The 71,818-nt window shown below is 40.5% G+C and overlaps 2 protein-coding genes, 1 long non-coding RNA gene and 3 other non-coding genes across 6 annotated transcripts; 4 read left to right on the top strand and 2 right to left on the bottom strand.

Annotated features, from left to right (window-relative positions):
* Positions 1-8,986: 8,986 nt before the first annotated feature.
* On the top strand, positions 8,987-9,092 carry LOC112085772. The gene has a single exon (XR_002899070.1). It is a non-coding gene; the product is annotated as a small nucleolar RNA R71 (small nucleolar RNA).
* Positions 9,093-14,367: 5,275 nt separating this feature from the next.
* On the bottom strand, positions 14,368-17,535 carry LOC112085201. Its single transcript, XR_002898762.1, has 3 exons — positions 17,370-17,535; positions 15,015-16,915; positions 14,368-14,957 (listed from the first exon to the last, which is right to left on the bottom strand). It is a non-coding gene; the product is annotated as an uncharacterized LOC112085201 (long non-coding RNA).
* A 13,273-nt stretch (positions 17,536-30,808) lies between these two features.
* LOC112085800 lies at positions 30,809-30,913 on the top strand. The gene has a single exon (XR_002899094.1). It is a non-coding gene; the product is annotated as a small nucleolar RNA R71 (small nucleolar RNA).
* A 10,093-nt stretch (positions 30,914-41,006) lies between these two features.
* LOC112085477 (uncharacterized protein At3g60930, chloroplastic-like) lies at positions 41,007-43,106 on the top strand. The gene is made up of 4 exons (XM_024154693.1): positions 41,007-41,761; positions 41,811-41,946; positions 42,012-42,533; positions 42,639-43,106. Exons 1-4 carry the CDS (start codon positions 41,007-41,009, stop codon positions 43,104-43,106), a joined length of 1,881 nt encoding a protein of 626 aa, XP_024010461.1.
* Positions 43,107-47,282: 4,176 nt separating this feature from the next.
* LOC112085476 lies at positions 47,283-49,085 on the bottom strand. The gene is made up of 3 exons (XM_024154692.1): positions 48,609-49,085; positions 47,956-48,515; positions 47,283-47,748 (listed from the first exon to the last, which is right to left on the bottom strand). The coding sequence occupies exons 1-3, from the start codon at positions 49,083-49,085 to the stop codon at positions 47,283-47,285; spliced, it is 1,503 nt and encodes a 500-aa protein (XP_024010460.1).
* A 19,067-nt stretch (positions 49,086-68,152) lies between these two features.
* On the top strand, positions 68,153-68,259 carry LOC112085923. The gene has a single exon (XR_002899201.1). It is a non-coding gene; the product is annotated as a small nucleolar RNA R71 (small nucleolar RNA).
* The last annotated feature ends 3,559 nt before the right edge of the window (positions 68,260-71,818 follow it).

Genomic DNA, 71,818 nt, shown 5'->3' with positions numbered 1-71,818 from the left:
CATTTTCTGGGTTTTTCTCGAACTTTCACTCTTAGATTTAGTAAAAGAAGTGTTTGACGGGTCACTCACAGTGCTTTTACCTTTGCTGTTTTGCTCAAGCTTAAGCTGATATAGGTAAAATTCATGCGGTTACAATGGTGCAAGGGTGATCTTCCGGCCATTGTGTTCGAACGAATGATTGTTGGCAAAGCCGTTATGGATGGCTCATCGGTCATACTTCCATGGCCTCCCGAGTAATATATGGCCGGCCTCCATGGATAAGACATCACACACCACCTCGTCCTCATATTGGCCAATGGCTGAAGGCACCGATACCTGCTTACTAACCTTCAGCTACCTCTGATTATTCTGCCACCTAAGGCTGTATGGCTGCGGATGCTTTCGAGTCTCCAGTCCCAAGTTTTCCACCATGGTAGTGCTAGCCACGTTCGTACAACTCCCACTATTGATAATTAGGCTGCACACTTTTCCCATTACCATGCATTGGGTGTGAAACAAGTTGTCTCCTTGTTCCTCCTCTTTAACTGGTTCTTGAGATAATAGAACATGTCTGGCCACCAGTAGTTCACCCTCGGCGGTCATCATCATCATCATAGATAAGACGTATCTTCTTCATCATTGGTTACAATCTTGCTGTTTTCTAAAAGCATCATGACCCTCTGGTTTAGACATTTGTTGGCGTAATGGCCCTTGCCTCTGCACTGAAAACACTCAATGTCGCTGTTCTGAACTGGTGCGGCATCGGATTTTCCCTTGTAGTCTCAAACGGACGAACTTGGCTTGAGATCCGGCTTGGGTTTGAAATCAGATCTGGACTGATAGCTTGGCTTCTTGTCTTGATAGTTGGGTCACGAGCTGGATCCATAGTCGGTCGAGATGTGCCCTTCGTCTTAAATTGTTGTTTAATCAGCACAGCCTTTTGCAACATCTCAGACATAATTTTATAGTCCTGCATCTCCAAGCGATCCTGCACATCTCGGTTCAAACCGCTCAAGTATCAAGCCATAGTGGCTTCCTCCAGCTCATCCACATAGGCCTTCAGCATTAGGCGTTCCATCTCCTGGTAATAATCCTCCACACTTTTAGTACCCTGGGTCAACCGTCTGAGCTTAGTGTGAAGCTCAAGGTGGTACTGAGCAGGCACAAACCGATGCCTCATCAAGGCGGCCATCTTGTCCCATGTCTCGATTGGTCGGTCTCTATTTCGTCTTTGGTTGGTCACAACCTGGTCCCACCAGTCGACCACTGAAACACCCCGTCTCGGCCGTTCTAAGGCCGCAGACGACACGTTCCATGTTCACGCTACCTCCTGGCTGAACCTCAACATTTTCTACCCCTTTCTTAGATAATCACTTCTTACAAGTGATTTCCTTCAGCTATTCCCTATGACTTCACTTAGCCATTTAACGTTTCTAATATTGCACAGCGGAATTTCCTTGTTACTTAATCTTTTCTCTTCCCCTTATCTAATTCTAATCTATCACTTGCCGGTCAGATTATCTTTTACCTTCAGACAGCCCTCTTTGACTTCTGCTCGGTTTATAGAATAATCTTAGACTCGGTTCAAGTCATACATCCTATTCATTCCATTCCGCAGACCTAGCCGTCTAGTACCATGTAAGTCTCTAACTATTTGTTCCCAATGAGTGTACTTACCATAGCCACGTTCTTGATTCGGCGCCCCTTTGATTCGTTTCCGTAGATATAAACAATTCCCTTCGGTACTCAGTCATTCAACCAACCATCCCCACATGACTAAGTAACCGATAGAGAATCTTCTACTCCGGCCGTCAATGCGTGCAGATCCAGTTCCAGCTTATGCACCATTTTCATGACCGTTTTCTCGGGTATATCTTGATCCGATGAATCTTCTCCCAGACCGCAATCCCTTCCCTTGATCTATAAATATTTCCGATCCGGATCATGGGTCGGCCTTGGGCTGGCCGAGTCTTGGAGAGATCTGTTCCGTCTCCCAAGTTGCTCGGCCGCCGCGCCAACCGGATCCAGTCAATAATCAATACGATTCTACACACCATCGCCGGCCAATCTCCATTCCAAAGCCGGCGACCCAAGGATGATTTCAACTGAGTCATATAGATGGTTCGGCCTAGCCCATACTTTGGCCGAACGTCAAGTACGCCCGGTGAAACTCTTTATCGCTCCGGTCACAACTCACCGTCTGATCGGCCTAGCCCATACTTGGGCTGATCATCGGATTCGTCCAACCGAACCAATAATTTATCCGTACGCTTCCTACCATAAAACGTACCTTAGAGACTTGCGGTCGTTTGCTTTTGCCGCACCGTGCTCTCTCTTCTTTCCTTCCTGTCACGACCCGCACCAGTTGCTCCGCACGGATTCTTTTCCGCACGGTCATTCCCTTTAGTTTCTCGGTTCTGTCTTAATTTGGGCAGAGTTTCTTTCCTCTTTTTCTGTGTGTCCAAAAATGTGGAGAAAGGGATCTATTTATAGGTTTTCCCTGTTGTAACCGCCTTGGGCGAACTAGTGCATGTTGTTGGCCGAACGGGTGCGTTGATTGGGTGCATAGGCTTTGCAACCCTTCGGCCATAACCGCCCATAACTGCCAATAACCGCCCCGCTCAGATAACCCAACTCCCACTCAACTGAACCCAGCTACCGATTACTTAGTCTAGCTGAACTGAGCTTCCCGGCAGCTGATCCAGCTAGCTTAGCTCAGCCGACCAGCTCGTTTTAGCTTCACACAGCTTATTCAGCTTCTTCCGTCTATCTTTATTCTGTTCGAAGTCGCTTCTTTCCCGTAAAACTAATCGGCCCATTGTAAGTTCGCGGGACGCGGACGTTACAACCACATAACCATAGAACTCTATAGCTGTTAGATTCATCTTCTTCCTCTCCGAGATGTTTTAGCACCCAAAGCTTAAGACCTGTAAGATCGCTGTCGGGTTGACCTCTCGCCTGATTTGGGTTTTCTCGCTCATGACTGATGTGAGTGAAGTGGGCAACACAAGTTTTACCCTAGACAAGCTGCAAGTGCACAGAAAACGCAGTAGTACTTAGTGATCGAATCCACAGAGATTTATTTGTTGAGGACTTCTAACTGATGCTAACAAAAATCGTAGACCATAAAAGTGCACTTCAAAGCTCCAACTTTCCTGAAAAGCCTTTTAAAACTCCAAAACATGGAAAATACTTATAAAACTTTTAAAACTGAGTAAAAACACCTGCATATGAAAGTGATCCATAGAAGTTGTCAAAATCAAGTGTTGTTAACTCCCCCAGACTTAAACCTTTGTTTGTCCTCAAACAAAACCAAAGATCTGAACCTGGAAAAGAGGTTTGAAAATCGCAGGAACTAACAAAATCTCAGAGACCATGCTTCTAAACCACAGTTAGTCATTATGCTAAAATCAGGGATAGTCTAGAAAATTCTCACAAAAGTGCAAGCATAACTAGTCCATTGATCCGTCATGCGAAAATCTAGTCAACCTATCTCCCAGTCAACTAGCTCTTAAAATTCATTCAGAGTTCAAGTGATTCTCGTCAAACGGAGTTTAGCAAGGCAATAAAGGCTAGGTATTCAAAAAAGTTGTTTAGAAGGTGAGGTTTTTAGTGTTTAGGGTTACCTTTCTGGAGAGACAAGACAAAATGCAAAACAGCAAGAGAGCGTGGAGCTGTTGAAATTCATAGTTTCCAGTCACATTCTTCTTGCTTTAAGATTCTTGATCTCCTTTCTTCAGGTTCTCCACATGACTCCCCCAAACTTAGATTTTTGTCCAGGTTTTAAAACCAATGCTCACAAATGAATACTTGTAGTCCTTGCTTCAGATAATTTCGGCCAACCTTGACTCTTTTAGGCTTTTTGTTTTTCCTTTACTTTCATTTTTTTGATATTTTTTCTTTTTTTTTTTGAAAGGGGAAAATGCCTTTTGATGTAGAGTTTTAGGAAGCACGAAATTTACTTTTAAATTCAAGCTTTCTGAGGCACCATCAAGCTTTGATAGATTCTTGGTGTTCCACTTTCCCAGATTTCTTTAGTCTTCTTCTTGAGTGACTGAAAACCATGTTGCTCCTCTCTCTCCGGCGTTTTTGCACATATTTGTCGATATAAACTAAAGAGAAATGGATGAGGTTTGAACATAAAGGTTTGGGTAAAGGGTGTAGTACCAGCTAAAGATGAATTGGCCATCTAGGACACCAAAGAATCGTAACAATAAGGTGAAGATGTTCTAGATGTATATCATGATGCCTGCTAAAACCAATGATGAGAAAATTAGATGTCAAGATTATGTTCAAGTAAAATGAGCTAGTCTATCCTGGCAGAAAAAGTCTCCATGAGTAGAAATCCTCTGGTGGGAGTTCGTAGTGCAAGTACTCTAGCTACCGCCTAGTCTAGTATTAACCATAAAAAGAACTAGCATGAAAATTCTAGAAGCACATGGGTCTTACTCGTCATAGTTTTGTGTCAAACATTCCTGAAAAATACTCAAGGTCTTTTAATAAGCATAGAAAATTTTAAAAATTGCAGAAAAAGATAAAAAAACAAAGAAAAATATATTAGTACGGATAAACATCCTCTCCCATACTTAAATCACACTGTCCCTAGTGTGAGAAAGTTGGTGAGAAGTTGGTGAAATAAAAGCAAAAGAGTCTAAAATAAAAGAAAAGAAAAATGGTGATAGAACTGTGGGTATGATGAGGTGATGGATAGGCGCCTACATGGCTGTCATCTGTCTATGTGGCAGAGGAGTCATCATCAAACCTTTGGTTCTTCTTCAGTAGCCTCTTCATACGCCTGTTGATCTTCTCTTGCTGGTCAAGCATCTTCTTCAAAGCTGCAAAGTTTGCATCACTCCTAGTGGATGCTCTAATCTGGCTCTAGATGAAGATTGTGCAGGCTGAAGTCTCTTGCTGTTTGCAGCTACCTTTCTCTTGGCTTTTGCAGCCAGAAATTGCTTCATGGTCAGAGGTAAGAGTGGCAGAGATGGTAGGAAGTCGCTAATCTCTGGTTTCCATACTTTGTCTGCTCCATCTTGGAGACAGGGCATTGAATCCGAAGGTAGAAGGACCCTGTACTCGGTGGTGTTGGTGCAGAACTTGTAAGCGAATCCAATTGGGTCCATCTTGGCCCTGGTGATAGTCCTGTCTCTAGAGAACTGAGAAAGATCAAACCAATCCTCTCTAAGAGGTGTCTCAGCTGAAAAATCAACTCATGCTGCTGCCATTAGCGAAGTAATGATGCTCCCAAAAGCTGGTGAGTAGTCCTGACACTCCGATGTAAGCATCTCATGCTTAACCTTCACTAGGGTTCCTTGCAATGATGCAAGCAAAGCAAGGAAACCTTGGGTTATCTTTGAAAGGTAACTGAAGCGTAACTAACTCTGGCTTGAGTACATTTGCCTGGTTGACTCGAGAAAACACAGTGTGTGCTAGAAGCTTATGCACATATCGAACAGCAGAGTGAGAAAGTAGTGATGCCTTGGATCTTCCTTTGTCATAAACTCCTTGACCCATCAATTCCCAAAGATCTTCATCAGGATCTTTCTCCAATGAAATCTCATCACAATAAGGCAATTCAAAGCACCACACATCTCTAGAATGGTAAGAAAATAGAGATGACCTCCAATAGAGAAGGAGAGTGTGCCATCTAGAGCTGTAGGAGTAGCTCTCTTCTTGTTGCACAGAGTTGCTGATGCAAAGGACTCCTTAGTGAGGCTCTCATAGGTTGGAAACTCTGCTCTATGAATGATCTCATTCCAAGCCTATCAAGATACCATATTACATCTTCTCCGATTCCAAGCATCTCAAGAGTTGAGTAGTCATTTGCTGGAGTTGGCTTTATCTTCAGCTTCTCAAGCTGCACCAAGTAGTTGATATCTGGGTCAATGGTTTTACCAACAAACTTCACTCTTGGTCTAGAAGAAGACTTAGCTTTCTGAGGTACATATATCTGAGTAGAGGCTCTCTCAATCTCTCCTGAAAAGATTCTTCTTTTCTCGGTAATGAAGGTGGATAGAGGTTCATCATCACTCAGCTCTGTCTCGTTCAATGCATCATATGTCTCCTGCATATGGGGCTTTTTCGCATGAGCACTTGTCTTGGTTCGAATCAGTCGAACTTGAGAGAGATTGATGACCTGCAAAACGAGATTCTCGAGACAAAGAGTCACTAAAGCTGCTTATGAATCGATTTTTTTTTTTTATGAGCAGGGTGTTCATACAGTTGCTACAAACACATTCACATGACAAACAAGCTGTTAATTTATCACACTTTGCAAAATCTGGAAATATCTGGTCAAGTTTGATATATATTGATGTCCAACCTATGAGATTTCTAAATCAAGATGATGTTTATGCTCACTCATATGTAATATAATCTGATTTTCTATCAACAAGCACCAAACAAAATGGATTTGCTAAGTTGAATCAAACAGATCTCCAAATTTAGATTTGTTCAAGTTCTAGATCTCAAAATTTTCAAAAATTTCAGATCTCTATGGTCTAGGCGTTTAAACATGCAATTAAACTACCCAGAAGTCTAGTCTTAATTTCAAAGACAATCTCCAATCATCCTAAGGTGAATTTCTACTCATTTAAGAAAACCCTAAATCTGAGTTCTTAAGAAAAAATGAGAAATTTGAGCTCATACCTTGATGAAAGTGTTATGTGATGACAGATTTGTAATCTCCTTGGAAAAAGAGTGAGATAGGTTCAAAAATTTGAAAGAGATTTGTCAAGTTTGAAATCTGTCTTTTTCTCAAGATCTTCAAGCTTGTTGGAGAAAATGAAGAGAAAGACCTTTTTGATCCTTTAAATCCTCTTTTTCTTTTAAAAAGGTGTTTTTCCTAAGAAAAATTTATTTTTAAAAATTTAGAAGACTTACCTGGCGTGTTTAAGACGAAAATTATGCTTCGGGAACTTCCTGGTTAAGTCCCGAATAGAACGGGGAATTGAAGTTCCGGTTTACGGGAAACAGGGAAAACTCGCCTGGGAGCCAAACAAGGGCCGGCCGCGGGCCAGCCATGCGCGGCCGCGGTAGATGTGCATTCGGCCGCGGGCGAAGGACATGAGCCGCGGTAAATGATGGGCCGGCCGCGGCAAATGCATCCGGAAACTCCCAGTTTCTCCCGTTTTCCTGTTTTCTCATCCTATCGTTTTTTGTGTTTTCTGATTTTTTTAATGTTTTTCATTTTTCTGGGTTTTATGAAGCCTGAAATACATAATAAGAAAAGAAAATCAAATAGAAAAGAAATACAAAGAAAAAAAAATCATACCAAATGGGGTACCTCCCATTAAGCGCTTTTGTTTAAAGTCTTTTAGCTAGACTCTTGGCAGGATTAGGATTGAGAAGAAAAGACAGGATCCCTTGAATTAAGAGTCTTTGGGATCCTTCTTAGCCTGAACTTTGGATTTCCTTATCTTGAATCACAATCTCCTTTCCTTTCTTAAAGACTTTTGCATCCTTGAAGACATGTTTTGTCTTCTCAACAAATCCTTCAAGATTTTTCTCTTTCTCTTTACTGATATCTGGTGGCACCACTATCTTGATCTTCTCAAATTGCCTGGATGCAAGTGCTTTTAGTTCCTTTTTGTCATCCAAGACCTTCTCCTTGTTCTTGTGTTTTCGATTTGGAGTTGGGTCTGGTGTGGTCTTATAGAACTTTTTCCTGTCCACATTTAAGAAAACAAAACAGCGATTTGCATGGTCAATAATAGCACCTACAGTGGCCAAGAATGGACGACCAAATATCAAAGGTCTATCTCTGTCTTTGTCCATCTCTAAAACTTGAAAATCGGCTGGGATTATTTTGTTTCCAATAATCAGTGGCAAGTCCTGGATCATTCCTTCTGTTCTCTGTTGAGATGAATCACCAAAGATTATCTTTACTGTAGATGGGACAAATGTACCTATACCAAGTTTCTCAGCAACAGATTTTGACATGACATTCACATTACCACCAGAATCATATAAACAATCTGAAAATTCAATTCCAGAAATCGAACAAGTGAAAAAGAAACGCCCTCGATCCATAAACTTTTTCAGTCTTTGGTCAGGTAAACGTTTGGGTACCTTAACTGGAGTGACTTGGCTTCTCTCATGGCCGGTTTTAAGGTCCTCCATGAGAGGTTCATGTGTCGATTTTTTCTTGAAGTCTGCGACAGGTTCTTCTTCCAAAACTGCTGTCATAGCATTGCAGAACTTCTTTGGATTATCTTCCACTCTTCCTGGTAAGACTCCTGGTTGTCTCTTCATTGAATCTGCAGTTTGACCTATCTGATGTTCCAACTTTTTGACATGGATTGCAAGAGATTCAAACTTCCCATTCAAGTCATTGTACATACAATCGATCCTCACTCCCATTTCTCTCATCGACTTTTCATTGCCTTGAGTTCCCTGCATCACTGTTTGTTCAAGCAATTTTACCTAGTCACTTAGCCGGGAAATGGTTGCTTCTGATGAGCTGGTCTGTGCTTGTTGAGGATTTAAAGGTGGTCTTTGCTGGAAGTTTCCTCCTCCAAAGTTCCCATTTTAAAACTTGTTTTTAAAACTTCTTTGCTGCTGTGGATAAGGTTGGTTCTGAGAGTTCTCAGCTCCTTAATTCCTGAAGTTTTTCTTGAAGGCTGGGCTGAATCAGTTATGGTATGCCTGGGCTCCCATGAAACTGATTTCCTCTTCTTGGTACATGCCATCATCTTCATATCTTCCATCTTCTTCATTTCCTGCAGCAGTATCACAAGCATGTATATTTTTGTTTTGAGATTTAAGAAGTTGACTTACCATGCTTTTTAGCCCAGCAATCTCCTTTGATTCATGACTAATGAATGTCTTCTTTGATCTGTCATAATCAGGGTTGTTGTTGCTGTTAGCTACAGCCAAGTTTTCGATGAGTGCTCTTCCTTGTGGTATGGTTTTCGAACTGAAATCTCCATTGCTGGCAGTGTCAAGAGAAAGTTGATACTTCTGCTGAAATCCTCTGTAGAAAGTGTTTAACAGGTTTGCTCCAGAGAATCCATGATGAGGGCAGTCTCTCTCATACTCTTTAAATCGCTCCAAGGCTTCATAGAATGATTCTATTTGGCCTTGTTGGAAACTTTGTATCTTGTTTCTCAGCTGGTTCGATCTTGGCTTGGTGTAGAAGTGGTTCAGGAAAGCTGACTTGCATTCTTCCCATGAAGTAATAGAACCAGATGGCATAGATTTAACCATCTAAAAGCTTTATCACTTAGAGAGAAAGGAAAGAGCTTACACTTCACATAATTCACAGTTTCTGGAGTTGTTCTCACCATTCCACAGATTTCTTCAAAGAGATCAGTGTGGTCCATTGGATGCTCAGTAGAGATTCCATGGAATTGATTTTGCTTCACCGAAGACACAATCTGTGGCTTTATCTCGTGGTCTCCTCTTTCTGGAACAGAGACTTGAATAGCTGATCTGTTCTGAAAGTGTTAGTGAGGTGCATCAAAATTGGCAATGAGCCTATTTTGTGGCTGTCTTCTCGCAGGATTGGCAAGTTGTATTGGTCGATTGGCTTCTCTAACAACTGGTGGAACAATGTTTTCATAATTCCTCCTTCCTTCAGCATCAGCCTGGTCTTGTCTCCTTTGATTATTAGCGGCTTGAGCAGCATTCCTAGGGATTTGATTTCCCTCTGCATCGAGTTGTTGCTGACCATCTCCTTCATGAGCAGCATCTCGGTCATCACCATGAACAGAATCATGGTCATCGTCTCCAATGTGATCCTCCTGATCACGATTTAAAAGATCTTCCCGATGGGCACCCAAATTGGCCATCTTGAGCGTTCTTCGTCTGAGTCTTCGAAGTTCTCTTTCGTGTTTGTCAATCTCGTCTAAGGGCTGTACGATATTAGCAGGATTTCTCCTAGTATTCATGCACCTGTGAGCAAAGAAAGCAAAGATAAAAAGAAAAGTTACAAAATCTCCAGCAGAACTCGAAAATCTTATGGTCTAAGATTGAAATTAGATTAAGTAATCAGGTCAACAGCGACAGATCCCCGGCAACGGCGCAAAAAACTTGATGTGAGTGCAGTAGGCAACACAAGTTTTACCCTAGACAAGCTGCAAGTGCACAGCAAACGCAGTAGTACTTAGGGACCGAATCCACAGAGATCTATGTGTTGAGCACTTCTAACTGATGCTAAAAACAATCGTAGGCCTAATTTAAATAAAAGGGGTTTGTCACTAAATCTAATTTTGCAAAGAATTAAACAGGCTTGAAGTAAAAATCAGTTGAAAACTTATATGAAAAACGGCGCTGGGTTCAAGGTTCATCTTTAGGATTCATGTTCTAAAACACAAGGAATTTAGGCAAGGATTTTCTATGACTCTGAAACTAGGATACACACATGTAAGGTTAGCCAACTCTCGTCACCTTAATTATCTAATCACTTGTTCATGGCAATTAACTCTCGCTCTCATGCCAGAACAAGATCATGCTTTGTAGATCGGAATCCATCTCTGCTTACGTTTCCTCCATAGGTAGCTTTCGTCTCCTACAATGGTGACGTCCATAAGATCCAGTTCAGGCAACCCAGATACAACACTCTCGTGGCTCGGATTAAACCTAGGATCGGATTCTAGGTGATCAATCCAGAATTACTGCTTTGAGATTTGGATGAATGGGAGAATCATGTTAAAAATCGTAATCCTTTTTCCTATAAACCTAGATGTCATTCGAACATGGGGTCCTTTTTGGATTACTCTTTCACCCAACTAGGTGACTACTCAGACATGGCTGAGATAGACATCATCATCGGTTTAGAACTAAGAAGAAGAAAAGTAAAAGAAACAAAGTTGTAGAAAAACTACGTTCAGCTGCTTTGGTCCTCCTGGCTGATCTACTTCCAACTGCTCCATTGTTTGGTTCATTTGTTCCAGCACCTCCGTAAGCCTATTTAGTCTGGTATTCATGGCTTTCCTGCCTGGCTGCCACTTGGTATAATTTCCTTGGTGGTATTCATGGCTGCCACTTGTTATAATTTCCTTGTCTGACTTCCTCGGTTCGCAAGTCGCTGCTGTGAGTTGTTGAACCGTTCGATGATATAAAAATACCTCGCAAAAAAAGAACAAACACGTTAGTAAAAGCTCCTCACAAGTGTTTTCACTCAGTGTTTTCACTCAGTTTTTCACTCAACCACTCTTAATATCCTCATAACACTAGAAACTCTCCTCGGTTCTTGTAGAAATAGATTGAAAAACCTTATTTAAGCCCCAAACCAAAACAAAATATCAAACGTTTTACAATAACAAAAAGTGTAGATAGAAAGAAAAGACTTTGATTCAACGAGATCTCTTTTTTTATTTTTTTTTTCTATGCTTTCTTTTTTTTTCTATAGATCTGGATTTTATTTTTTTGAATATTACAAAAGAAAGAAATGAAAAGGCAGAATTTTAAAAGACAAAGAAAGGAAAGATAATAACGATTTCAAGGGTGTGGCTCTGATACCACTTGATACGATTTTCCTAGGATTATCACACTCTTGATCGGATTGTGGTTGATAGATCCTTGCCTCCAATGGATCCACGGAGAGAGAGGCTAAGGGGTGAGTGAATACTTGAAGATCCTTAGGCCCAATCTCACGTGAATAGCTTGAAACAAGGGGGTGACTAAACTGCCTGATTGGATCTGCGGAAAAAGGATGTTAAGGCTTGAGAACTGAGTTCTCAAAAATCCCTTAAGCCCCTTTAACTACTTGAACATCCCAACGAAACAACCGGGTGAAGGCTGCATCAAGTTTTATGAGCGACACTTGATACACTGAACTGATAAAATTGCTAACCACCAAAAAATCAAAGAAGTTCACGAAGAACAAAAGAGAGAATCTCTAAAATTTTATTAAGAAAGTGAATGAATGAGATCTGAGATCTCTACATTGTTTATATAGGGGAAGGAGTAGGCAAAAAATCATACTCTGTAATGCAAAAGTTCATTAAATAAAGCTAAGACCGAGATAAATAGAGCTCTGACTGACTCCTCGGCTGCCTTGACTGCTTTGATGGACTTTTAGCCGAGTTTTTCTCTTGGAATTCTTTCTGAACTTGGGCCGAGAGTGGGATATAAGCCACAGCCTCGTTAAAACCTCAATCCGGAAAACCCATTGGGACAAAACCGACAGTAGGAAAAAGAGTACCATGACTTACACCGCGGCCTACCTCAACAAGAATCCTGGTACAATATTGAAGTTAAAGGTGTAAGCTCATCTTCACTGAGAAACCATATTCTGGATTCCTTCTAGCATTGTCTGGACAGCTCCTGCCAACTTTCAAGACTTAGACCGCGTCACTGGACCCTCTGGAACGATCAAGGCTGCTTCTGGAACCTCATCTTGTGCCTCCGGTTCCATGATTGCATCATAACTTGAGAAAACTATGAAAATAGTATTATGTGATAAATGGAGGCGAGTTTTATATTAAATGTGTTCTTTAGTGAACATGATATTTTGTCAAAAACTGCTCTTTAATCACTCTAATCTAGTGGAGTTATACAATTTAAAAAAGAATTATGAACTCTCAAAAACATGATGTATGCAAAGTTGCATAATTCTGAGTTGTTTCATAAAATGTTGGGGAGATGTTGCTTACCACATAAATTTATGAGCAAGATGTCATATAAAATTTTAGAGAGGGAAAGTATATTCGTACAAATACCCAAAAGTGTAGGGATGCCTGGCAAAATTTGCAGTACCACCTCTTCAAAATGGTCAAAATTAGATATAACATGGTAATGGTAAATCTCATTATATAAGAATATGACATAAAACCATTAGACACTTGATCTCAGCTGGTGTAATCACATTAAATTACATCAAATCAAATTACAATTTACATAAAACCATTAGACACTTGATCCATTAAGGTTTGTCTCGAGATCAAGTAGTCAAATCATCAAAGGGAATGGGTTTAAAGTCTATGACTTAAGAGGGTGTTTGATGGAAACCTCACCCATGTGATTGGTTATCCCAAGATGTAAGGTTCAAAAGGGAAAGCTATAAAAACTCTAATAAACACACTGAAAGATTTATTGTCTTTACCTAGTTCCCAAGATGATAAACAGTGTTTATATACAATACCCATTCTATATCTAAAAGGTTAAGCATAGCTTTTAATGATAAATCAATAGCTTTGAGATATCAGTGGAGTATTAAACACACTTCTTAAAACAACGATTATTCGCAAATCACCTAGTAAGTGTGAAATAAGGCAGTTTCTAGGAGAATGAAAGATAAGCTATGTTCTCGAAATTCACTCATGATTACCCAGGCAAGTCCAAGGCCACAATGAACACAATAGAGAAATTAGTTCTATGAGAAAATAAAAATGGGTTGTACCTGTTGTCTCAGTTTACAAAAAAATCTGGGTGGTTCAGGACATCATGTTCACCTCCTGGCCAAATGAACCCGACAAATATTAGCATTGAGTGGCTCAAGGGTGAAACACACTACCATCTCAAACACAGTAATTTTTCGTTTATATTGTCGAATGTCTGTCTAGCTTAGTCAAATCGCGTCTAGTCTAGTCAAGTTTAGTTTATCGAGTCAATCCAGTCTTCGTCTGTCTAGAGTCATTTCTATAAAGGTGAGGATTGTCGAACCAAATTTAATCAAAGTCTTATGGCTTATTAATTTTAATAAAGTGTAAATGAAATAAGTGATTATACACTTACTTTAATAGAGGAGAGCAGATATTTTTGGCTCAAGATTGTTTTAAATTCCTGGTCAATTAATCATTTTAATTCAATACTGATTGTCCCTTTTTATTCACAATTGACTCACCATCAATTTGAATTTGTTACCTCCACATCTCTCCATTATTACCTAGATTTATTGGGAAAATCTATGAGACTAAATAAAAGGCTCTTGTTTTCCTTATTTGGTCTCTGACTCTCTCTCTCTCTTTTTACACAGAGAAAAAACACTCTTTTTTAAACCAAGAAAAACTCACACAAAACATAGCAATCTCTTTAATTTTCTTCTAAAAGTATGTCTGAAAATATTCGTAGAATATAAGTTCGTCGATTCTATAATCAAGTGCTGTGATTATAGTTTCAAGCGGTTGTATACTGGGATTCATTATCTCAAAACCCGTCACACTGCAAGAGATATTTTGAATTAAGAAAAGAGATCATCTCGCCTCCACTTTGCTGTCTTTCCTGAATCTGCTTCTTCTACAAACATTTTTTCTGAAAATCTTTCATATTTTATGTTGCAGTATTTGTCTCTGCGTTTTTACTTCCTACACTAATATGTTTGATGCCTCATAAACCTGTAAGGTTCCAAAGAAGACAAATGTAGGATCCATCAGTTTAGAAAATGAATATCTCCTAAACCAAAATTGACCTTGGTCTAAGTCCAACTCTCTGTGGTTCTGTAATTGATCAAGTTTCCAGAAAAAGTCGTTTCATAGATTGTTTCGTTCTAGTTTCGTCGGAATCCTCCAATAGGCTCGCGTATGTCCGAATCGAGTAAACTCGGGTTTGCCTGATGATTTGAAAACTGGATAACTCCTTCGTCTGAACTCTGATCGGACTGTTTCCACTTCGAGGCGTGATCTAGATGAGGTAGGAATGTATTAGAAGTGGTCTTTGGGTGGAATAGGTTATCATGTACTTTGTTTGTGCTGAACAATGCTCATATGTCTTCTCGGGTACTTTGAAAAGCATGCTTTGGGTAACTCTTGTTCCGGATCGAATAAGAGTTGAATTAACTGAACCAAAACATTCTAATGGCTTCTTGTTGATGGGATAGGAGACTAGAGAGAATAAATTAATGACAGTCCTCTCCCCTTTGCCATTAAATTGTTCAACAAGGGAGATCATCTCTCATTTACCCTTGGTTAGACGACCCTGATATCCGTTGCACCTAGTTCTTCCAAGTGTTGAGATCACCATGAGACGTTTTTATGGGTTGATGTCCGTATCATACCTTCTATCTTCAAGAATTGTTTTCCTCAAAACTTGTTTACCTGCACCTAGATAAGTCAAGTTAGTACCTTAAATTGTTTGAGGGTTTAGAAGTTTACCTCAGCTTGTGGCTTGTATGTGGCTCCCATATGATTTATGCTGGGCATCTGGTGGTTCTTATTTGATCTAAAAGGAAGCAATGACGCCTCTCCAAGGTTTGTGGCAGACTCCCTTGGGCCGAAATTCATTCGTCTTTGTGAAATGTCCTCTTTCACACTTTGTTTCTCCATTGTTCAGTTGGGGTTCTTGTTGCCTCTCATTCGTTCCTGCTTTTTTCTCTTCACTCTCGACAAGATACAAGTGGATTATAACAGTCACGGAATTATTTTGAAACAGAGGAACTTGATTCACTTAGGTAAGGCAATAACTTGGTCACAGTTTTGTTGTTCAAGACAAGCAACAGATTCAGTAATTTTCTCACACATTTCTGGAAGTAACAAGATTCAGAGTGTTAGAATCTTCAGAAATTGGAGAAACAGACTTACCTGATGCCATGGCATTTGGATATAATGTGTGATCTGGTGGCTCTTCTTGGATTGGATCGAAGTGAAGCTGGTGACGACTGGATCTTCCTCAGGGGTAGGCTGATAGATTTTGACCTCGTGATGCTCCTCTCCATGATCTTAACCTGTATTATTATACTTCGGGAAAGACAAGTGCATCAATCTTGAATTGGAAATTTCAAAATTCAACTTATCTACTTCTATAGTTTCTTCTATATCCAATTTAGTTGATGAAGTTGTTTCTGATTTTCTAGCTGGACAAGTCTTAGCAAAATGTCCTCTCTGATGGCACCTATAACAGATGGTGTCGTTCACCTTTAAAGTTTTAGAAGACATACATAGCCTTACTTTTCAGTTTGGCTCAAGTGTTTGCTTTGTCCTCCCCATGTGAGCTACTACTGATTGATTTTGCTCTTGTGTAACTTCTGTTGGCTGCAACTGGTTTCTTAGCCTTGATCTTCCTCTCCAAATTGTTCTGGAACACTTTCTTTAGCTTGGTTCTGTGAGCTTTCTTTGTCTTAACGGTTGGGATCAGCCTTGTTGCTATAATCCATCTTCTTGGCTTAGGATTGTTGTAGAACTTCAAGTTCCTTTGTCGGTTGCCTGAAATGTCTTCTTCAAACTCGTCATGTAAGAGCTGCTTCATCTCTTCCCAAGAGGATTCTGGTGCTTCACATTCAAGCCGAAGGTATGCATCTTGATCATAATGTCTAAATGCCTCCTCGGTTAGAGTATCTTCTGCATAAGATGTTTTCTCTTTCTCAAGAATGTTTTTGGCTTGAAACCAATTCACATGTCTCTCTCCCGTATTAGATAAGCTTTTGAACCTTGGTTATGAACTGAAAAACAAATGTGATGTGGTTCAAGGTCTTCTTCATCTACAACTGATGCATCACATGGTTCTCTAGTGGTTGATGTGCTCTCTGCCTGGTTCTATAGCCTCCTCTTTAAACTCTTACTCATCAACATAACCATCTTCCGGCTCAGACTCATAGTTCCAAGGCTCTTCATCAAACTGCTCGCCATCTTCTTATCTGATTTGAGAATCTGTTTCTTCACACCAAGGCTTTTGGTATGGCCCCACGAACTGATCTTTTTCTCTCCATGATCTTGTTCACTTTCGTAGTCTTCTCCTTCTAGATTGATATGAGATTCAGTCTCTCCACACCAAGCATCTTTTCATGGTTTTCTTTATATTGTATTCTTGGTCGGTTTCCTCTTCTCTGGACCATATCGATTGGTCAGTGTCGTCTTGACTACAATCTTGTGGCTCTGGTTTAAACTCTTCTCCATACTCAGAGCTTAGTAGTCATCTCCTACCCATGTTGGTGCCTCATCCTCTTCAATGAAGATTTGCTCTTCTTCTCCTCCACTCCAAGTGTCTTCATAGGCTTGGTAAGGATCTTCTTCCTCTGAATCTCCCATGGAGGCTTCTCCTTAATGTTTACCTCGCAGAGCTAAGAGACAAAGACGATTCAGAACCAAATTTTGCAAGAAAATGAAAGAAAATTAAAAGGAAAAAATAGAAAAATGATTTCCTTTTTCTTTACTACAACAAATTAAAAAAGTTCAAATTTTGTTTTTTTTTAAAAAGAAACTATTCTTTATTTTTACTGAAAAAAAATCAGAAACTAATAAGATTTATTTATGTTATCGAATTTAGAAAAACAAAAAAATCGAGAAAAAAAATTCTGTGGATCTTTTTGAAATAAAATAGAAATAAATTGCTGTTATTTTATTTAAACGAATGAAAAATATAAAAGAATTTTTTATATATTTAAGAGAAACAGAAATAAGAACAAACGATGAACATAATTATAATTATTTTATTCTTTTTTTGAGTTTTTCAATTTATAATGAAACAAGAACAGAATTGAAATAACAAGAACAAAAGTTAAAGAACAAAAATACCTTTGATAAAAACCTGTGCTCTGATACCAAATGATAAGATTGGAATCCACCAAATCTTATTGTTAAAAAGGTTGTCAAAGACAACAAGTTTTGTTTCGTAAGTGAGCGAGAATAGAGGTGAAGGATGGTGGTTTTGATTGACTCTCTCAATCGATGGTGATTTACTCTCTCAATCATTGAACAAATAAGGTTGCTTGAATCTTGCAAACAAACTTAATCCGCAGATCAATAGATAAGAAGTGCCTCACACACTTAGAATCTAAGATAAGAACAATTCTCCAAAGACTTGACTTTAAAAGAAAACAAAATACTCTGTATTAGTTTGATTGAAATGTGAATTTACAATGAAGACAAAAGTCTTATATACTGCTCTGTACAAGACTATTCTAGAAATCAAAAGACAAGGAATAAAAATCAAAAACTAGCCGTTAGACTCATACTGAGTGAATCTCGGCAAGACATGGAAATTGGAGCTATGCTTGAGTCTTGACAGCTTGGGCGAGAAGTTGTGGTGTTTGTGGACGTCCAGGTTTAATGAATAAGTCTCCAAAACGCGGAAGCATAGAGGATTTAGTCGTTGGTCGTTTATTGCACCAAGTGTGAACACGTCTATAGATGATAAGTTGAAGGATCCACCTGATCCAGTGGATGATGGTGCATGGTAAGATGATCCTTGAAGTTTCTGGTTGGTGAATAAGTTCTCCTTGGTCGCCACATTCGGTTTTGAGATGGATTAAAGTTGTTGGCCTTCATGTTTACCATAAACAGACAATTGGATCTGCCTGATCCAATACATTTTGGTGTAGCATGGAGTGTTGTAGAAAGCTTCTAGAAGTATCTTTGAGTCTCTTGGGTGCCACTGATATGTTTGAACTCTCATAAACCTGTAATGTTCCAAATAAGGAAAATGTAGGATCAATCGATTTAGAAATTGAATATCTCCTAAACCAAAATCGATCTTGGTCTAATTTCAAATCTTTTTTGTTTTGTGATGGATGAAGTTTCCAGAACAAGTCTTTTTATGGTTTGATTCGTTCCACTCCAATAAGCCTACGTATGTCCGAACCAAGTAAACTCGGGTTTGCCTCATTTGGAAACCAGATAACTCCTTCCTCTGAACTCTGATCGGACTGATTCCACTTTGAGCCGTGATTTAGATGAGGTATGAATGTATTATAAGTGGTCTTTGGGCTGAACTGGTTGATCATGTACTTCGTTTGTGCTGAACAATGCTCATATGTCTTCTTAGTTGCTTTGAAGCATGTTTTAGATCGAATAAGAGTTGAATTAACTGGACCAAAAAATTTTGATGGCTTCTTGGTGATAGGATATGATTCTAGAGAGAATAAATTAATGACAGTCGTCTCCCCTTTGCTATTAAATTGGTCAATAAGGGAGATAGTCTCTCATTTACCCTTGGCTAGACTCTCATGTCTGTTGCACCTATTTTTTCCAAGTGTTGAGATCACCATGAATCGTCTTGATGGATTGATGTTCGCATCAGCTGGGCATGGAGTAGATATCTTTCGAATTTGTGGATGTCCGTTACTCCAACAATTGTGGGTATAAACGAGTACCGTTAAAAAGCTGAATATTCTTATTTTTACTCCACTTGTTCTCAAAATCTGAATTCAAATATTTACTCTTTTGTCCATATCAGAACTTCTAAACAACATGAATTTCTTTTTTCAGGATATGTAACCATAGATTTAAAGATAATTGTTATAGCTAGAAATAGAACAATCACAATTTATAAATAATAAAAATAAAGGCCTTAAGTTGGGCTAATCTTTACGAAAAGAAGAACCTTAAGTTTGTTGCTCGATTTGAACAAACAAGATTCCAGAACGTTTGGACAAGGTCTTAGCAAAGTAAATTGGATTAATGTGTCGATTTTCAAGAGAGTTTACAAAAACAAAAATAAGAAAAAGAACAAAGAAAATAAAATTGTTTGAGTCTATAGCTAGTTATAGTAGAAAATAGTGTTACAACTGGGATTTCGGATGGAAAAAGTTTTATCTTGCTCCTTGTCCTTGTTATATACTCTAAGATTGTGTTTAATGTCTCTGATTACTCCGCCTAATTTGCCATGATTAATTTTTAAGTCTGTAGATCCAACTGTTATGTCTAGGCGCCTTAGTTCACTGGTTTGAATGAGTCTTTGGTCAAGGGAGATTGATTAACGGTTCGGCATTTATTACTATCTGACCGTAGACTTTCACCTACCTATTAGATTTCAATCTGATATTTTCTGGGCTTCTTTATTCTGCTGGACTTTTTCTGCAAATTAATTAGGCCTGATTTTATCCATGTTTTTATCTCCGCAATAAAATTATATTTTTGATTTGGTAAATATCAAAGTTATCTGTTTTAGTCGAAAATTTTAAAAAAATTTCATTAGGTAAATACATAAAGCCCTAATCGGAATTGTTCCACTGTTAGTCTAACTTATAACTTTGTTACAAATGGTCAGTATGACCTTTTTCCAATCTTCTAAACAAAACATGTTATGAGGTTAGGGAGATAAGTTCTGTTCTGGTGTATACTTATTCTACAATTGTTAAAGACTAATCAGAGTGTTTGTTACAACAAAAAAAGAAAAGAAAGACTAATCAGAGTGTTTGTTACAAAAAAAAAAAGACCAAACAGAGTGGTCTGGAAATTGTAATGGACGTTCGGAGTTAGTCTAAATTATTTTTTGATGTCGGTGTCTCTTGAATGATTTAATTTAATTAGATGTAGAACCTAACCAAAATCTCAACAATATCTTGTTTTTTCTCTTTGGTTCATCAGATTCTCTCCTCAGCAATTGTTGTCGCGATATGCATTTTAATTATATATAATATAGTCCGTGAACTTTATTTTATTTTAACTTGTCACTTATTATTAGCTTTGATTGGAGGTTGTTTATTTAATTTAGAACTAGATTCTAACCCGTAATGGTGGGTGGGCATAATTTTTTGTCTTAATTACAATTATACTAACCTTTATAATTATCGATTCTCCATTCACTAAGAAGACAAAATACCAAATCGATTGTTCTAGCATTTTATTTGTTCACAAAGTTAGTTGTTATGCCATTAAATGCAACACACTTAATGACAATATTCTGCATAAAATTGTAAATATATAACATATCAATATCGTCTTCCAAAATAAGTAATGCCTATGCCAAATGTACTAAACTTGTGTTTCGGAGATGGAATTCAATAGATAATCGTCTCCTATTTGTAGAAATCAATTGAACATTCAGAACAAGTTCAACTTTACCGACATAGTCTAAAACCCCAACCAAATCTGTTAAATAAATGAAAGTTAACAACTGAGAATCAAACTATTATGAAAAATGATAATCAATTAAATCATATTGATATATAACTGGTAATATGGTAAATAACAAAAAAAAACAGAAAATAAATTACCAATCGGAACAGATTTTTCAAGTTTGCCTTCTAATATTTGTTCAAATTCCTTCACATCCAGAAAAAGTGAATTGGAGAGAGGTCGATGTCGATCAACCTTGGTATGTCTAGTCAGGACGAGATTGTACTGATGATTTGTAAGTCTCTCAATCCAGTTGTTCCAGTCGGTGTTTCTCACCAGAAATCCGCTAAATTCGAACCAGTCACCTTCGTGACATGTACGAAGGTAGTAATCATGCACCAAATTGTAAGCGGTTGCATGATTTTGTTGCTCTATACAAACCAAACATTAAAACACGTAAATCAAAATTATGTTATTAACAACAAAAAAGTTTGAAAATGAATAATAGGTATAAAATCTAATTGTTCCTTTTAACACAAACCTCTTCGTCGACTAATATGAATTCAAGTTGATCTTGTCCATACAAATCCTTGACGATCCATCGCTTGTATATCATCACACGAATAACGTAGTTATCTTTAAACGGGTATACCAAATTGTAATAAGACATTATCTCAGAACAAAAAAATCGACTAAGTGATTTTTGTTTGTTTGAAATTTTGTTAGCGATTTTTGAGGAAAAAAGAGAGAAGATCTTTAATGATATGATATATAAAAGACGTTAGTAGTTATTTCTATATAATGCAGTTGAGAGAAACAATAAATGGTGACGATTCATTAAAGATAATTGAATATAAAATGCATTAATCTTTAGTGTAATGATTACCATGGAGAAAAACAAAATGTCTAGTATCTCACATATCTATATAGCATCAGTTATAGAATATGCCTATAAATTTGTTTATTATATCTTCCTAAATCGTAAGTACGCACAGATTTGTTATAGTTTAATACTTAAGAAATTTTATACATATAAATCTAACATATCTTATAAAATTATCAAAGAATATCCAATATGTAAATTAATTCATTATATATCTATATAAATGTTTTGATTATATGGTTTCATTTCCCTAATGACTGGTTAGTATCATTCAATTATACATCATTTTATTTGATTTATTACATGGTTTCATTGCATGCAACTTCAGTCGATTACCGAAACGATAATCATTAGTATTGAGAAGTAAAAAAAGCTGACATTATGACTGTTTATTCCGTAGCATGCATACGCTTTGTAGTGTAGTTATCAACACTTGTTCTATATATTTATGTGATTATATGTATAAAAAAATTGTATGTGATTATCTAGATTTTAAAATAAACGAATAACACAACAGGAAATCACTTAGACATCATTATATCGAGGAATTATAGCATCATAAATTACCATAAAACAGAAAAAATACAGAATCTAAATATTAAAATTAAAAATTTAGCAGAAAAAAAAAACACATCGTCTTCCCATCACGTTTTTTTTGTAAGTTGCAAATATAATAAAAAAATCTTATACATAAGTATATTGAGTTAAATGGATTCAAAAGTAGACAGATGTTAACTAACTTGCAAATTTCTCAATCTTTGTGACGACTATAGACACAATAAACAACATTATATGAATACTCGTTGTTGCTGAATTGTCTTCACGGCTGAGAATTACTCCAAAATCTTCAATATCATACCATTGATTTTCAACCAACAAACAATCATAATGATCAATGAATTTTTTGTTCACTCTTGCTTCTATAGTATGTCCCTAACACAATACAAATAATAAGTTTTATGAGCAATATAATATTAGTTCAGTCGTATAAGCTACAAAACAATAAATTCATATAGTAAGATATTATATTGAAGTAACCTTTGGGTCAGATAAAATAAGCATTAGAGTGACACTGTCATGTTGAATCCTTTCCTTCCACTTACAAACAATCTTAACTCGAATCTTCCAGTCTGAGGTATGAGTGTTCAAATCTGAAATGTAGTCGTAGCCAAACATAATATCAAAAAATAATAGTTAACAACTTTACTGTATGCCTTCTGAAATATTACTTAAATTGTGGTGAACAAATTTTTTTCTCTGATGATGTAGGATTTAGCGAATATAGGTAAGATACTCAAGATAGTAAAGTGAATATTATTATAACAACGCTTCGAACATTTAAGGAAATTAAAAAATCAAAGAAAAATAGTATAACATAATTTGAAATTCATATGGTATTGTTAAATATCGTACGAATAAATACTTAGATATATGTTCTTTAAACACTTATTACATTTAATGCTATAAATATAAAAAAATATTCCATTATAGTTGTACACGTACCTTAATTGTATTGATGAAAACATTCTATGTTTAAATTAAGTATCGATGAGTTATTGCATAAAGCAAATATCCGAAATAAATATAGAATGACAGTTTATCATAAATGTTACAACAATATAATGAATTTGTTAAATAACTACCTAAAGCTTTATGGGTTTATCAACTATATATTCGTACAATAGTGTATGGGCCAAAATATATAATTTGTGTTTACTACCAAACGATCGGCCCAGGGTTTATACTATATAAACAGACACAGATGATACTTAGACGACTAATGGATAGGATTTGCTAATATAAACCCTACATACTATATTACTTTCATGATTAGATGAGCAGCCGAATATATATGTGACGGTCCATTAAAGCTATAAGGGTTGTTGTTATCTGTATACAATTACAACGAGGTTATTCGTATGTTATAATTTGAAGGTGTGTCATATAGTTATAACTTTTGTACCAAGTAATTCCCTAATATTTAGTTAATAATTCGAAAATTAAGGCAAAGAATATGAAATATTAAAAGCTTTATTCCATTTCACTTTTCGTAAGAAGTATATCGTTATTGATTATTTTGGCTACACATAAAAGCCAAAATGTTATAAAAAAATCAAAATAATTATAAATAATCTTAATACTGAATACTTAAAAAGATAAAGAAATCATTGATCTTCAAATAGGACAAATACTCTAGCAAGACAAGCTTCTCTGAATATGGGATGAGTAACACCATCAACAGTCTTAAGATAATCATAAGATGTAGGACCTCTTATGATGTGCAACAATAACCACAAGTAAAAAAGCTTGAAATCTTCAATGTGATATTTTTTAAGTACCCCGGATTTATGATGCGTGTCAACTGCGTGAGGGAACAAGTTTTACCCTTAAGAAAAACAAATGAAAGCCGCAAGTGCACAGCTAATCAGTTGTAGTATTTAGGGATCGAATCCACCGAGATTTGTGTGCCTGGTATTCTTCTATGGTTTCTAACTTTATGTCTAGACTAGATTGGTTTTGAAGGTTGGTTGTTTTTCACGGATTAAACTAAAACAAAAGAAAGCAAATAAATCTATCCTAGAAAACAAGTAGAAAAATCGAATAGAAAGCAAGTAGAGCAAGCAAAATATCGAACTAAAACAATTGAAATGCAGATCTAAATAAGCAAGTAAAAATCGATTGGTTTGTAAACTATGGCTAAAAACGCTGAGCTTTTGGGAAGTCTACAGGGATCATAAACGGTTTTAACACTAGGGTAGATAGATTGGGATTGACGGATATCGATATATAGGATTCTAGAGCTAGAGTACGGCGGTATGACTACGTCACTGTCGTGATCATAACCAACTGTTTCTCGCAACCCTGACCAGTAGGTTTCCACTCTGGCCCTGGAAGGGAGAGAACGCAAGAGCTGCACAAGACTCGTCAATACCCACGATCTCGCCGCAGGTAGGTTTCCACTCCTAAGGAAAAATCGCTTGTTTCATTCTAGGGCTGATACTTAATGAAGAATTTCGCAACATTAACTATCTAGATCAGATACTAGGTGATCAATCAAGCATACATGCAATAAGAACAAGAATACACAGAGAACAAAGTTGAAATCCCTGATCTATAAACCTAGATGTCTTAATCGATTATGAGAGCCCCTTTCGGGAACCCTAAGCCCAACTCGGGATCTACTCAGACATGGCTGAGGTCGACATCATCATTTGTTTTAATAAAAGTAATCAAAAACAGTAAAGAAAAGAGATGAAGAAAGCTTCTCTATTGAAGAACTCGGACTTGAACAATGTTCTACAAAAATTGCATAAAAACGGCTAAAGGAAAAAGGGTTTCTGTAAAGTATGAAGGGGTGGTGTCTAAAAATGACATAAATGACAAGTATTTATAATCTTCAATACTCCATGGTCTCTAGGGTTCCAGAATTGAGGCTGAGAATGACTTTGGGCTTCAGAAATATGGGTTTTAGTTCGGAGTTTGCCGGCCGCGGTCGGGAGTGACGTGACCGCGGGACACAGGTGGCTGGCCGCGGTCGGGAGGCTTGTGACTGCAGGGAATGGGCTGTTGGCCGCGGTCGCGTGACTTGCTGGCCGTCTTTGAGTGGCTCCGGGGCTAATGGAATATCTTGAGATCCAACCGTTGGAATGTCTCCAAACCAAGTGCATTTGAAAGCTGGTTGATTCTTCGATAAGTTGTCCAATTTTGAGGGTGATCAGACGGTGAGAAGGTCTTCGTCTCTCCATGAGAGTTCTGACGGTCTGCATTTACCCAAATAGAGTCTTTTTTTTTCCAGTTTGTGCATCTTTATCCCAATTTACCTGAAAAGCCTTTTAAAATCCGAAAACATAGAAATCCTTTGAAAACCTTTGAAAATGGAGTAAAAACACCTGTAAAAGACATTAAAGTGATCTTTAAAAATTGTCAAAATCCGGTGTTATCAACTCCCCTAGACTTAGTCTTTTGTTTGTCCTCAAACAAAACAACGGCTAAATCTCGGCGAGAGGTTTGAAAACGCAGGAACTAAACAAAATCTCAGAGACCAAACTTCTAGACCAATATCAATCAGTATGCATCAATCGGGAATAACCTAGAAAATTCTCACTAGCAATACAGGCATAACTAGTCCGTTAATCTGTCATGCGGAAATCTATGCACTAAGATCTAACTTCCAGTCAACTAACTCTTAACATTCATTAAAAATCTCGGTGGTTCTCATCAAAGAAAGTCTAGGCAAGGCAATCTAGGCTAGGTGTCAAAATAATTATTCTAGGGGTAAGGCTTAAAGTGTTTACGGGTTACCTGAAGATCTAGAGAATGCAAGATATTATGCTAAACCGCAAGAGAGAGTGAAGCTGTTGGTATCCACAGTTTTCAGTCAGTTTCTTCTTGCAATAGATTCCTGGTCTTATTCCTCAGGTTCTCTCCTAACTCCCCCAGACTTAGATTTTTGTAAATCTTTCAAAAACATAGCTCTATAAACGCTTAGTACTTGCTTCTTGCTCCCCAAATTTCGACAATCTAGGACTCATTAGACTTTTGTTTCCCTCTCTCTTTTCATTCGTTTTTTTTTTAAAGAGAGGGAACACCTTTTGATAAAGAGTCATAGAGAGCACGAAATTACCAGTTAAGATCTGTCTTGTAAAGCTTCATGAGGTTTCTGATACTCTTTCTTCCCAATTCCATTCAGTCTCCTTTGTGAGTGACTGAAAACTGTGTCGCTCCTCTTCTCTCCGACGTTTTTGCACATATCTGCTGATATAAACTAAAGAGAGAATGCATGAGGATTGAAAACAAGGGTTTTGGGTTTAGGGTATGGTACTAGATAAAGATAAACTGGTCATCTAGGACGACAAAGAGTGGTAAAAGTGAGGGTAAAAGACGTCCTAGATGTGTATGTCGATGCCTGCCTAAAATCAATGATGAGAAAATTAGATGTCAATATTAAGGTCAAATAAAATAAGCTAGTATACCCTGTCAGAAAGAATCTCCATGAATAGAAGTCCTCTGGTGGGAGTTCGTAGTGCAAGTACTCTAGCTACCGCCTAGTCTAGTGCTAACCACAAATGAGCTATCATGCATAGTGTAGAAGCGTGCAGGTCTAAATCATCATAGTTTTGTGTCAAACATTCCTGAAAAATACTTAATGTCGAATAGGTTACATATTAAAATTTAAAAAGTGCTTGAAATTTGAAAGCAAAAGCAAGAAAATGATTAGTACGGATAGACATCCTCCCCCAGACTTAAATCACACTGTCCCCAGTGTGAAAAAGTTTGTGAGAAAATGGTGAATAAAAGCGAAATAAAATAAGATAAAAGAAAAGAAAATGATGATAGAACCGTGATGGCAGTGCAATACTTGTAACCAAACCTGTCTGGATCGAAAGCGGCACGAGAGATAGTGTGATCGCGAGAGAGATAAAGTAGGTCATACCAGACATCGGGAAGTGGATCATCAGATGAGAAATCGAATTCTACAGCTTGTAGTATCGCTGTAATAGCGCTCCCGTAAGCTGGAGTAGCGTCCTCGCAACCATGTAAATCATGCTTCACCTTTACCATGTTCTGTGCTATGATCCATGCAAAGCAGGCAAGTCGTGGGTCGTCCTTAAATGGCATCTGAAGCGTAATGAACTCGGTCTTCAAAACACATCCCATGTTGGCTCTAGAGAAAATCGTGTGTGCTAAGAGTTTGTGCACAACTCTCACTGCAGGATGAGTAAAAAGGGCTGACTTTGATCTCCTGCTATCATAGACTCCATGACCCATCTCTCTCCACAAGTTAAAATCGGGTTCATCTTCAAGGTGAAAGCCATCGGTGTATGGAAGTTTAAGAGCCTCACAAAGTGCAGAAATGGTGAGTGAGTAAGGCTGTCTGCGGATAGAGAATGACAAGATGCCATCTGATGCTTTGGGGTTCCTCCTCTTCGTGTGGTGGATTGTAATAGTTGTTAAGAACTCGCGGACTAGCTCAGGATAAGTTGGAAGGTTCAGCTCCATGTAGGGTCTTAGCTTAAGTGCATCAATGTACCAGATTACATCCTCTCTGATTCCAAGCATCTCAAGTGTATGATAATCAATGCAAGGCGTGGGTTTGATGTTCAGCTTCTTGAAACGTCTTGCGTAGTCCACTCTCGGGTTTATCTCCTTGCCAATGTATCGGATCTGTGGTGGCTCAGGAGTTGCTCGTGTTTCTCTTGAGTGCTGGAGCAATCTCATCACATAGTTTCTTCTTCTCGGTCTGGCTTGGTATAGCATGTACTCTCCTAGAGTAGCATCATCGGGAATGTCCTCAGAGCTGTCACCAGTGCGACGGTTTCTTCGAGATCTAGTTTGTTCCATTTTTCTGCAAGACGAGATGATTCTTGGAAAAAGAGTGAATATGGATGCTGATTTTAACACATTAACGATCAGTTATACTAATACTAGTATAAAGAGATTAATTAAAACCATGAGCAAGCAGAATTGACATTGAATCAAAGAAATCGAGTAGTTCATGACTAGATTCGGATTTTTGATGTTCTCAACATAGAAATCTTCTAAAAATCGGTTTTAATGAGCAATTTCCATGTCAAATCTATAGGTTACCTAATACTAATCACTAATCACACAAGACTTAATCAGATTCATCAATTTTACTGTTCCAAATTCGATTTTTATAAAGCATGTAGAATCCAAATTTCAAAAATCTCAATTCCTCTTAAGCTATGTGTTAAAATCGATTTTTAGATAACCTAGAAGGATAATCTATTGTTCTTAAGCTATTTCCACCATCAATAAACTGAGATTTAGGCCTTTTAAGAAAACCCAAAGTTCTAAAATCAATTAAAAATGGCGAGTTTGAGCTTCATACCTTGCTGGAAAGAGAGATTTGATGGCAGAATCGAAATCAGCTTTGAAAAAGAGTGAGGTTTGGGCCAAGAATCTCTTAAAAAGCTTAAGAATTGAAAAAGGTGTTCTATCTCCTAATCTCCAAGTCTTTTGGAAGAGAAGAGAAAAAGGAGTTTTGATCCAAAAAGTGCATTCCCTTTCTTTAAAAAGCGTTTTTGTAGCAAAAACGGAAAATTTCCGGGAATTCATAAGTTTACGGGAACTTACCTTTCTTGTCTTGCACGCAACGGAGGTTTAAAACTTACAGAAAATCTTAACGGGCTTTACCGGGAATACTCCAGAAATCACCGCGAAACTCCGGGAACTTTTGAAAAGCGGTGGAAATCCGCATTCCCATTTCAACGACCAACGTCTGCGGTCAGGAGACGCACGACCGTGGCGATCATGGGTTCGGCCGCGGTCATATTCACGGTGCCGCAGTCGATGCTCCCTTGGCCGCGGGTCGGTTGGTCGCGACCACAGCCCTTTCTCCTGCGGCCTTCGTCCAACTTTCTGGTCTTTGTCGGGCTGAGCAGCTAAAAACCTATCCTTTTCTTCTTGGTTTTTCTAATTTTCTGATTTTTTGTGTTTTTGTTTTATAAAATATCTGAAACTTTAAAAGAAAAAGAAAGCATAAATTGTAAAAATGAAAAGAAAACTAAAAGAAAGAGTACCTAAATGGGTTGCCTCCCATTAAGCGCTTTTGTTTCAAGTCGTTTAGCTCGACGTAGGCATGAAGAATCAGGCTGATTTGAATGGCACTATACTTGATGTGCCCTTATCACTTCCGGTCGCTGGGAGTTTTACTTCTTCTCCTTGAGGAGCCGTCTTCTTTCCTTTACTCTTCTTTCGGACTTTAACATTGTTTAAAACCCTTTTTGTGTTTTCGATCAGCTCCTGGATTTCGTCCTCACTAGTTTATGTTGCATCCGGTGGAATGATGATCTTGATCTTTTCAAAAGCTTTCGGCTTCTCCTTTTCTTTCTCTTTTGGCCGGTTTCCTTTGCTTGGAAAATCGTATAAGATAGTCGGGTAAAACCTTCTGCGATCCACATTGAGGAAAATAGCATGCCGGTTTGCGTGATCGATTACTGCTCCTACGGTAGCTAGGAATGGTCTCCCGAAAATGAGTGGCCTCTCCTTGTCTTTATCCATTACCAGGACTTGGAAATCTACTGGAACAATCTTGTCTCCCATTAGAACTTGTAGATCATGAATCGCCCCTTCAGTATCTTTTTGAGATGAATCTCCAAAGATAACCTTAACCGTCGATGTCCTTAAGGTTTTTATGCCCAATTTTTCGGCAAATGTCTTTGACATGATGTTGACATTGGCTCCAGAATCGCACAGGCAGTCTGTGAAACTGATTCCTGAAATGAAACATTGGAAAGCAAAATGTCCCGGATCGTCGGCTTTTGTAAGCCTATGAAACAGTTATCGTTGGGGTACCTTAAATGGCGGCTGCTTGGCATCGGCATCCTTGTAAAGTGGTACAAAGATTGGGGTTTCTTCTTTATTTCCATCGGTTCTGGCCTCTTCTTCGGGCAATGTGGTTATGGCCTTGCAAAACCTCTTAGGATTATCTTCAACTCTTCCTGGAAGAACTCCACTTTGCCTCTTCATAGAGTCGGCTGTTTGGGCAACTTGTACGTCTAGCTTTTTGACGTGCGAAGATAAAGCTTCAAACTTCCCGTTCAGGTCATTGTACATGCAATCAACCTTCACGTTCATGTCTTTAGATGCTTTTTCGTTTGTCATAACGAGCTGTTGGATAGACTGTTCAAGTCTACCGATTTGTGAAGCTAGCTGGTTCGTCGTGACTCCTTGCTGTTGTACAAATTGATTGTTAAAACCCGTACTTTGGTAGTTATACGGCTGTCGCGGTTGATAAGCTCCTGTCCCTCCGAAGTTTCCACCTTGGAACTTGTTTTGGAAGGATTTTTTCTGAGGTGGGTAGTACTGATCTTGAGGATTCTCCACATTTGGGTTGCGGTAAGAGAGATTGTTGTAATTTGCATTCTGGAAGTTGTTGTTGAAGCGATTTTGATATGGTACTAGTGCTCCTACATAGTTCACCTCTTCTTCTTGAAAGGCTTGATTAATGTGATCGATATCACTAGGTCCTTCATCTTCTGCGCCATTGTTAGTCTCACAAGCATGGATTGGGCGATTGTTGCTCTTCAGAAGCTTGTTCATCATGTTCTTCAACTCGGTTATCTCCTTGTTGTCTGTTCCGGTTTGCTTCGTCGAGCGATCGTATTCAGGACAATCATTGCTATTGGCTTGAGCCAAATTTTCGATGAGGGCTCTTCCTTGGGCTATCGTCTTTTGTCCAAAATCTCCATTGCTAGCTGTATCAAGCGAAAGTTTGTATTTTGGTTGCAAACCTCGGTAAAATGTGCTCAGCAGGCTTGATCCAGGAAATCCATGGTGAGGGCAATAACGTTCATACTCCTTAAAATGTTCCCAGGCTTCATAGAAAGATTCAGTCGGTCCTTGTTGAAAGCTTGAGATCTTTGTTCTCAACAAGTTCGACCTTGACTTAGTATAGAAGTGATTTAGGAAAGCAGTTTTACACTCTTCCCAATTAGTAATCGATCCTGCAGGCAAAGATTTCAACCAACGGGTGAGCTTTGTCTGCTAATGAAAAAGGGAACAACTTACACTTTAAATAGTCTGCTGGAACTTGGTTTGTTCTCATCATGCTGCAGATCTCTTCAAAGAGCTCGATATGGTCCATTGGGTGTTCAGAAGGAACTCCATGGAATTGGTTTTGCTTCACCAATGAGATGATTTAAGGCTTGACTCAAACTCATTCCGGTTCGGAAATGGAACTTGGATTGCAGATCGGTTCTGAAAATCAAAATCAGCTATGCGATGGTTCCTGGCTTGTCTTCGGTGTTGATTTGCTGGCTGCACAGGGCGGTTAGCGCGCCCATTCGGCTGCATTCCTTGGTGGTTACCATCGGCTGCATTGATGGGTGCATCAAGGTCTTCACGTTCTTCTCTCTCGCGATTCTGGTGGTTTCTTGGAGGAACCTCATCCTCCTCTCCATCTTGTCGAGCATGATCACCTCCTCCATGATCATTCTCTTCATTTTCTCCATGTTCGGACCCGTCTTGGTCCATATTTAAAGCTCGGTTAATAGGATCTCCAGGCTGGTCGTCGTTGGCCATTCCTTGCGTTCGGCTAAGTCTTCGAAGTTCTCTTTCGTGTCTGTCTATCTCGTCTAGAATTGGAATGTTTTCTACAGGTCTGCGCCTGGTATTCATGCAATTCAGAGAAAAACAAAAGAAGGGAAAGATAATTCAGCAAAACTTTAAGAAAGAACTAGAGATCAGGTGTCTAGAACAGAAGTTAATACAAGAAAAATAGCAAAAGGCAGCGAAACAAATCCCCGGCAACGGCGCCAAAAACTTGATGTGTGTCAACTGCGTGAGGGAACAAGTTTTACCCTTAACAAAAACAAATGAAAGCCGCAAGTGCACAGCTAATCAGTTGTAGTACTTAGGGATCGAATCCACAGAGATTTGTGTGCCTGGTATTCTTCTACGGTGTCTAACTTTATGTCTAGACTAGATTGGTTTTGAAGGTTGATTGTTTTTCACGGATTAAACTAAAACAAAAGAAAGCAAATAAATCTATCCCAGAAAACAAGTAGCAAAATCGAATAGAAAGCAAGTAGAGCAAGCAAAATATCGAACTAAAACAATTGAAATGCAGATCTAAATAAGAAAGTAAAAATCGATTGGTTTGTAAACTATGACTAAAAACGCTGAGATTTTGGGAACTCCACAGGGATCATAAACGGTTTTGACACTAGGGTAAATAGATTGGGATTGATGGATATAGATATATAGGGTTCTAGAGCTAGAATACGGCGGTATGACTACGTCACTGTCGTGATCATAACCAACTGTTTCTCGCAACCCTGACCAGTAGGTTTCCACTCTGGCCCTGGAAGGGAGAGAACGCAAGAGCTGCACAAGACTCGTCAATACTCACGATCTCGCTGCAGGTAGGTTTCCACTCCTACCGAAAAATCGCAAGTTTCATTCTAAGGCTGATAGTTAATGAAAACTTTCGCAACACTAACTATCTAGATCAGATACTAGGTGATCAATCAAGCATACATGCAATAAGAACAAGAATAAACAGAGAACAAAGTTGAAATCCCAGATCTATAAACCTAGATGTCTTAATCGATGATGAGAGCCCCTTTCGGGAACCCTAAGCTCAACTCGGGATCTATTCAGACATGGCTGAGGTCGACATCATCATTGGTTTTAATAAAATTAATCAAAAACAGTAAAGAAAAGAGATGAAGAAAGCTTCTCTATTGAAGAACTGGGACTTGAACAAACTTCTACAAAAATCGCATAAAAACGGCTAAAGGAAAAAGGGTTTCTGTAAAGTATGAAGGAGTGGTGTCAAAAAACGACCTAAATGACAAGTATTTATAGTCTTCAATACTCCATGGTCTCTAGGGTTCCGGGATTGAGGCTGAGAATGACTTTGGGCTTCAGAAATATGGGCTTTAGTTCGGAGTTTTCCGGCCGCGGTCGGGAGTGATGTGACAGCGGGAAACAGGTGGCTGGCCGCGGTCGGGAGGCTTGTGACCGCGGGGAATGGGCTGTTGGCCGCGGTCGCGTGACTTGCTGGCCATCTTCGAGCGGCTCCGGGGCTAATGGAATATTTGTAGATCCAACCGTTGGAATGTCTCCAAACCAAGTGCATTTGAAAGCTGGTTGATTCTTCTATAAGGTGTCCAATTTTGAGGGTGATCAGACGGTGAGAAGGTCTTCGTCTCTCCATGAGAGTTCTGACGGTCTGCATTTATCCAAAAGAGTCTTTTTGTTCCAATTTGTGCCTCTTTATCCCAAATTACCTGAAAAGTCTTTTAAAATCCGAAAACATAGAAATCATTTGAAAACCTTTGAAAATGGAGTAAAAACACCTGTAATAGACATTAAAGTGATCCATAAAAATGGTCAAAATCCGGTGTTATCAATTTACTAAGACCACGTTTTCTAAGTCACCATTTTTTAAGTCTGGCATTCCACACAAATTTGGTAGGAACTTCAGTGTATAGAAGGTCTCGACCATTTTCGTACTTCTGGTTACATTACATCCAAGCCATAAATTTGCTTTTCGGAATGATTTTACCGTGTCTGACGTCGGTTTTGCCAAGAGATAAAGGAAGATGGTAACCCATCATTTCTGGTATAAAAACAAAACATATGTAAGTGTAAACCTTAATTAATAAAACTAAATATATCGAGAAAAACTAAAAACCTGGCATGTTAGTTTTCAAAAACAACAATGGAGCTAAATGGAGTCTTTTAAGAAGTAGTATGATAAACATTCGTCCACAGTCGGATAACTATATATAGTTAGTATTATCTAGGGTTTTTAAACTACCATGTCAAACCAGTTAAGAAATATTTGTTTACTGTATATGAATATATCCTAATAAAACCAACTATAAAAATAAGTGGGAAAAGTTGCAAACAAATATATGACACCATTAACTTGGGTAGTGATAAATATCATGAACCAAATCTAATTAATATTTTTTATTTAACACAATAGTTGTTTCAATTTAAAATAGGAAATATAAATAGTTACCAAATATATAGGTACATTGTGTTACTTAAGTAGTGATATCAGTATATTTTTTGATATTGAAAGGCGAAAAAAAGTCAAACATAAATATAAGAGAATGTGCTTTGTCAGTTGGAAATGTGATGAACCATTAAACTACTAAATATGGATAATTATACTGTATAATTGATTAAAATATATTAACAAAATCTAATTACCTACCATATAGTTCGTTAAACTTTTGAAGCTTTATAGATTTTTTCATAACTTTTACTTTTCCTCTTCTTTGAACAGGTAAAACCTTTTAACATAACTTTACATTATTGGGTAACTTTAAATTTTCACACTAATTAAAATGTTCACATATAAATGCAAATGAAAACAAAAATAGAAATTGGCGCTAAATTAGAGAAAGCGATATATATAAACAGGTCGACTTCTCCTTAATAGATTTATATTTGTTACACTTTTGATTTTCAAACCTTATATTAACAAATTTTATTAAAGAATTATAATGGATAAATCGATTTTTTTTTGTTATAAATAGTCCAATTCTATCGTAACGCTGTGTACTTACTATGTGAAGTGATCAATCACAAATAAAACTGAGAAAAACTATTTATACTTAACGGATTCGTCGCAGATGCTTAAAAAATACTAAGAACTGAACAATATATTTTGTTCTTCGTTTTAACGATATTTTTTATACATCTGAGAGAAATCAGATCAGAATATCAGTTGTATTATCGGTAACTTGATGTAAATTCTCTTATGCTGTTTATTTATATAGTAAATAGAGGGTTACCACTCATGTTGTTCTCTGTGTTTAATATTTCCCAAAAGTATTCTGTAATAAAAATATTAACTACCATTTGACCGAAATATCACAACTTTCCAAATAAGATGTTTTCAAATATATGGATTGCTTATTATTTAAAGTAATAGAATATATTTAAAATTTGATAAGTAAATAGATTATTTATACTTTTGATTTATACCCATATATTCTCAACATAAATGTATGAAATCAAAATTTAAATATCTCTTACATAATATTATTTACATGGCTTTCTATAACTATAAAGTATATCAATGTATTATAAGTAAATATTCAGTTATGTAATAATATTTTGTAATATGTTACAATTAAAAGTTACTTATTAGACCAGTCATTTTATAACAAATAAAAGTTCATTCTTATGTGTGTCAGTTATTTTAAGATCATTTTAAAAATAACAGTAACAAAGTTTCATAAGTCTAAGTTCACTGACCAATAGAAATAAATATGACATAAAAAAAATAAACAGTTTATAACAATCGACTATTCTCATAGAATAACATGATCCACCCATGGTACTCATCTTCAACATTATTAAATGATCTGTGTAGTCCAACCTGAAATAATTTAATAAAATATTTATTATTAAACAATATCTAACGAAATGTTTCTCATAAACGGAAAAATTTAAAAAGTGCAACAATTCTATCACCCTAGAAGAAATAGCAAATACCAAATCAGGAAATCAGATTTGAAATTATATGAAATAAATGTAACGTTTATATAACCAAAAATTTTAATATATAAATTTAGTGATTGAAGAACTTACATGTTCGTCTGCCCAGACCATTGTTGCTTTATATTCACTCGAATCATTTTCTTTAACAATTATCTTAATGACTTGAATGCATATGCTGCATCCTTCAGATGATAAGGTAATTTCAGATATTCTTTCGCATGGAGATATTTTTCCCTAGAGAATACAAAATCCAAAAACGAAAATGGACATGTTAACAAAGAGTGTTTTATTTTTCACAATATATATATATATATATATATAAAGATTTTGTAAGTAACAGTTAAACAATTAGGATGTTTCGTTATTTAAAAGTACCGTTTAATCAGTCACCACATGATTATAATATATAAAAATATTAACCATAATGGCCATTAATAAAATTTCAATACAACTATATCCTTAAATAATTATGCAGTTAATCATTCATGTATGAAATAATATCATATCAATATTGTTTAAATAGTAATTAGTTTTTATGTAGATAAACAATTCGATTAATAATATAAGTGTTGATTTCAACTACTAATATTTTATACTTATTGTATTTGATGCAGATAGATTAAAAATATATAATATGTGCCTAACGAACATATTATGCCAAACCCAACAATATTTTATTAATACTTCAACTTATACAAACAAATAAACTAAGCATAAGAGAACAAATATTCGAATGCTCAAAATATTAAAACCAAATAATGGAAAACAGAAAGTTATTCAATAAAACATTGAATAATAACAAATTCATAAACTGCAGAATATATGAGATCACATCTTCCCATTTTTACCTCACTCTTTGCCAACAGCTTTACCACCACCACGTCCTCTAGTTCGTCCCTTTGCAACACCTTCATTGGATTCACTTGTCAGAAGAACGTTCACTAAAACACTATCACTCTTCAGTGTATCCTCATCAATTACTTCATTCGCATATAACGTTTCCACACTACTCACACTATTAAATGACTTCTTAGACAACAAGGATGAGTCGACGGAATCTTTAGGATCATCTCGCTCACGCTTTAATAAAGGAGTTTTGATATTGCCAGAAACATCATCCAAAGACTCTTGGCTATGTGTGTTCATCAGTGATGCCTATAAATAAAAGATTTTCAAGATATAGTATTGTCCCAAAAATATAAAAAAATCCATTCACATGATTTGAATTTTACCTGATTGCCAGATATGAGTAAACTCTGATCACCCTCATCTTCAGATTCATTCACTTCATCAAAGGTGGTAGTCAAAACCTGATTGCCTTTTCAAATCTTTCTGACCTTGTATGTATTACTACCACCGTAGAGATTTTCTTTCTCAACACAAATTAGAAACTGAAAAGTCTTCCCAACCAAGTTTTGCAGTGCATCAGGAACGACATCCGGATCTTGTATCTGTGTTGAAAAATACTAAGTATTTGGGAAATGATTTAATATAAAACTTAATGAAATAAAATACATAAAGTGTATTATACCTCATCGTATGTCCCTTTTAAAATTTCATCCGCAGATTGGTTGACCATATCCTTTGCATTTGAATAAAAAAAAAACTTTTGATCTTGCTGGTGTTGTCCATGACACAAAGATGGAGTTTGTATCTACAATATAATTTAAATGTAAACATGTGATTATATGTTTTTGGCACACATGTGATTATACTCACTTTGTATTACACAAGTCGAATTCAAGCTTGCTGGTGTCTTTGTACATAACCGGGATTGTTTTCAGTTCACGTACACTTTCAACTCGTCCAATAACATCTGATATTTTGAAAAATGACGTCAGATGAATACGTATATAAATGTAATAAACTAACTATATATATATAAGTAAAAAAACTCACCAATCAAAAAACTTGTACTGGTTGCATCGTTCAAGATTGTACCAAAATCTAAGAACTCAAAAAACCGACTGTCAGATCGATTAGCACTTTTGCTGACAACGGTGGATGCAATGAAGGACATCTTGAATTGATGCCTTGTGGCCTGGTATTGACCTGACGCCTGGTTCAATGCAAAGTTCTTGATGAGCTTCCATTCACCGACAACCATCATCCGCTCAAAACGATGCAACAGGTTTTTCTTGACAGTAGCTGTAAATAAAAAAAAGTTTATAAGTAAACCATTAATAGTTAGTAAAACGAAAAATGTAATTTCAAATCCACTTGATCATACCATTTCATTTGCGAGAATGTTTTCCAAAGACTCTCCACTCTTAGTCTGGTATTTCTTCCAAGTGTGAAGTACATTCACCTGCACCTTCCACCCAGTCTTGAATGGCTTTAAGTCAGCCAAATGTAGTAACCTCATGTTGGAAGTCATTGTGCAGTGAACTTAAAGTTAAGAAAGTTGTAGTTGATTTGGCGTGAAATGGAATACGTAGTGTCGTATTTATAGTGAAACAATATAGAGTTTTTGCAATACCGTTGAGTTGTATGTAAATTGGTGGCCAAGTATATTTTTTTTTCAATTCAAATTGAACACAATATTGATTTGGAAATAGTGAATCCTAATTTTTTTTGTGAAGTAGTTGTTATTGAGTATCTATACGGTTATGCAAAATAAATTGGGATAATATTCAATAACAAACTAATAGCATATTCTCATCGATCGATTGACATTTAGCAATAGCTCAGAATAAAATTTGAGAATTTTGTTCAATGCCGTTAAGAGATAAGATATATTGGCGGCGAAGTATAATTGTTCAAATTAAATTAAATACAATATTATGGCAAATAGGCAAATACGTCATTTTTGAAAGTTGTTATTATTGTGTTAATATTCGGGTATGCGAAAAAATTGATTTGAAGATTTGAAGATTTTCTTTTATATTTTGAATTCAAGAGTCTCTCATGCGCTTTAATTAATATGTAATCATATTTATTACGATATCTATTTTATTTCTCCCGATTATTAGGAGCTAAATATTTCAAAAAATATTACATCTTAAACTATCATTAATTTCTTAAAATATAAAACAGGTCAAATTTTAGGATCAACGTCCTTTTAAACGGATCATTTTAAAAGGACGCAGATCCTCTTTAGTTTCAGTTTTGTTGTTTTGTTTATGGAATACATTTTTTTATAATGGCATTCATTGTCATATACCACGTAATACCGAAGTCAAAGATTTAAATGTATTGTTCCTATTATAAGATATTAACATGGATTAATATTAATTTTTTGGCAAACTAATACTTTGAAAATAACACGAACTAGTATTTTTTGTGTAAAGCTCAATTTAGCTACAAGTATAACTATCTTTGTATACTAATACACTTTATGGTATATGAATATAGATATGCTTACTGATACACATTCATATCTATAATTAAGGATAAAATTGTATGTTTCATTTCTCAGTGAAAACTGAAAATTTGTGATGTGCTCAAAATAAAGAGGTGCTTATTTGGGTAGGGAAAAAAAAAACGTACTAGTATTATTGGACAAACAAATATGCTCACTTGAATTATTTATTTGCCCATTTGATTACAGTGGTCCTCCTGCGTCTTCCATGGACCACAGATTTTTGGACCTCCCTGAAAGGGGACCATGAATTTAGATTTGACTTCAAAGATTTCGTTCAAAAAGTAGAACCACTAGTCTCTTCTCTTAGGTTCCTCTACATAGCCATAAGCTATCTATATAATACTTATGTGAGCCAAAACTCGCACAACCAGAAATTTGTTTAAGGAAAACTAAGGGATTGGAAACTTCTAAGGTTTATCGCCAAAAACAGTAAGATCGAAAGAAAGTTTTTCTTGCTGTAAAAGTGTTTAGCTCTTATTGCTTAGGGTTGCAAAAGTTACAGAATGAATTGTATACATCATCTATTTATACTAATTCTCCGAACCGCCTAGCCGAGAATCTCGGGAGAGATTTCCAGAATTTTTTCTTATCGCCTCGTGCGGCTCACCACCTTTGTATTTCGCGTAGGGTTTTTATGGGCTTCGTCTCTTAAGGCCTTGGTTCAGCCCATTTGAACTTTTCCACGGCTCGGCCCATCTAACTTCTCCACGGCTCGGCCCACTTGCCATTTTAGTCGAGACATGATCCGGTCCACCTCACCGAGGCGCGGCTCGGCCCAGGCATGTTGGAGAGGGGCTCGGCCCATTTCTTACGATACGGCTCGGCCCATCTGTCTTTCTTCACGGCTCTCCCCACTGGTCTATCTTCACGGCTCTCCCACTTGGTGATCACGGCTCTCCCACTTGTCTTGGTGAGAACGGCTCTCCCACTTGTCTTGGTAAGAACGGCTCTCCCACTTGTCTTGGTAAGAACGGCTCTCCCACTTGGTGACCACGGCTCTCCCACTTATCTTTCTTCCATACTTAGTCATTTTGAGATGGTTTTATCCGCTTGGGGTGAAAACCGACCCCAACAGTTAGCCCCCCCCAGCTCGTCAGTTTCGGAGGCGAGAGTGACGAGGTCCATTACTCCTGACCGTAGGATAAACCATCGAGTCAATCTGTTATGGCGTAAGCCCAGATGAGGTGTTTTGGAAATGAAGACGCCGAGGCATTCCCAAGGAGTGCCGAGGGTGCCGAGGTGTTTCAGAGGGTACCAAAGATGCCGAGGCGATTTCGTTTTAGTAATGATGAGCCGTGACGAGGTGATTTGAGAAGGTTATGCCGAGCCGAATAAATGGCGAGGCATTTCGAGAGAAAGTTCGTGCCGAGCCGTTTTGTTAACAACGAGGCGTTTCGAGTGAAAGAGATAATGCTGAGCCGTTTCGTTAACGACGAGGCGTTTCGAGAGAAAGAGTTAATGCCGAGCCGTTTCGTTCACGACGAGGCGTTTTGAGTGAAAGAGTTAATGCCGAGCCGTTTCGTTAACGACGAGGCATTTCAAGAGAGAAAGTTCGCGCCGAGCTGTTTCGTTAACGTCGAGGCGTTTCGAGAGAAAGAGTTAATGCCGAGCCGTTTCGTTAACGACGAGGCGTTTCGAGTGAAAGATTCCTGATCTATTGGCGCGTGTTCAGGTTACCCATTTCACTGCGGATCCCACGCTCTGTTTGGACGGTTTTCCGAGGTTTACGCGGAATTCACGCGCTTCGGTTTTCCTATAAATGGGTGAGCTCCTTCATTCTTCCTCATTATCGTCAGACTCACTCGTTTTTACTAAAGGTAGCTCTCCTTTCTCTCTTCTTTCTCTCTCTAGTTTATTTATTTTCTGGCTAGGGTTTCCGAGGTCTCCGCCGTTCCAGATCTTTTTCCGGCAGAGGCTCGCCGAGTCGTGCTGTAACTCTTGTACAAGTCGTAAATTATATCGAGCCGCTCCGACGATTCGTTGGATTCACTTTTTCATTACAAGCCGAGCCGCGTAGATGCCGAGGCGAGAGGTCCGACAGAATCCTCCGAAGCATCTGTTTCGCCGAGCTCCTCCAATTGTTCATCTGACGAGGCGTCAAATCATGTAAATCCGTCAGATTTCGGCTCTCTGGATGACGAGCCGTCGGTTTCGACGAGCCGTCCCCAGGATCCCGTTCCTGATGAAGGCATTAATCGCGCCGCATTTTAAGGCCGAGGAGGAGGCATTTCTCTTTGACCTTTTCGAGGCGAAGCGTGAATTGGAGCGTCTCATGGCGTCCCGAGGCGCTTCCACATCCGGGCGAGGGCCACGAGTTAAGAGACAAAAACCTGACCCGCCTGGCTCTACGCTTTGCTCCCTTGAGTCGCTCGAGGCGTTGAGGCATCGCTTCGGGATATCCGAGGCGGTGGAGTTCGTCGTTCCAGAGAAGAGTGACCGAGCCGACAAGCCTCCAGAGAATGATTTCACTCTGTACGAGGCGTTCTTCGAGCTTTGCTTCCTCTGGTTCCCGATCCCCGGAGTGATCCTTGAATATCTCTGGAAACACGGGATCTCGATTGGGCAAATCATGCCGAGGAGATTACGGCATATGATTGGCATCTTAGTTCGAAGCTTCGAATCCGGACTTGATATCGAGCTGAATCACCTGCTGAACTTGCTGGAAATCAGGAAAGCTCCGAAAGGAAATAGATTCTATATTTCCAACAAGGTGAAGCGACGGATCATCGGCGGTTTTCCCAGCAAGGATCAGTTTTGGACTGAACGCTTCTTCTACGTCTTGGTGAACGAGGCGTCGGTCGACGAGGATTACGTTCAAAGAACCAAGACCGCTTGGGGACCACTTGGTAGCCGACCCGAAGCTTTGCCTCGGCTCGGAACTGTTTTTTGGTATCCTCTTCCTTTACTGAAAATTTTCTTTTTTTGCTTTGTTTTGCAGTTCGGTGAATTCTTCCCCCATTCCCGACGACCTCTTTACTGTTCAAGACTCTCTTTCGGCGCGGAAGGTTAATTGGAGGAAGAATTTCACCCTCGAAAGAGTGGAAAAAGCGCGAGCCATCCTTGCCGGAGTCCCGGTCAGCTCTTCGTCGTCCAGTTCTTCAAGAGATACCCAAGAGAAGATGGTGATAATCGCTCTCAGATAAAGGAAGAGGCCACGAGGCGAGCTGCCGAGGCGGCTCAAGCGCAGACCGAGGCGGTTCCAGCACAAACTGAGGCCGTCCCTCAACCCGACCCGCCCAGCCGGGAAGGAGACGAAATGGTCCGAGCCGGAGAAGGCAACACTGCCGAGGCGGTCAAGAGAGACGCAGCGCCCGAGGTGGAACCGGGCGAAATTATTCCCGAGGCGTCCGGGGATGATTCGGCGGTGCGGAGCAAAACTCCTTCGAACTCTGCCATTTTAGCCCTCCCGAAGTCGACGAGGCCCCCGACTTCAGTCGTTCAGAAACATGACCCGAGCCAAAAACGTTCGGCCGCTGACAAAGGGAAGGGCGTTGCCGTTCAGAAGGACGAGCCGTCTAAGAAGAGGCGGAAGCCGACGCCCGGAGACCCCACCGCGCGCAAGTTGGTCGTCGACGACCCCAACGCCTCTGCCGTCATGTTCTCGCGTGTAAATAACGCGAACACGCGTCTTCCTCCTCCGGAGAAGTTGAGGAGGCCCGAGGTCGTACGGCGCGATGGCACAGCGCGGTACCAAGGTACGTTCTATTTGCTTTCCTTCATTTAAGCAAATTTTACTAAGTGTTTAAGGCGAGTTTGTTCTTTGCAGTTTGTCGCGGCCATTAACGACCTGATGGCCGAGTACGAGGCGGACCTGTCTGAGGTCGAACGTCGCTTGACCGAGGCCCGAACTGAGACCGCGGCGTCAAAGGCGAAGCTGGAAGAGGTTCAGAACGAAGCCGCGACGGCAAAGGGGAAACTGGACGAAGCCGCGACGGCAAAGGTGGAGGAGGGTTTGACCAAGCTCGAGAAGGCCAAAAATGACAAGAACGATCTGGGGAAAATCAAGGGCAACCTTGCGATGATTGCCGTCCTGAAGAAACCAGACGCCCCGACGCTCGATGATGAGGAGGCGCAGCTAAAGAGCTGGGAGAGCGAATATGCTGATGACGACGCGTATGAGCGTATTGCCTCCGAGATCCAAGGCGAGCTGGTTTTCTCGTCCGTATCGCCGGATTGGATTCGGTCGACACCAGCCTTGGTAACGAGCCGCTCGAAGAGACAGCGGCCAACTTAGGCATCGTAGATCCGAACGGATCGAACGCGGGCACGCCGGTCCTCTCGAACCTCCTTGTCGAGCGTGAAACGCAGTCCGCGGCCTGATACTCTCTGCTTTTCCCTGTTTTGTCTTTCATGCTTCTGTACTTAGGATTTTTATCTGCTTTCTGAACTTTTTTTGTAACCGGTGCCTGGACGGCTTTATCCACCCGACATTTATTTTTGCTTATAGATATATTCTCTTTCCCTTAGCCGTTTTAGGATTTGATGCACTTATTTTTAACGATCTGTGCGAATATCTGTGAAAACCGTTGGCTTAGAGAAAATTGTCGAGGATGAAAACTGCTGCGTCGAAAATAATTTTGATTGTTTCCTTAGCCGAATTTTTCAAAGTCGATAGAAATACGGGCTAAAGGTCGAGTCGTTTAAGGATCTCGTTTGGATTCTTAATCCCGAGCTGGGAGTTAGTTTTGTGGAACATCTTTTAGGTGATGCTGGAAAGTTTTTAAGTAATAATGTCGAGGCAAATTTTTGCTGGCAATGCCGAGCCGTATTTAACGACGAGGCGTTTTCGCTGTGCATGGTGCCGAGCCGTGTAAATGACGAGGCGTTTTCGCTTTCCATGGTGCTGAGCCGTGTAAACGACGAGGCGTTTTCGTTTTGCATGGTGTCGAGCCGTGTAAACGACGAGGCGTTTTGTTTTTGTTAGCCAAGGATGGACCGGTGTTTCCGAGAGGATGAGTATGTTTATCCGGGTTTTAAGAGTTTACTTCGGTTTTAGAGAAAGCGATGTAGTCTCGACTTATATTCTCGTGTGCGATAGTAAACCGTGGCGACCTGATACGTTTTTGGTCTGATATTTGTATAGCGCGCTTAATTGTTATCCGTAGAGGATGTAACTTGCACCCTCGTCCTAGGAAAGGTGGTAAAATTCCGTTTAGAGAACTTTGTATTTGTTGCCCCGTTGTGGCCAGCAACGAGACGAGGCGTTCGGAGGCTTAGTTTGCCGAACTGAAACTGAGGACCGATTAAAGTCCGAGGTAATCAGGTCATGATATCATGCCGAAGTGGTAAGTGAAACAATTTAAAAATCCGAGCTTGTTAAATAAGTTGCTGATTTAGAAAAAATGGGAGACTAGCTGAAGCGATAATGAACGAACTAGAAATCAGAGGTAAACGTGAAATAAGTAGATGATTATTAAAAACGAACTGAGAATGTGTCGAAGTGGCGATGTTCCTAAGTGAGCAAGTTAAAATTGTAGAGTTAAAGGAGGTATGTGTATACGTACCCACTCCCCCCTTTTTTAGGAGGGGGGACAGCTGAACCCGTCCGAGGACGGGCCTACGTACCCTTTGCAGGGATCAAGCCGTCCCGTAGTTCATGCTAGCTGTGCTGTAGCTTTAGTGATAATACTTCTTTAGATGCATTGTGTTCCATGATCTTGGAATCGCTTCGTCAGCTAGTGTCGCGAGTTCGTAGACTCCTGGACGAACCACTTTTGTGACCTTGTAAGGACCTTCCCAATTTGCTCCGAGCTTTCCTGCGTTCTTCTCGGCAGTGTTTTCGAAGACCTTTCGGAGGACGAGCTCCCCTGCTTTGAATCTTTGGCTACGAACTTTTTTGTTGTAGTATCACGTCGTTGCTTGTTGATAGTTCTGGATTCGAATTAAGGCTTGGTCGCGCTTTTCGTTGATTAGGTCGAGCTCATCTAGCATCATTAAGTGGTTCAAGCCCTCCTGTCCTGGTAGAAGTCTTCGTCAAATACCTGGGAAATCCACCTCGGGGGGAATTACGCACTCCGATCCGTAGACCAAAGCGAAAGGAGTTTCCCCGGTGGCTCGGCGCGGAGTTGTCTGATGAGACCAAAGGACTCCTTCGAGTTTGTCTGCCCACCGTCCCTTCTTGGCGTCGAGCCTCTTTTTCAGACCGTCGAGGATCGTCTTGTTGGCTGCTTCGGCTTGTCCGTTCCCTTGAGGGTATCTTGGCGTAGATTTGCTGAGGCGGATTTTCCACTTCTCGCAGAAGGCTTCGAAGCGTGTTGAGATGAACTGGGATCCGTTGTCGGTGACTATCTCGTAGGGGACCCCGTGTCGGCAGATGATATTTTTCCAGACGAAGTGTTCGACTTGAACATCGTTTATGCTTGCGTAGGAATCGGCTTCGACCCACTTGGAGAAGTAATCCGTGAGGACAAGCAGAAAACGCTTCTGCTTCCAGCGATGTAGAGGTCCGACGATGTCCATCGACCATCTCATGAACGGATAAGGTGACGAAATTGACGAGAGCAACTCGGTAGGTTGATGAATTGTTGGAGCGTGCCGCTGACACTTCTCGCACTTCGCCGTAAATTTCTCGCAGTCCTTGACCATCGTGGGCCAGAAGTAGTCGTGCCGTTTTATCTTGATAGCGAGCGACCTTCCGCTGGAATGGTTCCCGCACGCGCCGCTGTGCACCTCGTGCATGATCTTTCTTGCCTCCGGTCCTTCGACGCATGTCATGAGAGGCCCTGAAAATCTCCATTTAAACACATCGCCATCGACGAGGACATACCACGCGGCCTGAGCTTTTAGTTTGCGGGCTTCCCATTTATCGGTTGGCACCTCTCCATCATCGATATACACTCGGATAGCTCCGAGCCATTCTTTGTCGCAGCCGTACTCCGGCTCGGCCGGTAAGGCGTCTTCATCCATAGGAATGGCTTCGTCGTCCTCTGGTTCTTGTTCAGGAGGATTTATCAGCCGAACTTCTTCCACCTCTTCGATGCTAGGATGTTCGATGAATTCGACTGGGATCGTCTGTCGGAGGTCTGGGTCCGAGGTCGAAGCGAGTGCTTCCAAAGCGTCGGCCAAGGTGTTTTCTCCTCGGGGAATGTGCGTGAATTCGAACTCGTCATACTTTTGCACCAACTCTCGGACCACCTTGAGGTAAGCTCCCATTCGTCCATCCTTCGCTTCGTATTCTCCGTTGAACTGAAATGCTACGAGCTGTGAATCGCAAAAGGTTCTTATCTTTCGAACTCCGGTTCCCTGCGCTAGTCGTATGCCGGCGAACAATGCTTTGTATTCCGCTTCGTTGTTCGAGGCGTGAAAGTTCAGGCAAAAAGACTGCTCCAATACTTCTCCGGTGGGAGAGGTGAGGCGAATACCTATTCCCGAGCCGTGTTTAGACGACGAGCCGTCGACGTGCAGCGTCCACACTTCGTATAGAGTCGGCTCGTTTGTTGCTTCGGCGGGAAGTTCAATGAGGAAATCTGCGAGCACCTGTGACTTTGCAGATGACCTGTTCCGATACTCGATGTCGTATTCGCTTAGCTCTATGGCCCACTTGGCGAGCCAACCGGATTTTCTAGGGCTGTGTAGGATCGAGCGCAGCGGAAGCGTAGCGAGCACAACAATCGAATGTGATTGAAAGTACGGGCGCAATTTGCGAGCCGAGACTACGACGGCTAGGGCGACCTTCTCGATCTGGGGGTAGCGGGTCTCGGCGTCGGTCAGTGTCTGGCTGATGTAGAAAATGGGTTTTTGCTCGGATCATTCTTCTCTGATAAGCACTCCGCTTACAGCTGTAGCAGACACCATGATTTTGTAGCAGTATATCCCGCGATCAGTTATGAATGCCGTTTTTTCTCGATCATCAGGATGCATCAGGATCTGATTGTAGCCGGAGAACGCGTCCATAAATGTTAACAGTCTATTCGCTGCAGTGGCTTCGACGAGCCGGTCGATGTGTGGCAAGGGAAAGCTGTCTTTTGAGCACGCCTTGTTGAAGTCAGTGAAATCCACACACACTCGCCACTTGCCGTTCTTCTTCTTCACGACCACCGGATTTGCAAGCTAGTCCGGATATTTGGCATCGGCGAGTGATCCTACTTTGAGTAACCTTTCGACTTTGTCGTTAACTGCTTTAGCTCGTTCGGGGCCGAGCTCTTTTCTGCTTGACTGGTTTAAAGGTCGGGTCCACATTCAACTCGTGACAGGTCACGTCGATGCTTATGCCTGGCATATCTTCCGCTGTCCAGGCGAAAGTGTTGATGTTTTCCTTGAGGAGGGAAAGGAGTTCGCTTCTCAGAGGCTCTTCCAGTTTTGTTCCTATTTCGACGCATCGCTCCGGGCACGCCTCGTCTATGCACACCGAGTCCACCGCGTCACATACCGGCTTGGCGCGTGTTTGGTGGCTCTATGTGGTCTGTAATTGCTATAAGAGTTTCAAGAGCTCGTTCGCGGGCTCTCGGTCTGTCTTCATCTTTTTGCGGTCTATGTCTGCTCGTGCATCGGTGACGGGGTTCCTCAGCTTGTGCTCGGCTAGGCAGCACATTCGTGACTCCTTCTGATTCCCCCAGATCGTTTTGACACCTGCTGGAGATGGGAATTTGAGGCAGAGATGATAGGTGGAGGGCACCGCCCTCATCCCGTTGATCCACGGAGTTCCCATGATCACATTGTAGATTGCTCGGTGATCAGTAACGCAGAATTCGACGATCTTAGTGACTCCGCCAGCTACCACAGGAAGCCTGATCGTTCCCATAGTCATCGTCATTTCTCCTGAAAGGTCGATTGCTTCCACCTCGGAGAGGTCGATTCCCATTCTTCTGAGTGTTTCCCTGAAGATGACGTTCACTGAGCTTCCAGTATCGATGAGCACCCTTGCTACGTCATGATCCCTGATCGTTAACTCAATCACCAACGGATCGTTGTGAGGTCGATCGATTCCTGCCGTTTCCTCCTCGGCGAAGGAGATCATTGTGTTTGGGATGTCGGTTGGTTATGTCCAATTCTCCTTTGCTTCGGCTTGGCGCTGATAGGCTTTGATGGAGGACACGGTATCTTGGTAGTATTGAGATCCACCCATGATCATATTGATCCTTTGCCTCGGCTCGGGTTGCTCTTCGGGTTTGCCTCTCCTGTCGCGCTTGGAGTTATCGCCTCGTCGGGGAGGATTCGCGGGTTCCGCCGCGCCGCTCGGCTCGGCTCTCTCTTGTTGTTCGTTAGGGACGAGGTCTTTGAGGTTGACCGCGTTTTGGAGCTCTCCCGCTGCCATCTTAGCCGCGAGTTTTGCTCCTAGGGTTCGGCACTGTGCCGTTGAGTGCCCGTAGGTCTGGTGATACTCACAGAAAGCCTTCTCGTCGTAGTTGGCGGATTTTCTCACCCAAGTGTTGTTGCGCGGCTCTCCTCTTCCGCGTCCGGTGCCTACATGGTAGTTATGGGCACCTCCGCTTCTACGTTCATCCGAGCTCTGCGTTGTTGTGTTGTTTGATGGGTCGCCCTTCTTCGCGAGGCGCGGCAAAATTGAGCTTCGGATTGCTGCTTTCGTTGCTTCGTACTGCTCGTCCAAGTTTTTCATTTCCTCCTCGTTTACGACGAAGTCTGATGATCGGTGCAGAGCGTCTTGAATTGTTTGCGGCGTGTTGAGAGCCATCTCCCGTCGGAACTTGGATTTGTACCACAAAGATCGTTTCAGAGCCTCGAGCGCAGCCTTGTCGCTTATCCCTTCTATTTTGGATACGACTGCCTTGAATCTTGCCATGTAATCCCGAAGCGGCTCGTTCGGTCCTTGGGATAGTGTCCACAGGTCGGCATCAGATGTTCCTCTGTCCATAAACATCGAGTATTGTTTCAGGAACAAGGCGGAGAGCTGTTGAAAATTGCCGATTGAATTTCGTTCCTGCCTCGAAAACCACTCGATTGCGGCTCCCTTGAGATGCTCCACGAAGAGCAGGCAGTATCCGGCATCTACTTCGCGCTCGGTGAGTTTAGCGGCGTTCTTTGTGAAGGCTCGTCCCATTGCTATCCGAAACGCTGTGATGTGTGCTTTCGGGTCGGTTCCTTCGTAGAACGGGATTCTCACCTTCCCCGGCTCGGGAATCCTGGCCTCCGTGATTCTCGCAGTGAATGGGGTTCTCTGAGTTTCTTCAAGCATTCGGTCGATTTTGGGCGCGGCGCTTGTCGCGTTGTGCACTTGGGATTTCATGGCGCGTATTTCAGCTACTGTCCGAGCCATCGAGGCATGGCGCGTATTTCAGCTACTCTCTCCTCGGCTCATCTTCGCGCTCTGCCTGCTCGATCCATTGGAGGTTTTCTTCCTCCTCGGTTGGATTGTCGCCGCGGGTCGGATCGGAGACTTCGTCAGTTCGAATGCCGTTTAGTGCCGAGGCGAGCTCTTCTTGACTTATTCAGCGAGTCGAGCCGGTTTGTTGCGGATTCGTGGTTCCGGCGTTCTGCTGGGCGTCTACGTCAATCGCATCGTTCTCTTCCTCGCCGGCTTGTCGCCTGGAGTTCCGGCGGAGTGGAGGCGACTCGGTCATGTTGACTCGGGTCGCCGCGGGGGTCTGTTCGTCGAGGAGACGAGACATTGGAGGAGCTGAGGGGTTTCTTGCGCCGCTCCCTGAGGCTTCTGCAGGTGTCGAGAAATCGAAGCGTCTTCGGATTCCATCCATCGGGTCGGGAATTCCGGCTCTCCAATTTGGGTGTAGTCGCTCAGCCGCCATCGCGTCGAGCCTCTCCGTAATCGCCTCGTTTCTTTTATCCTGTTCGTCGATTTTCTTCATCAACGCAGCCATCATGTTTCGCATCTCCTCTTGGGTTTCGATCGTTGCCGTCGTTGTGCCCGATGCCGGAGCGCCCTTCTCCGTGCCGTTACCGGTGTTGTTGTTGTTGTTGTTGTCGGGGGTGTTGCTCGCCATGTTCTTCGGATCTTAAGGTCTTGTCGATTTAGAGTAAGAAAGTTTCGATTCCCCTCAGACGGCGCCAAATTGTGTGAGCCAAAACTCGCACAACCATAAATTTGTTTAAGGAAAACTAAGGGATCGGAAACTTCTAATGTTTATCGCCAAAAACAGTAAGATCGAAAGAAAGTTTTTCTTGCTGTAAAAGTGTTTAGCTCTTATTGCTTAGGGTTGCAAAAGTTACAGAATGAATTGTATACATCATCTATTTATACTAATTCTCCGAACCGCCTAGCCGAGAATATCGGGAGAGATTTTTGGAATTTTTCCTTATCGCCTTGTGCGGCTCACCGCCTTTGTATTTCGCCTAAAGTTGCCCATCTGAACTTTTCCACGGCTCGGCCCATCTTACTTCTCCACGGCTCAGCCCGCTTGCCATTTTAGTCGAGACATGATCCGGTCCACCTCACCGAGGCGCGGCTCGGCCCAGGCATGTTGGAGAGGGGCTCGGCCCATTTCTTACGATACGGCTCGGCCCATCTGTCTTTCTTCACGGCTCTCCCCACTGGTCTATCTTCACGGCTCTCCCACTTGGTGATCACGGCTCTCCCACTTGTCTTGGTGAGAACGTCTCTCCCACTTGTCTTGGTAAGAACGGCTCTCCCACTTGTCTTGGTAAGAACGGCTCTCCCACTTGGTGACCACGGCTCTCCCACTTATCTTTCTTCCATACTTAGTCATTTTGAAATGGTTTTATCCGCTTGGGGTGAAAACCGACCCCAACAATACTGCACTACCATTTCTTATTTTTCACCTCCATGACCATGAATTATCGTTACGATGATTTCCTCGATCTCTTCTTCTCTAACAACACAGCCGCAACCGCAAGACCTCCTCCTGTGTGGAACAGAATGATGGATCTCTTGACATGGATTGGGATGTTGACTTCCACGATCTCATTGAATCCATGATGAGTGATGAAGGAGCTCCGACGGAATCTCCTCCAACGATTCCTTATGACCATGGCCAAGAGGGAATTTGTAACTCTGCGTCCACGGGTTTTTCGTCGCTGATGGGGTTGGTGATGCAGAGGAGCCTAATCCTGATGAATCAAAGGGCTTGAGGTTGGTTCACTTACTGGTGGCTGCTGCAGAGGCATCAACTGGTGTAGATAAAACCCGAGTACTTGCAAGGCTTAAGGAGTTGGTTTCTCCCAGTGACCGAACCAACATGGAGAGATTAGCAGATCACTTCACCAATGGCCTTTCAAAGTTGCTGGAACGAGCTAATGTTCAGCGGCACAGCGGTCCCCACCAACACCTAGGGTGGGCCTATGCACAGAAAAAAGAAACACTCGCCTACGGGCCCGCTTTTTTAAAAACAATTAAAATATCTAATTAACTAATTAACTAATTAAAACTTAATTTAATAATACAATAAAATATTAAGATAATACACATAATAACTTAAACAATTAGAAAATTATGTTTTTATTCTTTTTTCTTCATTAAAGATCTTTACAACTCATTATTCTTCTTACCACAATAACCACATATTTAATTGCTATCTGTAAATAGCTAAGTATTTTTTAAAATATTTTTTCATCTAATTTCAGATTTAGTTTGATTTGTGATGTAAATTTAATTACAAATAAAAACTCAAATAATTGGTTAATTTATCTACTTTAAAGAAGTATAATTCAGAATTTTAGATTGAAATAAATGTAAATTATAGATATTTATTGTAGTTTTGTGAATTCAAAAACGATAATGGTAATTATTTATATATTATTGGTTTTATAGATAGCACATACATGTAACAAAGGTTTTTGAAAACATCAATCTTTTTTTATAAAGATATTACGTATGTAAATATCGAACTTCTAAAATAACATGAAACGACATTATATATATATATATATATGTATATATTAGGTTTCATGTAATACGCAAATAAATTATCTATTATATTATTTGCTAAGTGAATCAGGCTGTAGTTCAAAGTTCAGATTTTGGTGTTGTTTTGATTAATAAAATCCTTATGTTCTGATTAGTCAGCTAATATTATATTTTGATTGGTTGGTGTTAGTTGATTATTATTAATCTTTTACTATTAATAGAGAAGTACACTTAGTAATTGATCTTGGTTTCACGTGGTATATTACAAAATATGCCATTAGAGAAATCATATACAATTCGTACCAAAAAATATTTACACGAATAAACAAAAAAAGTAAAACCAGAGAGGATCCGTGTCACATTTAAAAAGACGCGGATCCTACTTTGACCCGAAACGATATTGATTCTTGTGTTTTGGTATAAAGAAATTGTTATCTATAAAATTTAAAAATATACCGCCAAAATCGGATCCAAAAGAATATCTTATATAAACGTTTCCAGGGATATCTTAATTGATTGAAATTTATTAGTAGATATTCTTATCGATAGTAGTTAATAACACATTTTTCGCCGAAAACCTTTTTCAAAGATTGTGTACATTTTCCCAGATATATGAGAATGCTTCGATAATTTGAATTTGAATACCTTATATTTCCCCGCCATATGTAATATTGACTTACACCAACCTAAATCTATTATGTACGTTTTAGTAAACTTGATTTTAAAATATTTTATTTCTAATTATTCGAACGACTATATAGACCTGCCAAAACTACATCACTAAAAGAATCCTTGCTTTGCAGAAGCATATACCATATTTGAATCGTATGTATTACAAATGAAAATATAGCCGCCATATTGAAATTGGAATTAACGTATACTCAAAACCCTAAATGGAAAACTCTATATAAAGGATTAGTAGTCATTCGAGTTGTACCACCGCATCCTTATTTCACATCCAAAACAGTACCTTCAGTATTTATTAATTTAAAAAGATGGGTTTCGTCATGCGTTTATTCAATCTTTCTGACGTGAGACCTTTCAAAATAAGGTGGAAGGTTCAAGTGAAAGTGCTTCATACATAGAAGCAATATCAAAAGAAGATTGGAGAGTCATTGGAAATGATTTTGTTTGACGAAATGATAATCTTCGTCATTCTTTTAAAATATTCTAAAGTCTATATACATATTATCTAAACTCTATTAAAGTTGTTGTTCCCATATATGTAGGGTACCAAAATTCATGCGTTTGTTAAAAACTCATTGCTGTATCGTTTCGAGTGTTTGATTTCCATTGGTGATTGGAAGTTTATTGAGAACTTCTCATTGAATCAGGCCTCAGGGAAATACCGACCCACTAAGCACTAATTTAAGATGTCTTTCATTCCCTCAATTGTGGTGTTGAGAAGTTATAGTCGAAGTGACAGCAACTATTTTGATTTTGCTGATTTTTGTTCCATTTTGAATGGTGGATTCAATACAAGCATCCTGGTTGGTAAGAACATTTATTAATACTATTCAAGCATAAATATGGAGAAGTATATTTAAAAAAAAATATATATATATATATATATATATATATATATATATTGTTTTTCTATGCAGAGTGTATTGGTCAAGTTGTGTCCACCCGTGAGATTGAAATAATTCAAGTCATGAACAAGGACACCAATAAGATTAAGTTTGAGATAAGGAATGCAAAGTATATACATACTTCATGTACCTACTAACATATTTGTTATTTTCTTATTGTATATCTATTGTTATTTTCTTATAGTGATGTTTATTTTATTTATTTTAAATATTGTCTAACCAGAATTTTGAGTATTTTCCAATGGTTACAATATCAGAGTTGTTTGATTATCTTGAGGTAAAAGCAACAGTGTAATTGTTGGATGTGCAAATTGGTTTTAACTAATTTTAATGTGTAATATTAACATGTTAGAAAATGTAAAATCATGTGCACTGTTTATGCAGTCGATACAGATAGGTCTTGGTTTTATCTGGTCTGTAATAAATGTGGCAGAAAGGTGTACAAGATTCCTAAGAAGGAAGATAGGATAAAAAAAGTCTGGGAGTAAAACTCAATACTCATGTGAAACTTGTGATGCAAATGTTTATTCTGTGTCTGCTAGGTACTTTTTTAAATATTTATTTTTCTCTACAATTTAAATTATATTTGTAAACGACATACCTACATATTTTAATCAACTAAATGTGCTAAGTACAAGCTTCAACTATGCGTTATGGACAATACTGCAAATATCAAATGTTTTTTGTTTAACTCTTTAGCTGAAGATGTTTTACATCAAACAGCCGATGAAGTACTTCATAGAAAATTCGATGAGGTGAGTTTGCTATTTTAGCATATAATGAATTTATTTATCATATTTTAGTGTTTGTCGTCCTATTAACATTTTTCACCTGTAGATTCAAGATCCGGATGCAGTTTCTGAAGCCTTAAAAAATGTGCTTGGAAAGACTTTCTAGTTTCTAATTCATGTGGAGAAAGAAAATCTTTGGGGAGGCAGTAACATTGGGAGAGTCTGAAATGGTGTTCATGTGCAAAAAGTTGAACCTGAATATGAATCTGAGTCAGCGATAGAACATAGCACTCTTCTTTCTGTGGGACATGTTAGAATTTTAGGGTTTAGTACTTTTCTATTATCTAAATTATATACTAAGCACTTTATAATCTTCTACTGTTACAACAATATCATTTTTTGCCGATTTCAATTGTTAATGCTCACAGTGAAGATCCATCTGAAGCTATGAGTGATGGAAAGCATACTACTTTATCTAAACGTACTCATGATGATAATATCGGGTGAGGAGTTTTCATCATCTAAGAAATCGTGTAGTAAGTCAAGTAGCATGGATTCCACAATAAATCTTTCAGATGAATTTGTTGAGAAAGTCGATGTTGATAGTACTGTTGAAGGGTTAACAGACAAGTCGATTGCTGATGTCACATCTGGTGATAATGCAAAATATGAGGTCAAGTCCTTAGCGGATGTTAAAGAGAGTAACCTGGGAAAAAAAATTCCCCCCAAAAAAGTTTGGAATTAAACATCGTTTCTTTATATTAAGTAGTTTTTTCATGAATTTTTATTTGAAGATATATGCTATCATATGTCTTTATCTGTTTTGTAGTCATTTTATGAATTATTTCAATAGAAGGATAATTTTTAATATCACGAACCTTCTGTCTGATTGCTATTCATTTTTAATAATAAAGCATAATATTCTACTATAACAATTATAAAGTAGCATATTTCCAAAGCAACCATAAAATATTACAAATATGAAACCCTGATAAAATCTTTTAATAGTTCATGGTATTCTACTATTTTTGTAAAATGGTATGATCCAACGCTGGTACTCATCATCAACGTTATTAAAATCATCTGAGTAATCCAACCTGAAAAAAGTAATAAAAAATTATTAAAATATTACTATAAAAGTTTTTTCACATAAACGTAAAAAAATAATAGTGTTTTCTTATATCCTACTTACATAAAACGTGAATTCTCTACTTCCGGTATGGGAGGATCAAACTTAATTTCCAAAAATTTGTCATTTGAATAAATACGTATGGATTCTGCATTTAAAACAAAAAAAAAAACTTATCATATATTTCAGAAGCAGACATATAAGAAAACATTTTGGTATAACTATTCATAAAAAGTTAAAGAAGTACAAAACAACATACCAAAAAAAATAATGTCATAAAAACTGAAGCTACTAATAAGTACCTACATAAGCTGCAATCTCCCAAAATCTTAACACACATATTGTTACTCTGCCTCTAGGTTTGGTTAACCAGAGTTCTTCAAATTTTACAGCATGAAAACTAAATGCTACACATTTGATATCAACAGACCTATGCTAATATGAAAAATGTCAATAAACTAATTCCCATTATCTATTTTAAATAAAATTTCTATAGAAAGTGGCTCTCTCAAAATTCCGAATTGTAAATTTTATACACTTATATGTAATAATTCCTTGTCTATCATATTTCATGCCTCCATGTTCACTCAGTTTGTGAAATTTTACAATTACTCCTGATAACTAAGGTTTTTAAGCCTTAATAAGGGTTATCAATCCCCTGTCAGAGTAGTACAAAGGGGTGTCAATCCAAGCTTGTAAACGAGACACTATCTATGTCATTTGTTCATTAGGTCAAGAGAGAATAGTAAAGGTTTTTACTAGGCTAAGTATCAAGCGAATGAGCATAAAAGTAAAGCAAATAATGAGATTTGAACAAAGCTAAGATGCAAATGACAAATAAACGATTCAGATGATTATAATGAATGACAAAGGCAGAGACTTTAGACAAGATAATCGACTCGGGTGCTTCCAAGCTAAACTAATGGGCTAATGAATCATTTTATCAAGCGGTTTCATTTAACTTTGAACTCAAGGCATGTTAATCTTCTCATGAAAGTGTTAAACATCTAAACTGATCCTCCTTCATACCAAAATATCTTTTGAGAAGCACGAATCAGTCAGCAATAAGATTCAGTTCAAATATGTCATTTAAGAGGACAAATTATCACTCTCGCGATGAAAGACTCTTAAACCCTTAACCGAGTGGTTCAGACATTTCTACAAACACTTTTGATGCGAGATATGTCTCAGATCTGAACCTCAAGTGATGTGCTTGGATCCAGCCTAGAGGTCTCGTCGGTTAAGGAATGAAACATGCAAGACTAGACACCTAAACCCATTAATCCACCTTGAAAGCACCCTAATCTACTTATCTAAAATCGCTTAAACGACTACTCACTGATCATAACGAGCTCACTAAGTCCTTTGCAAGACGTGTAGCTAGTCATGATAAGGAGTTTGATGTTTGGATGATAAAAGAAATAAAGAAAGAACGAGATTCTTATGCAAAAACGAGATATCGGATTAGATTAATCCAGTTTCACAAAAGAGGCAAGTTCTTAAAGCTAAAAACAGATAAGAGATAAGATGATTAGGTTTTTGGTCCTAAAATGTATTTATAGCAAAGGGAAAGTGTCGCGGGTCAGCCCGGAACAAACCGGGTACTGAACCGCTTTCTTGGGTTGATGGGTGAGTGCCACGGTGTGTCGGAGAGTGAAGCCGAGGTCTTCATGTTGAGGAGTGCACGTGAGTCTGGATCCAAATGAAGATCTCGTGAAGAACACGCCAAGAACATGCATGAACCCTAGTCTTTGATCCATCCTCACGTGTGTGTTCTTAAGCCATTCTGTTCTTGAATCTGGGTTCGTGACAAGGGACCTCGGGGTAAAATTTCGAGGGGTCATGATGTCGAGGTGTTTGGGAGAACACAGTCCGACATGCACGCCGAGGTCATTACACCGAGGGGTACTCTCAACACTTAGTCGTTTCCAGCTTCCGTTCTTACGTATGCATGCCTTGATCTAATCATGCCAAGGCTTTGGGACGAGGTCTGGTCCAAAATACTTCCAAGATATGAGTCTCGACTTGAGTGATGCCGAGGTAAAGATACCGAGGCTTGTGAAAACACTTAGCGCGTGTCGCAACTCATTTAGGCTTGTATCGACCATGTCACCTTCCGGAAGCGATAACTTTCAGCACACGACTCCAATTGCTTTGGGACCAGTTCCATAGTCAAGATGACTCAACGAGCTCGAACTTTGGTGAAGAAACCATCGGAGCTTGGGAAGTGGAAGGCTTCCTGGATTTCACATCTTTGCACCGTATTGAAATCACCGGAAAACAGGCTTTTTGGACCGATGTGAACTCCGGAGACTTTATCTTTCAAACCACTGCTCCGAACTAAGCGATTCCAACTGTCCTGAGAAGTTCTTCCACAGATCGCAAACTTCGATGAAGACCGGGCAAGCTAATTCGGTCCGGAAAGGCTCCGTCCGCCGTGATCTTTGGACTCCGCCTTTTGGTTCTCGGATGCGCGTAATGCTGGTGCATCTTCCGGAAGCTGTATCTTTCTCTCCACTGGTCCGAATTGGATGATTCCGATCGTTCTGGTATCTTTGCTTGATTGTCTCCAACTTTGATGAAGGCCCCGCCAACTGATTCGGACCGGAAGGTTCCCCAGATTGCTGATCTTTGAAATATGCGGACAAGGACAGATTTTGGTCGAGAAAAGCTTCCCGCGGTAAGGAAAATGACTGAGGGCTGTGTACCGCGGTAAGCTTTTTGGTCGTAAATTTCTCTCGCCTCGGCCAAAAACTCAACCCGTGGTATTTTGCACCCGATACTCGACCCAGGCTGATTTTGGTCGATCGGTAAGGATTTTGGCCGGTAATGAGCGATTGGTAAACTTTTTGGCCGAGGTTTCTGTCCGGCCAGTGCGCGATTTGGCCGAGAAATTCCTCCAAGCAGTTTTCACCATTTTTGACCCTTTTCTTCACCGTTTTCTTCTTTGCTCCTCTTCTTAAGCTCCAAATGACTTCCAAAGCACCTGATAAAGACTTCAAAACATGCAAAACTCTTTGGGACCTAATGCAAGCCCTAAATCCTATTTTCATGCCTAAAGACTCAATTTACATGGGAAAACATATGATGAGGACTCTAAAATGCACTCTAAATGATGTAAAATATAGACATATCAACTCCCCCACACTTGTCCTTTGCTTGTCCTCAAGCGAAGAGAACAAAAGAGAGAGAGAGGTTGTAATGCAGATGGAGCTCATATTTCCTTTTTAGAGAGAAGTGATCACAAAGAGAACTCGGATTCATGCTCAAATAAGCAATGCAAAGCTATACTCAGATATTTTCCAACTAAAGCACGGAATCTCCACAAGCCGTTATCACATTCAACTCTTTCACATTAATTAAGTTCGTAACCGGTGAATCAAATGATGCAATGTTCAAATAGGCTGGCTTGGCTAGGGTAAGGTCATGAGATAAAAATGATCTCATTAATATTCAAGCGGGTGCAATGCAACAGGGATCTCTCTATGAACGACCGAACTTCGGCAGAATGCTAAAGGTAAAAAGCAACCGATGCATACAAGGGCAAGACTCATCACACCCCACACTCCACTCAAAGCGCTTCTCACTTGCTCACCCTCTCAGAATCCTCACTCTTCACAATCGTTTTCTTTTCACTAGGGGATTCGCCTTTTTCTTTTATTTTCAAGCCTTGGTTTTCACTTATTCACACAGCTCTTTTTCTTTCATAGAGTATAGCCTTTTTCATTTTCATTTCAGAACACTTGAGCCTTTGGCTTCTTTTCATTTCAGAGCTTATCTTTTCACATCCAAGACTTAATTCATTTCCATTCATTCCCCTAGCTATTTCCACTCTTACTTTTCCACTCAGCTCCCCTTTTTCCACTCACCAACAAGTCTTTTCCCCCACACTTATTTCTCACCAATACTCTTGGTTCCTTGATGTTGGAACATACCACTCAATGAGCCAAGACCTTGTCGCTCTAAACCTAACACTTTCTGCCAAGTTCAGTCCAAGGTGGCCTTACAATTCACACACAAACATTGGCTCGAAAGAAAGATGGGTTCAAGGTGAGGGAACTGATCCATGATATGGATTCAGCTACTTGAGCTAAGGAAGGAGGGTGGTAAAAACAACGATTCTAGCTCAAGTATGTATATCGGTATCCACAAGCCTATTCAAGCAATGCATCAAAAGATATTTACATTTCAAGTTCAAGGTTATCACATAGCTAGAGTTGAGTGTAATTCAAACTTGTTTCTCAGATTCAAATCGTTTCAAGCTTTACAAGCACAGAATGAGTTTCACAAGCATATTTAGTTCAAGTTCTCAAGTGATTTGCTCTCCAGGAAAAAATCTATCATTGCTCCTTGCATTGATGCAATCCTACATGATGCAACTAGACTCGATCTTAAAATGCGAGATGCAACTAGAATGATGTAATTTATCACATGTATTAAGCTAAATGAGACTCAAGAATGCAAAAGTCAAATAAGAACAAAGAAAACCAGATCAGAAAACACAAAGCTCCTCCCCCACACTTAGATAACACAGTCCCTTGTGTTAGAAAAGCGTGTGAGAGAAGTGAAAAGACAAACTGAACGAATGCAAGATGATATATACAAGATGCATATGTACAAGGGTTGAAGTCGATACCTTAGTCGGAGAGGTTGGATCCCAAGTAGTGCGAGGGATTCGATGTTGAGCATGAAAGAGTGGGCTGACGTGGTGGGCTGCTTTCTGAGGGTTCAGGCAAGAAAGCCGTGGCTGGGTCGATCCAGTCTTCTTTGCCTGGTGGAAACTCCGGGTTCCTCGCGTTTAAGCTTTCTCCAACTCCTTCCTCTGTAATCGGTGCGGTTGAGGTCGCTGAGTTCTTATCCGGTGAGGATGGCCTCGTGAGCTGCTTTACCTTCTTCTTCAAATGCCTCACACAATCCACCAATGCGTGGATGGTTTTGTCTTGCCACTTACACCACTTTTGGAGGGTGTTTACTCGCGAGTACAGCTTCTTGGGGTGGTATTCAGGCTCACCCCACACTTGCGGATCAAAGTGATAGCGGCCTGCTCCGATCCTTCTCTCATAGTGTCTCTGCTCTTTGTTATCACAACCTTCCGGGCCATTAGTGTTCTCGGGTTTGCTAGGTGCTGCCTTGGTGCATTTGCGTGTTGGTGGGTCAAAAGCTGGGTTATACAATTGGTCTTTGAGAACGTAGAATGAGACGTTACACTGCTTGTCGAGCATGGTGAGGCTTCGGTTAGGCAGGAGAACCTGGGTGCCGTCTCTATGCAGTAGGGTGAAGTTGTAAACCCATTTGTCCCCTGACTTGCCTCCGAAGAAACCACTTTTGCTTAGGTATAACTCATCAATGAGATTCGGCTTCTTTGGTGAATCAGGGAATATAAACCCTTGAGCCCTCAGGATCTTGGTGACTATCCAACCGTTCTGAAGTCTTCTCGCTCCTCGCTTCTTGCGGTCGCACCATACATTGTGCCGATAAGTGAGCATTTGAATGGCAAAGAATGCACCCAATGATGGTACATGCAGCGGCCCTTGGAACTCTTTCTTGTTCTTCATTTGAGTGATGAACGGCTTCAGTCCGAGTCCCAACAGTTCAAGCTCGGCCGTGTGAATAACACCAGGGTTAAAGGTCGAGAAGAATGTTGATGCTAAGACGCGGTTGGTGGATCTGATCGCAGGGTTCCTTATGCAGCTTGTCTTGCTCTTGCCTCCGAGGTAAGGTCCAAAAGATATTGTTTCCCACAAGGTGGCCAACTCATCACGAGGGTACACAAAATTGTCAAGCGAGCTTCCATTCCTTTCAAACCCAAAGATTTCATCAAGCTCCTTGAAACTGACCTTGTAGTGCACGCTATCCATGTCAAACTCAATGTGGCCGAATCCTTTGCCATGTAAACGCTTTGGATCTCTCTTGGGGTAGATGATGACCTCCAAGGTTGCAAGAAACTGCTGTGTAATCCCTTCATAGGCAACATCGCTCATCTCAAAGAACTTTCCCAATCCCATATTCTCAAAAATGAGAGTCACGTCATCAAGTATCTCGAGTTTCCTCAGCAACTCCAAGTCAGGGAATCGACCTTGAGCCACTCTGATTGAGTTAAAGTGGTCCAAGTATTCCTCAGTAGTTGGGAAGTGTTCATCCTCGGGCTCGGGCTTTGGTTCTTTCTTGGACTTTTTGTCACCGTTGTCCACATAAGGGACTAAGTCTCCGGGCTCGTCGTCATCTGATCCCACAGCTGCCTTCTTCCCGTTTCTCTTTGACTCGAGAGCTGGTGCCAGAGTGAGCTCAGTATTTCTTGCTTGTTTGGGGGTTGGCTCGTCATCGGGTCGCATCGAGGGTTTCTTGCTGGTGTCTCCACTTCGTGGCACGGCAACGGCTTTACCCTTCAAAACTCTCTTCTGTCCCGCACTTTTGTTTGTCTCGTTGGTAGGGACGGCTCGATCTCCGGTCATCTGCAAGGGAGATTCTCAAATAAACCGTCAGAACCAAGTATATCGTTAAGCACATGTCTCTCAAGATTGGCAAGTACAAAACTCTTTCTCTAACAGAACCGGTATTCATAGCTTTTTCAAACATCAAGGAGAGTAAGAATAAGCCAGAACAACCGATTAGAGACAAGTTATCTAGACATTTCAGCTCAAAACACACAAATCATCATCAAGACCGATTCCAAGCGCATTTTTCTCAAGAATTTTAAAAACTAGAGAGCAAGTGATATTAAATGCAAAGACCGGTTTTTCGTGTGTTGTCTACCATGGTGGAATTTATAAAATTGTTCCCAAAGGCTGATATACTCTAAAAGAATCGATTCCATATTTTACAAACATTTAAGCTCGCAAAGAATGAAGGAAAAAGATGAGTTCTCTAAGATGCAAATACCTTTGGGAATCCTAGATTTAAGCTGAATGAGATGCTTATGCAGAGTAGACAACACCCTAACGAGTCTAGAACGCTTGGAATCACGCAAAATGAACGAGAAATGAGTGAGTTGTGTTTGTGAAATGCAGAGAAAAGAGTCAAGAGAGCAAACTCTGCGTTTGGTTAAGTGTGGAGGTCGGTATGGGCTGGAGCGCGCTTTCCAGCTGGCATTTGGACTGTTGTGGGACTGGTCCCCCCTTCTGCTCCAGCTCCAGCCATTGACCGCGCCAAAAACTACTTTGACCGGATGTTCAAATTCAAAATGCCGCGCAACCCTTCAAATGGACGCGGTATGGGGATGACGTGGGCTGTATGGACCAAGACAAATTTTCTCGTGTTTCTTGAGCTGCCTCGACTTGTTCCACCCCGAGGGCACCAAGCCGAGTAGTTTCATCCCGTGCCAACGTGTAAATCCCCATAGCTTTCGCGTCTTTTCTTTAGACCTCGCAAAGCCTCTACTTCGTTCTAAGTGTTTCATGTGTTCTTGCTTTTGATCATTTCTTGAAACCGAGTACCTCGCCATGCTCCACCACGAGGGCATCATGCCGAGGTCACTTGTTTTAGCAAAGAACACGTGAATCTTGGGGGTTTAAACAAGCTGGCCTTGGTGTAAACTGGTGGCGGCCTTGAATCAATGTTTTTGACCGTTTTGAGTGAACATCGCCCCTCGGTATATTTATACCGAGGTGTTTACACCGTGAGCCTCCCCCACACTTAGTTATTTTACCACAGCACTTCTCAGACACCACCATGATGAAATTAAGTCGAGGGATCAAGCTGAGGTTCTCAGGCTTTCACTCGGTAAAAGATGACCATGGTATGAATATACCGAGGGTCGATACTGAGGCTATGTATGCTCTTCGACTTAATTCATCAGGCCGTGTCTCTTTCAAGCTGTCCCTCACTTTCACCCTTAAGGTTCACTGTCTAACTCCTGAAACACTTAACAAACCCTTCAAAAAGCTTCAAATAAAAAGAAAAAGAAGATGAAAAACGAAATATGTACATGGGTAAGCTTGGGGTGTCTCCCAAGAGCACTTTGTTTAACGTCGCTAAGTTTGACTTTTCATACCTTTTCAGGCTGATTCCGGTTCAAGTAGAGGAACTGAGGTAGCTCCCTCCCTTGTTTCTGATGCCAAGTAATGCTTTACCCTCTGGCCGTTTACCACAAAACCTTGTCCATCTTTTCCTTTCAAAACCACGGCTCCATAGGGTCTTACTTCAAGAATCGTGAATGGACCGGACCACCTAGACCTCAGCTTCCCAGGGAACAGCTTAAGTCTTGAGTTAAACAACAGAACTTGGTCCCCTTCTTTGAACTCTCTCTTGTGTATCTTCTTGTCATGAAGCGCCTTGGTTCTTTCTTTGTAGATCTTAGAGCTCTCAAAAGCATCTAACCGGATCTCCTCAAGCTCATGAAGCTGTAAAAACCTCTTCTCTTGTGCGGTCTTGATGTCAAAGTTCAGAAGTTTCACTGCCCACAAGGCCTTGTATTCCAACTCAACCGGTAGATGACAGCTTTTCCCATAGAGCAAGTTAAATGGTGAAGTCCCAATGGGGGTCTTGTAGGCGGTTCTGTAAGCCCACAGAGCATCGTCAAGTTTCTTGCTCCAATCCTTTCTGGATGAGTTCACAGTCCTTTCCAAAATGGCCTTTATCTGACGGTTGGAAACCTCCACTTGGCCGCTGGTTTGCGGATGATAAGGGGTGGCCACCTTGTGCTTTACTCCGTGCTTCTTCAAAAGACTCTCAAGGGTCTTGTTGATGAAATGGCTTCCCCCATCACTGATGACTACTCTTGGTACTCCAAACCGTGGGAAGATGATACTCTTGAAGAGTTTTACCACTACTTTTGAATCGTTGGTCGGAGATGCAACCGCTTCAACCCATTTACTCACATAATCCACTGCCACAAGGATATATTGATTCCCATATGAGTTTACAAAGGGGCCCATGAAGTCAATGCCCCAACAGTCGAAGACCTCCACTTCAAAGATTGTGTTTTGGGGCATTTCATTCCTTTTGGATATGTTTCCGTGCCTTTGACAGGCTTCACACCTCGAGACCACTTCTTGGGCGTCTTTGAACATGGTCGGCCACCAGAACCGCTCTGTAGAACCTTGGCAACTGTCTTGAACGCACCTAAATGACCACCATACGATGAGCCGTGGCATTCTTGTAGCACCGGATGGATCTCTTCTTCGGCCAAGCATCGCCTATAGAGATGGTCCTTGTTAAGCACGTAAAGGTACGGCTCATCCCAATAATACCTCATCACATCTCTAAAGAACTTTTTTCCTCTGATAAGTATCAAGATCTGGTGGCTCTAAACCGCAAGACAAGTAGTTCACAAGATCCGCGAACCATGGAAGGCTTCTTTCTTTGATCGTGTTGGCTTCCTCCACTTCTAGGTAAGACCTGACTAGCATAAGGGTCTTCTCCGGCAGTGCGTCATCAATTGGGACCTGTTCTTCAATCCTCAACCTGGAGAGGTGATCTGCGGCTCCGTTTTCAATGCCTTTCTTGTCAAGTATCTCCATATCAAACTCTTGGAGCAGTAAGACCCATCTCAAAAGCCTCGGCTTAGCGTCCTTCTTAGACATCAGGTACCTCAAGGCCGCGTGATCTGTGTAAACCGTGACCTTTGATCCCACTAGATAACTCCTGAATTTGTCAAATGCAAACACAATGGCAAGCATTTCCTTCTCGGTGGTGGCATACTTTTCTTGTGCCGAGTCTAAGGTGCGGCTGGCATAGTAAATCACATGGAGCTTCTTATCTTTCTTCTGCCCCAAGACAGCTCCCACGGCATAATCAGATGCATCGGTCATCACTTCAAATGGTAAAGACCAATCAGGGGCTTGTACAATCGGTGCACTGATCAAAGCCTCCTTGATCCTCTTGAATGCTTCCTCACATTCTTCATCAAAGTTGAAATCCACTTCTTTGCACAATAACCTGGTCAAGGACCTGGCTATCTTGGAGAAATCCTTGATGAACCGTCTATAGAACCCAGCGTGGCCAAGGAAGCTTCTTATTCCTTTCACAGAATTCGGGGCTTGTAAGTTTACCATCACCTCGATCTTGGCCTTATCCACCTCGATGCTTTTCTCTGATACCTTGTGTCCCAAGACAATGTCTTCTTGGACCATGAAATGACACTTCTCCTAGTTCAAGACAAGCCTATGCTCCTCACATCGTTTGAGAACCTGAGAAAGATTAGCAAGACATTCGGAGAAAGAGGAGCCGTATACGGAGAAGTCATCCATAAACACCTCAACTTTCTCTTCAATTAGATCAGAGAAAATGTGCATCATACATCTTTGAAAAGTGGCCGGTGCATTGCACAAACCGAATGGCATTCTTCTATAAGCATAAGTGCCATAAAGGCAGGTGAATGTGGTTTTCTCTTGATCTCGGGGGTCTATAGGTATTTGAAAGAACCCCGAGTATCCATCGAGAAAACAGAAATAAGGATGATTAGCTAACCGTTCAAGCATTTGATCAATGAATGGTAAAGGAAAATGATCTTTTCTTGATGCAGAATTCAATTTCCTATAGTCAATGCACATGCGATGGCCAGTTATAGTTCTTTGGGCTATGAGTTCATCCTTATCGTTTTTCACCACCGTGATCCCACCTTTCTTGGGCACAACGTGCACAGGAGATACCCACCGAGAGTCAGAGATTGGATATATTATCCCTGCCTCAAGGAGCTTTAGTATCTCCTTCTTAACCACGTCTTTAAGGTTCGGGTTAAGGAGACGTTGGTGCTCAATAGAGGACATGGCTTGGTCCTCTAGGTGGATCCTGTGGGTGCATATATCAGGAGAGATCCCTCTAATGTCAGCCAAGGAATACCCTATGGCTCTCCTGAATTTCCTTATTTCATTAAGCAATGCACGTTCTTCATGTTCAAGCAAGCTATCGTTTATGATCACAGGAAAAGTAGAGTTCAGACCTAAGAACGCATACCTGAGCCCTGTTGGTAGAGGCTTTAGCTCAACAGGGGGTGCGTCTGCCTCATTCCAATCGGCATCAAAGCAGCATTGGCCTGGAACAGCTTCCTCGGCCTTTTCTTCATTATCGCACGGTTTACCATCGGCCTCGGTATGAGTTGTCACGGCCAAAATATCCCGAGGTGTCTCTTCTGTTTTCGTGGATCCCTCGCTGTCTAAGATGTCGAGGCCACTCTTCCTGAGCTCCAAAAACCTCGCCTCAGCTCCAGGTTCCCTTGGTTGGTCCAAAAGACGCTTGTACACCTCGCTTTCCTCGTTCAAGTACCCGTGCTCGCCTTGTTCACGTGTCAAGACCACTTCTAACGGATCCTATGCGTTTAACTCTTCAAGGAGCTCACCAGCCAGCTCCTCCATTACCTCCACGTAGAAAACCTGACCTCCAATGGTCGGTTTCTTCATCATCTCCTTCACATTGAAATTCATAGTCTCGGAACCGATGTGTAGTTCGATCATTCCTCCTCTCACATCTATTATGGCTCCTGCGGTTGCTAAGAACGGTCGGCCTAAGATGATAGGGTCCAATGGTTCCTCGTCCATCTCAAGAACTATGAAGTCCGTGGGGATTTCTATCTCACCGATCCTCAAAGGTAGATCCTCAAGCAACCCCACCGGTAATCTAACCGATCTATCAGCTAATACAAGAGAGATCTTGGCCGGCTTGTAGCTTTTGTATCCCAATCTCTTGGCCACCGTGTAAGGCATTAAGCTCACAGAAGCTCCCAGGTCACATAAACAGTTTGAGAACTTCAGGTGACCTAAGGCACACGGCAAAGTAAAGCTGCCCGGATCGGATAGCTTCCTCGGTACAGATCTCCTTTGTATTATTGCGCTGCACTCATGACTCAGTATCACCATACCCTGGAGCTCCTTTGTCTTGTTGAGGATCGCGTCCTTTAGAAACTTCCCAAGCTGGGGTATAGCTAAGAAAGCATCTATAATAGGTAAGGTTAGTTGCGTGTTCTCCAAGTGTTTCTCAAAGACCGCCTTGGCTTTGTCTAGGATTTTCTTTTTGAAACGCCCTGGGAATGGTATCTTGGGTTGATAAGGTGGTGGTGGAACATAGGGCTTTTCAAGCTCGGTTGTCTTTTCCACCTCTTTTCCTTTGTCATTGATCGGTTCCTTCTCTGAGACCTCTTCTTTGTTCGCATCATCTGAGGCTGCCTCCCCCTCTAGTTGCTCATTGGCCTCAATGAGCTTTGTTTTAGGCGTTGGAGTTTGTAATTCCTTACCACTCCTCAATGTGATGGCGTTCACATATTCTTTAGGGTTCGGCTCCGGTTTACCTGGTAGAGTCGGGCCTCTTGATGATGTAGATGCCTGGTTTTGCTTAAGCTCCCTGATATCTTGCTGCATTGTCACGTGCTGGCTCTCAACCCTTTGCTGGCCCTGTAACAGTTGCTGTAATATCTCACAGACGTCGTTCCCCATCTGATTCTGACCCGGTCCCTGAATCTGTTGCTGATTACCCATCGGCTGCGGATTGAACCCTGGTGGAAACTTGTGTTGCTGCGGTTGGTTGGTGAAGTTGTTACCTTGAGCCGCTTGATTCTGCTGAGTGTAGCCGTGCTGTTGCCCACTGAACTGTTGCTTGGGCTGGAAGGTATTCTGAAAAGGAGCCTTTTGAGCATAGCTTTGTTGTTGTTGTTGAGCAGGGTACACTTGGTCTTGAGGGTTAGCTACATTCGGGTTTCTGTATGAGAGGTTTGGGTTACTGTTGTAGTTGTTAAACCGCTGATACCTCTGCTGATTCCCTATGTAATTCAGCTCTTCTTGTGTTAGACCATCTTCATTAACATTGTCAAAACTTGGCCCTTGCTCATCAAACTCCCCTACAAAGTGTATTGGCTTTTGAGTCGCCATCAAAACCTTGTCAAGCTTGCTCTGAAGCTCTCTTATATCTTTTTTCATACGCTGTTCATCACTAGATCCCTCTATACGGTTTGCTCTATCAAAGTCCTCTCCATATGTGTCATTAGACATGGCTAGGTTTTCGACTAGTTCCATTGCCGCATTGATCTCTTTCCCAAGAAAATTTCCATTTGAGGCTGTGTCGAGTTGGTTTCTGATCTTGGGGAGTGCACCTCGGTATAAAGTACTCAAGAGGGATGCCTCTGAGAAGCCGTGGTGTGGGCATTGGTTAGTATAGCTCCTGAACCGTTCCCAAGCTTCACTAAAGCTCTCGTTGCTTTGCTGCGTGAAACTTGAGATCTGATTCCTGAGCTTAGCCGTGCGTGATGTGGAAAAGAACTTTGATAAGAACGCCAGTTTACATTGCTCCCAGGTTTGTATAGAACCCCTCGGTATATTCTTTTCCCACTGGTGTGCTTTATCACCGAGGCTGAAAGGGAACAAGCGTAGCTTGAAGCTATCTTCGGAGACGCCATTTATCTTAGTTAAGTCGCAAACCCGATCAAATTGATCTAGATGCTCGAGAGGGTCTTCTCCAGCCAGTCCGTGGAACTTTGAGTTTTGCACCATATTGAGCAGGGAAGCTTTAACTTCAAAGTTGTTGTTTTGAACTGGTAAGCTTGAATCCCAGCTCGGTATTGGTGCGCATTAGCTCGGTCATTCTCTCCAACACAGATTGGAGGATGTTGTCTCTGAACTTGTGGTGGTGGCGGATGAACATGATGGGCTTGTTGCTCATTTCTATTCGCTTGGTGTTGGTTTTGCTGAGCAAGCCGTTCGTTTCTTTGAGCCTGTTGCTGATTAACATAGGCTTGTTGTTCATTTCTTCCTGCCTGCGCCTGATTAGCCTGAGCCTGGTGCTCGGCTGCCTGAGCCTGTTGCTCCATTTGTTGTTGTTCTGCCATTCCAAGTCTGTCAAAGTGCCGTTCTCTCTCGCGAGCTCGCCTTTCTAATCGGTCGATGTTATCGTCGTATGGGAAAAGTGATCCTGTGCTCCGAGACCTGGTATTCATGCACCTGAAAACAAAACAAGAACTTGGAAAGGAGTTAGTAAAACAAAAGAAAGAAAAGCTTGAACTTAAGAACAAACAAGAGACTAATGCTCCTACAAGTTGGCAACGGCGCCAATTGATAACTAAGGTTTTTAAGCCTTAATAAGGGTTATCAATCCCCTGTCAGAGTAGTACAAAGGGGTGTCAATCCAAGCTTGTAAACAAGACACTATCTATGTCATTTGTTCATTAGGTCAAGAGAGAATAGTAAAGGTTTTTACTAGGCTAAGTATCAAGCGAATGAGCATAAAAGTAAAGCAAATAATGAGATTTGAACAAAGCTAAGATGCAAATGACAAATAAACGATTCATATGATTATAATGAATGACAAAGGCAGAGACTTTAGACAAGATAATCGACTCGGGTGCTTCCAAGCTAAACTAATGGGCTAATGAATCATTTTATCAAGCGGTTTCATTTAACTTTGAACTCAAGGCATGTTAATCTTCTCATGAAAGTATTAAACATCTAAACTGATCCTCCTTCATACCAAAATATCTTTTGAGAAGCACGAATCAGTCAGCAATAAGATTCAGTTCAAATATGTCATTTAAGAGGACAAACTATCACTCTCGCGATGAAAGACTCTTAAACCCTTAACCGAGTGGTTCAGACATTTCTACAAACACTTTTGATGCGAGATATGTCTCAGATCTGAACCTCAAGTGATGTGCTTGGATCCAGCCTAGAGGTCTCGTCGGTTAAGGAATAAAACATGCAAGACTAGACACCTAAACCCATTAATCCACCTTGAAAGCACCCTAATCTACTTATCTAAAATCGCTTAAACGACTACTCACTGATCATAACGAGCTCACTAAGTCCTTTGCAAGACGTGTAGCTAGTCATGATAAGGAGTTTGATGTTTGGATGATAAAAGAAATAAAGAAAGAACGATATTCTGATGCAAAAACGAGATATCGGATTAGATTAATCCAGTTTCACAAAAGAGGCAAGTTCTTAAAGCTAAAAACAGATAAGAGATACGATGATTAGGTTTTTGGTCCTAAAATGTATTTATAGCAAAGGGAAAGTGTCGCGGGTCAGCCCGGAACAAACCGGGTACTGAACCGCTTTCTTGGGTTGATGGGTGAGTGCCACGGTGTGTCGGAGAGTGAAGCCGAGGTCTTCATGTCGAGGAGTGCACGTGAGTCTGGATCCAAATGAAGATCTCGTGAAGAACACGCCAAGAACATGCATGAACCCTAGTCTTTGATCCATCCTCACGTGTGTGTTCTTAAGCCATTCTGTTCTTGAATCTGGGTTCGTGACAAGGGACCTCGGGGTAAAATGTCGAGGGGTCATGATGTCGAGGTGTTTGGGAGAACACAGTCTGGCATGCACGCCGAGGTCATTACACCGAGGGGTACTCTCAACACTTAGTCGTTTCCAGCTTCATTTCTTACGTATGCATGCCTCGATCTAATCATGCCAAGGCTTTGGGACGAGGTCTGGTCCAAAATACTTCCAAGATATGAGTCTCGACTTGAGTGATGCCGAGGTAAAGATACCGAGGCTTGTGAAAACACTTAGCGCGTGTCGCAACTCATTTAGGCTTGTATCGACCATGTCACCTTCTGGAAGCGATAACTTTCAGCACACGACTCCAATTGCTCTGGGACCAGTTCCACAGTCAAGATGACGCAACGAGCTCGAACTTTGGTGAAGAAACCATCGGAGCTTGGGAAGTGGAAGGCTTCCTGGATTTCACATCTTTGCACCGTATTGAAATCACCGGAAAACAGGCTTTTTGGACCGATTTGAACTCCGGAGACTTTATCTTTCAAACCACTGCTCCGAACTAAGCGATTCCAACTGTCCTGAGAAGTTCTTCCACAGATCTCAAACTTCGATGAAGACCGGGCAAGCTAATTCGGTCCGGAAAGGCTCCGTCCGCCGTGATCTTTGGACTCCGCCGTTCGGTTCTCGGATGCGCGTAATGCTGGTGCATCTTCCGGAAGCTGTATCTTTCTCTCCACTGGTCCGAATTGGATGATTCCGATCGTTCTGGGATCTTTGCTTGATTGTCTCCAACTTTGATGAAGGCCCCGCCAGCTGATTCGGACCGGAAGGTTCCCCGAATTGCTGATCTTTGAAATGTGCGGACAAGGACAGATTTTGGTCGAGAAAAGCTTCCCGCGGTAAGGAAAATGACCGAGGGCTGTGTACCGCGGTAAGCTTTTTGGTCGTAAATTTCTCTCGCTTCGGCCAAAAACTCAACCCGTGGTATTTTGCACCCGATACTCGACCCAGGCTGATTTTGGTCGATCGGTACGGATTTTGGCCGGTAATGAGCGATCGGTAAACTTTTTGGCCGAGGTTTCTGTCCGGCCAGTACGCGATTTGGCCGAGAAATTTCTCCAAGCGGTTTTCACCATTTTTGACCCTTTTCTTCACCGTTTTCTTCTTTGCTCCTCTTCTTAAGCTCCAAATGACTTCCAAAGCACCTGATAAAGACTTCAAAACATGCAAAACTCTTTGGGACCTAATGCAAGCCCTAAATCCTATTTTCATGCCTAAAGACTCAATTTACATGAGAAACATATGATGAGGACTCTAAAATGCACTCTAAATGATGTAAAATATAGACATATCAACTCCAAGCAAGTCAACTATAAAAAATTAAAGACAAGACTAAATGGTTAATTTATCATATTTAAAAGACAAAATTAGAAATATAAAGAATAATCTATACTATTAAAATGTACCTGTTTTGGAAGATGTAGACAAGGAAGATGAAATTACTTTGATGAATTTTGAAAAAAAATACATACGGTCTTCAGATCTTGGGGAGGTAATATGATACCGATTATCCTCAGTG

The sequence above is a fragment of the Eutrema salsugineum genome, unplaced genomic scaffold (genome assembly GCF_000478725.1).
Source record: "Eutrema salsugineum unplaced genomic scaffold, Eutsalg1_0 scaffold_3, whole genome shotgun sequence".
NCBI lineage: Eukaryota > Viridiplantae > Streptophyta > Magnoliopsida > Brassicales > Brassicaceae > Eutrema > Eutrema salsugineum.
This window is presented reverse-complemented; position numbering and strand designations above follow the sequence as displayed.

What these genes read in the sequence shown, in the direction of transcription:
- LOC112085476 (XM_024154692.1), bottom strand. Translation starts at nt 49,085, where the DNA reads ATGGCTCGGACAGTAGCTGAAATACGCGCCATGAAATCCCAAGTGCAC. An exon ending in AGCCGCTTCGGGATTACATG is followed by an intron (nt 48,516 to 48,608) that starts GCAAGATTCAAG and finishes TACAAATCCAAG; the next exon opens with TTCCGACGGGAGATGGCTCT. An exon ending in GAAGAGCAACCCGAGCCGAG is followed by an intron (nt 47,749 to 47,955) that starts GCAAAGGATCAA and finishes GTTAACGATCAG; the next exon opens with GGATCATGACGTAGCAAGGG.
- LOC112085477 (XM_024154693.1), top strand. Translation starts at nt 41,007, where the DNA reads ATGACGAGCCGTCGGTTTCGACGAGCCGTCCCCAGGATCCCGTTCCTG. An exon ending in CCATCCTTGCCGGAGTCCCG is followed by an intron (nt 41,947 to 42,011) that starts GTCAGCTCTTCG and finishes AATCGCTCTCAG; the next exon opens with ATAAAGGAAGAGGCCACGAG. An exon ending in AGAAGTTGAGGAGGCCCGAG is followed by an intron (nt 42,534 to 42,638) that starts GTCGTACGGCGC and finishes TGTTCTTTGCAG; the next exon opens with TTTGTCGCGGCCATTAACGA.